Source organism: Ylistrum balloti, unplaced genomic scaffold (assembly GCF_031769215.1).
Source record: "Ylistrum balloti isolate Yb309-2 unplaced genomic scaffold, AGI_CSIRO_Ybal_v1 Utg370568, whole genome shotgun sequence".
In the NCBI taxonomy this organism is placed as follows: Eukaryota; Metazoa; Mollusca; class Bivalvia; order Pectinida; family Pectinidae; genus Ylistrum; species Ylistrum balloti.
This window is the reverse complement of record NW_026782356.1, coordinates 1319084-1391172: the sequence shown is the minus strand read 5'-3', so window position 1 is coordinate 1391172 and position 72089 is coordinate 1319084. Positions and strand designations below refer to the sequence as shown.

The window sequence follows — 72089 nt, the reverse complement described above, 5'->3', positions numbered from 1 at the left end:
GTTAACATACCTGTGTACAGTTCTTTTTCCTAGCAAACATTAGCAAACTTTATGTTACATTGTACATGTACACATATATCACAAATGGTCCTTTTATTCTTTTTTCACTATGTTACCTTTTTTCAACTATACAATACCCATATGAAATACCGGTATGTATCTATCACTTATCTTAATGTATTTTACACATATTTTCACACATCCTTTTATAATCATATGTTTTGAATCTAATTTTTCTCTTACACCCAACAATCAAATTTTTTTTACAAATGTAGGTTATAATTGAACCTGCAGGACCTGATCCTCTGTATCTCTATGACATGCTGGTACTCGTCATATTTATGAAATGCTGTACTCATCAGATCTATGAAATGTTAGGACTTGTCAGATTTGCGATGTTTTGGGACTCATCAGGTCTATGAAATGCTGGGATTTGTCAGATCTGAGAATATGTAGAATCTGTCTTACATCCTCTTGAAACAAACAGTATTCCGTCCTGTGAGAAGTAGTACAATTACTTAAACATAAGTGAGTCACAAGCAAGATAAAGATTCTCAGTAATATCCAAGACAGTGGTTTTACCTTTTCATGATTTCTGATTTTTAAACACCATTGCCGTACTAGAAAAAGCATTTAATGTTAATACAAGATATCAGTTTGTCAAAAGAAGATTCATAATTGAACTTAACCAAGAAGAACATCACTTTTTTCTTGGTGTATACAGTATCATATTTTCATCTCAAAGGCTTTCAATAAACATAGAAGAAAAGTTAAATGTCTTGGGTTAGAAAATTAATCAGGTGAGGTAACTCTGTAAAGGAATAATGCTTACGTTGATCAAGAGAGGTTACTCTGTAAGGGCAGAATGTTTACTTGATCAAGAAAGATAACTCTGTAAGGGAAACAAGTTTACCTTTATGATTAAGGTAGAGTGTTTACCATGATCGTCTGAGGTAACTCTGTTAGGGAAGAATGTTTACTTTGATCAAGAAAGGTAACTCTGTTAGGGAATAAAGTTTACTTTCACCATAAAGGTAGAGTGTCTACCATGATCGTCTGAGGTAACTCTGTTAGGGAAGAATGTTTACCTTTATCAAAAGAAGTAACCCTGTCAGAGAAAAATGTTTACCCTGATCTATAGAGGTAACTCTGTATAAGAATAATGTTCACTCCGATCAAGAGAGGTAACTCTATCAAAGAATGTTTATGTTGATCAAGAGAGATTACTGTGTAAGGGAAGAGTGTTTACCTTGATCACGTGAGGTAACTATGTACGTGAAGGACATTTACCTTGATTAAGAGAGGTACATGTAACTCTATAAGAAGGGATGTTTACTCTTATCCATAGATGAAAATTCTGTTAGGGAAGAATGTTTTACTTGATCAAGAAAGGTAACTCTGTATTTGAAGAGTATTCACTTCAATTTTGTAAGGTAACTCTGTTAGGGAATACAGTTTACCTTGATCATGTGAGGTTACCCTATCAGGGAAGAAAGTTTACCTTGATCATGTGAGGTTACCCTATCAGGGAAGAAAGTTCACCTTGATCATGTGAGGTAACTCTATCAGGGAAGAAAGTTTACCTTGATCATGTGAGGTTACCCTATCAGGGAAGAAAGTTTACCTTGATCATGTGAGGTAACTCTATCAGGGAAGAAAGTTCACCTTGATCATGTGAGGTTACCCTATCAGGGAAGAAAGTTTACCTTGATCATGTGAGGTAACTCTATCAGAGAAGAAAGTTGACTTGATCAAGAGAGATAACTCTGTTAGAGAAGAATGTTTACCTTGATTTTGTGAGGTAACTCTATCAGGAAAGAAAGTTAACTTGATCAAGAGAGAGAAATCCATAAGGAAAGAATGTTTACCTTGATCAACAGAGGTAACTCTGCCCATAACTCTCGGTTTGGGATCATTTCCACTCCCTGTGCTTTTCTAACATATCGCATGAACAAGATTCCTCCAATGATGTACACAAGGAGCAACATAAAGAATCTACAATGATAAATAAAATTGTTCACAAATTTTAGTCTGAAATTTGTCAAAAATTTTTATAGAGTCCCCAAAGCAATGGGCATTTCAATATTTCTTTCTAGTATCAAAATTATGAAACAGTGAAACCTTACTAAGGGTCACATCAAAATTAAGACCACTTCACAGTTTTTCATTTCATTCCCCCCAAAAAATCCTCCGATTTATCTTTGTATTGTATGTTTCACTGTTCAGATCATCTCACTTTTGAGACCAGTTTTAAATCATCTAACAGACCAGGTTTATTTTTGACCTTAGTATCCAAATTGTGAAATTTTTGCCAAAGTAATCCACTATACAGTACCAGTTATACACTTCTCAATGAATGATGAAATTCAGTATCTTATTCGTTATCCACAACACAGTAAAAAGATAACAAAACACTGAGAACACACCTATCTAACTGTTGTTATACCTCCAGATATACTTACATGATCAGAAGGACAGAACCTACACTTAGCCCAGTATTGGGTTTACATGCATATTTAGTTTTCAGCTGGAATTTCTGAAAAATGAATCAATAACATGTGAGCATGTACACTCGAATATATACCCTCCCCCTCTCTTCATTTTCTTCTGATCTAAATTTATTGAAGGCATTATGAAATACCATTGGAGGTTGTTACCAACACAAAACATCGATTTTTCGTCAGGGGTTATAGTAATGTTCCCTCAGGACTGTCAGTAACATATAATATAGAGTTAGTATCAGAGGTTACAGTGATGTTCCCTCAGAGACTGTCAGTAACATATAACATAGAGTTATCATCAGAGGTTACAGTAATGTTCCCTCAGGACTGTCAGTAACATATAATATAGAGTTAGTATCAGGGGTTACAGTAATGTTCCCTCAGGACTGTCAGTAACATATAACATAGAGATCCTTTATATACTACTATGCTATCTTACTCCCATAAAAACACAACCACCATATGCATGTGAGCCAAGCGGACAATAAAGCGAAAATATATAAATTATATATTCTATACTATATATAAGTGCATTGTATACGTTTTCACCCGAACCCTGAAACTATAGCAGTCAACGCTTTGAAAGTCCGCGGCTAGAATGAATACCCGATATACCCCTCACGTGCGCGTCGGTACCCTAGTACTCCATGAGGCACGCCAATCAGTCTCCTGATTGGTCAGATACTATACACTGCCTTGCACGCCTTGCGTACATATGTACGTGACCGAAACTATAGGATAGCAAATTTCCGCTATTCTCTGAAATGCGGAAATTTTTGAATTATCATCAGAGGTTACAGTAATGTTCCCTCAGAGACTGACAGTAAAATATAACATAGAGTTATCATCAAGGGTTCCAGTTATGTTCCCTCAGACACTGTCAGTAACATATAACATAGAGTTAGTATCAGGGGTTACAGTTATGTTCCCTCAGACACTGTCAGTAAAATATAACATAGAGTTATCATCAAGGGTTCCAGTTATGTTCCCTCAGACACTGTCAGTAACATATAACATAGAGTTAGTATCAGGGGTTACAGTAATGTTCCCTTAGAGACTGTCAGTAACATATAACATAGAGTTAGTATCACTGGTTACGGTAATGTTCCCTCAGAGACTGTCAGTAACATATAACATAGAGTTAGTATCAGGGGTTACAGTAATGTTCCCTCTGAGACTGTCAGTAACATATAACATAGAATTTTCAGGGAGAGTTTTCAACATATAACACATATATTTATTCATACTTACATAAACAGTAACACCTGTTCCAAGATGTGAAAAACTAGCCTCTTCATCAGAGCAAACAACAGATACTTGACCGGTCCTATAAGATAAATACATACATGGAAGGATATTGTTCAATAATATGTGTCTATTAAAATCACCTTTGAAAACATTCTGTCTTATCTAACCATATATCAGTTCCGATTCATCCCTTTTGCATTTCCTAGAAATTCCTGATTGATCAGTCCCACCAATAGTTATATCACATTGTAACACTACAAACTATTAGTCAGGAGTGATCATGGTTCACAGTATGCTTCACCTAAGGATGCCTCAAACCAAATTTGGATATAATCCTGCCATTTCTACAGAAGAAGAACATTTTAAAGAAATTGTTTTCATTTTGGTTTAAGCCTCTCAGGCCCCTGTGTCTAAGACCAATTGTTTAAACAAAATTGGTTCCCTTTTTCAAACTAACTGTCTAAGGATCTTTGTGACCAAATTCAGCTAAATTACCTATATTCCAATAAAAGAAGTATTTTAAAGGTGTTCCTCTATATCTTCTAACTTGCTCCGCTCTTGTGCCTCTGGGGTGTCAGAACCAAAAATTACACAGAATTGAGTCTCAGACCAAATTTTGATAAAAGCATGTTATTCCCACAGAAGAAGGAACATTTCAAGGAATTTGCTATTCATATATGTATTTCGTATTGGTTCTTGCTGCTGACTGGTCCCACACCCTCCATTTATACTGTTTGATTTCCCTTCCCAAAAGGATTCTTGTAAACTAATTTGGGTATGAAGTGTTTCCTATTGATTGTCCACAACAGATTCAGAATTTAGTCCCCTTAATGAACAGATGCTCCTGAACTAATGTGAACAAAATCCTCATTCCTAGAAGAAGGATTTCAAAGAACTTGTTGAATATCTCCCATTGTGCCTTGCCCATCAGGCCCCTTCCATCTCTATAAAACAGATTCCTCATCCTATATGGATGCTTCTGTGGTCAAAACACTCCGGCATATCTATCAGCTGGTATCCATGTTTACACGTATTATAAGATATTTATGAAATTCTGAATCTCTTTAAAAAAAGTTTGCTGGATATCTGACATTTCTGTTTGACTGTGAATGTAGCGAAGCTGAATCAACCACTAATATATCAACTCTACAGTAGACACAATACCCACAATGTAAAGACTGTACCTTGTTATGTCTTGGCTAAATGCTGTATACTCAATCTGTAGAGATCCATCATCAGGACTACCTGTGAACTTGGCAGATGCCTGAGTACCCACAACCCAATTTGCTGATGGGGAGCCTTTTCTTATTTGGCACATCTGTAGAAACAATTTGTCGATAAAACATTTTTTCTTTCATCTTTTTATCTAAAAAGGAAAGTGAAGATGTATTACTGACAGATAAGGGTCTGTATGGTAGAGCACATATCACATTCTGATACATGTTGCAATAAAAGACGTGAGGAAACATACAATTTTGCATTCAAATTAACAGGTTAAGATATTACAAATTTTAACCACTCAGACTTCATACTTCTTACAAGGGATTTGATGTTCAGCTGGAACCAAAATCAAAGGCAAATAGCATCCTGTTGATTGCTTCTCAGTTGCCTATTATTATGGCTCATGCACAATTGAGAGTGATAGGCACTCTATTCTAAAATGTTTATGCTATATTTGAAGTGACTGCCTGAAAAGTAGACAAATTGGATCAACAGTATTTTGGATAAAATTCTTCTCAGGAGTTGTATCTTTGTTTATCATATGTTTACTATTGATAAAATTGTTTTTGTATGTGAGTCTGAAATTTCCACAAGTTGATATCAGCCCAGGTGACATCATATCCCATAAAGTAATATCACACCCCTTTGAAAGTGATATCACATCCCTGGAAGGTGATCACACCACCTCTCAAATTTTCATATTTTGCCATTTTGGCTTATTACTGTCTGATTTGAACATAAATAATGTTTGCCTGTAAGAAATGCACTTTTTATCCTAAGAAAATAATTTATAAACCCATTCAAATTTCAGAATAGTGCCTTTTCCAGGTTTGTTTCCCTTGTGATAAACCTGCAGCTGACCAGTAGGACTTATATTGATGAGCCAATGATTGCTTGTTAAATTTCTTGCATGTATGTAAACTTTTTACAAGGCCCAATTGCTACTGTCTTTTTTACACATAATTGCGTTCTCATATCTATGAACATCAGTAAATAGTGTATCATTGTTGTTATAATGTTAATTCATTCATTTATTCAAAAGGGGATTGTTTTGTATGGTTTGTTTATTATAAAGAAAAAAAATATATGATATAAAATGATCATATGACCATCCAGTCCCTGATTAGCCATCTTGCCTTCGGACCTCTCATTGATATCAGGACTCAGGTGCAGCTGATAAGGGGTGTAATAACAAAATGCTCTATATCCATGGCCACAATTTCATGAATCTTCAATAACAAAGATAATCTTAAAGAAAATAATTTCATAGGTTAAGGAAAAAACTTAAATTTAAGGGAATTTCCTTAACTTGTTTAATGATTTCCTAAGGGCAACCTTAAGTTAAGAAAAATCTCTCAAGTTAAGGATGATTTGTGAAACTGGTGCCTAGTACTTCCACCTTTCTTTATACATGGTACTTCCATGTATTTTTTATCCTTGTTCATACTTTTGAAAATATAAAGTCTTAAAAATCCTCAGTTTTTCTTGATGGGTATTGTTAATCATAGAATTTATATGCCCACAAAATTGACATTAGGGATTTCAAAAGCAAAATTTATCCATAACATCTGAATACATTTTTGAGAAAAAAAAAACAAAGCAACATAAAAAAAAAAAATTTTTAAAGCCTCCCAAAAAACACCTATTTATGATTTTATAGTTGCTTTACTAACATGATCTTTTGATACTTCTTCCTCTACTTACAGCTATGTCTGTAAATGAACCATCTCCACATGGCTCACCAGTGGCTATACAAGGACTGTAGATATAGGTGTAGTTAGCATCATTAGCTTGCAACAACCTTCAATTAAAAACAGTGAATATTACTTATAATGTTTAATGTATACATATGTACAGTACTATTAGTTCGTCAGTAAGATTTTGAACTTGGGAGTCCTGGACTCCTGCTTTTCCTATAAATTCCTATGGATCCTGGAAAAATGTTGAAAATCTACAATATGACTTTTTCTTATATGGGAGTCATTGTGGCAAAGTGATTAAGGCTTCTGAATGTCTTTTTCACTAGCCCTCCGCCTCTGGACTGCAGGTTCATGGCCCATCTGGGGCAGTCATCAGGTTCTCTCAGAATTGTGGCTTTCCTCCACCACTCATGTCCTTAAATGACCCTTCCTGTTAACAATAAACCATACCATATTTGGAATCCTTAATATTTTGTATATCATCTTCTGGACCTGACTGGTAAAACAATATACTACAAAATTTTATGTCCTAACAGGGCCATACATACACTGGTGGTGGACCCATAATCACAGTGCTTACAACAATTTTTTTCAACATTCTGTAACCAGGACACATACCTGTCTGGGGATTTCGGATGCCATCATACATGTAAATAATCAGAGACATGCGTGTATAATAGTGCATCCCTTCCATTATTCACATGTGACTTTTGTGACAATTTTGCAGACAAAAAGTATTCAAAAGTTAAATATTAGTAAATGATCAAATAAAGGGTTAAAGGGTGTTCTCATAATATTCGTTTTTTGGTTGCTATGCAATTTTAGACTTTGTAAACCAAATGAAAGTTTTGCATTTTCATATTATTTTGTTGAAATTACAAATCTCTTTTATCTTGGAAAAATTAAGAATAAAATGTGTAAATGATGTTTCCCCTTACACTTAATTTACCATCTGAATTGGAAAAAGAAGTGCAGCAACATATTGTTTTTTGCCTTTAAATTACTTTCTAAAATCTTTCTTATTAAAAAAAATCGTAAGCAGAACAAAAGTGTTATCCTGTTTTTTTTTCTTTCTTTTTACATCTCAGAAGAGTACATCCTGAAGTCAACAAGCTCACTTTTAAATGTTATCATATTTGACACTCAAGTCATTGTGATATGTGATGCATGTACATGTATTTGTTAAAACGATAAATAATGAAAATGAAGAATAAAATACAAGAAAATTAAATTATACTTTACAAACTCATTAAGCAAAGAAATTGTATTAATTATACTCTCCATCTGGTCTCAAAAGTTTGGATATTCCGGATTCAATTCCCAATTTCAGTATTTACCATTTGAACCCAAGAATAGCTACCAACTTGGGTCGGGGCAAAAACCAGAACGCTTCGGGCCGTGACTGTTCGACAAATTAAGACTTACCGAGAAAATCCTACCAACTTCGTATAAACAACGTAACACTAATCATCCTATTGTTAACAGTACAATCAAATGATACATTTTTGTATACCCGGAAAATGTGTTTTAGCTTAAAACGTTACACTTTCTGTTTATTTCCTCACATCGCGTATACCTTTGAGGCCGTGTCGACAAAGGCTTTAGATCTACAGTGAACGCTGGTGTTGCACATGAGCAAGGTCCCTTCTTTACACATGGTTGTACATCTGATAGCACAGGTGCCGATAAGCTTATCAGTGTCATCATCCGTACTAGGTTGAGGATCGTCCGGTCCGAGTCCATGTTGACATCGGAAGTCATGTGCCTCAAAAGGCAAATACGGAGAAAAAAAGTGCTGGATTCTGATTGGACGATTTATAGAGGACACATTTCTTGCCTGTTGAGGTTGAGATTTCCTAATTTCTAATTCATAGTCTGTTTTCTTTAAAATAAGATTCATAACAATACATATCATGAAACTGGCACTGCCTAAATGCGACTACGAGTTGTTTTGATATATTTTACAATTTGTTATATGGACAACGCTTCCCCACACGCTTAACTATTCTAAACAAGAAATATGGTATTTATGAATTATTTTTGCATTTCGTTTCATTCCATGTCTTCTATGTTGTTTATCATTTTAAAAGTTAAAGTTTTAAAAATGATATTATTTTTCAAAAATCCATGGAAATGATGTCATGCGACAACAGAAATATTCTACCATTTAGTAATGAAAAAATATTGCTGAAATTAATATTTTTGACAGAAAAGTTACCATGATGACGAGACAGTAAGTGAATTTTAATAAAATGAAAAGAAATTTTCAAACTTATATAATTTCTATAAATGAACAGAAAAAAAGTTTGTTGAGGCGTTCTATTTTGGGTACCCCTAGCTACCTGTTGAATTGCATTGTTGAACTTGTCAGGGTGGCGACATGCCATGGCAATATAGAAGGTTCCGTGTGCGACAGGAAAAGACTGAAACGATTCAATGTCTTAAATCAAACGAATCTTGAGGTCATATAACGGTATATTGTAATGACTTTGATGTCACTGGGTGTCACTCATGTAATCCAAAAAAGGAGCGTATCAGCCTGTGATTGGTCGTTTTTTTTCCTTGGAACCAATCAAATTACTTCACTTGTGCTTTCAGTGCCTGCCAGCCTTTCATCGGACCTTTGAGTTTAGCCCTTGATATCTTGGATACTCAATGGGTTTCTAGATGTCATGGCAAAATTAAAGGTTCCATGTGTGACACCTTGTGAATGAGACAAGACTTGCTTAACCCTGTGGTGGACTTCAAATGAATCTCGAGGTCGCATAACAGTACAATGTACATTGCAATGGCTTTCTAATCATCTAAATATCTAGATAGGTCTATATTGTTTTTAATTTTCTTGCAACCGGAGGTTTCAAAAGCACATCTTTTTTTCTCCTGGAACCAATCTAGTGACTTCTCGTGTGCTTTCCGTTTTGCCATGACATATTCCAAGGGTGCAGTGATCGTACCCCTTGGAGTACCGATCGCGAGGATGGGATGTGTCAAACGAGATAGCATACGTACACGTTTCTTGTAACTTGATGTTCATTTTTTAATTAAGTGTTCATTTACTTTAATGAATGATATATTGTACATTTAGATATAAACGTCTCAAATGAATATCCCGTGGTAATGAATTTGTTCACAACACGAAGAAAATATTGTAACGAAAACATCATTGTAACGTAATCGAAGAAGAGCAAGATTTTCAGTAAATAAATCTTTTCTCTATATTTCTAAACAATAGGAATGAGGCAACGGTCAAATTTATGAAAGTTTATTTCTTTATTTCCCACAATGTATTTAATACGTGTAAACCATACTGAAAGATTACGTACGACAGATTAGCCTACACTTGTGTTATAATACACGATTTGTAATCAAGGACATTGCCACGTTACTTCACACGAGGTTACGCAAGCCAGCAATGTAACCGAGAGAGGCATTGCTGAAACTAACGCTAATGTTACATAAAGAAAGATAACTGTTACAGATTGACCTCAATATATATTCAAGGTAGATCACCTTGAACTCGTATTGAAGTAACGGTGGTTTCGGTTAAGAGGTACACAATTATCTTTACAATCATAGTTTCCAGGTAAGTTGCACATGATGTCAAGACATTACACCAGTCACATGAGTGATACATGTAAACTTTGTCCTACATGTATGGTTTTGTTTTCTCCATCAACCGGCTATCTAGATATTTTCCTATAACGAAACCTACATAATACATCTTTCCACAGAGCTGTATGGCAAGCATGAATATTTCAATTACTCTATTGTGAATTTTTATTTTATTAAAAGCAACATGCCTGCATCCCTATCCTGTGGTGTTTACATTTCTCAATTGATTCGTTAAATTTTGAAATGATGCAGTTTGAGGAAATAATAGCGAAGTTGCATAGTGATCAGATTGAGAAATATGTTATTTCTTTGTGTGATATGAGGCTGGAAGTGTTTGATGTTCGTTATGCTTACTCTTTCAGAACACCTGATCTTATTCTCATGGTATTTTTTCAGATGTCTCCTTGTTCACATTTTGCTTCATTTTTATTGAATTTTTGTTTGGATTATGATCGTCCTCATATATTGGTACTTCACTGTTGTTCCTGAATTCCTATCAATTTGAGATGTTTTACAATATCGTAATTATACTGTCGAATTTTGAGGTTTTACTGGCGAAAGTAAAGCGGATAATTGCGGATATCTAAAAGCTGAAATTAAAAAGGCAACAGCTGAAGACAATTTGTGTGAACATTGGTTGGTAATGAAAACTAAGTTGACCCTGGAACTCAGGTAGAAATCGCAATTCTTGCGTTAAGATATAGATGGTAGTGGACAAAGACGTTTTGATGTTTAAAGTGAATTTCATAATCAATTTGCATTATTTTATACTGAATGGTTTATAAAAACCCGTATTGAGCGGAATGTGAATTTCAAGATACATACATGTTTACGGATTCTATGATGACTATGACGTGAAACACTTTCCGAGTGGGTATAGTCTGTTTTAGAAATTGGGTTTTATCTATTCGATGCTCCATTCTGAAAAGGACAAGCAATTTGAAATCTCAAATAAATACAAAGCACAAGACTTTTCTTTTCTTCATCAAGCATATCAAAACACATTTCAAAGATCTTCTGAAGTGATTTAATTTCACTTTGTGGTATACTGATGACGAGCTTAATCTACCATGTCTATTGCATATACCCTTAGTAAATACGAATCCCTAGCCAATTCGATATTTTCGGGGCTTGTTTTCAATATCATGTTTTTCTTGTAAGATGTCGGCAACTATCAAACACAAAACACATGGTTTCACGAGAGGCAATTTGATGACGTCTACAGTTAAGATTTGCAGTCAACATATCTCACTAAGTGTGATATGACGTCAGACGTATTTGATGCTCATTAATACGCCTGGCGTTTCCTTTGCTGTTTACCTTACCCTTATTTAGGAACGTGACATTATTACATGGATTAACAAAGATTTACATTTCGAGTGTTGTTGATAAAGTAGAAGACGCCTACTATTCCAGGCACCAGGTAACCCGGTCTTTTTCATCTGACACTACTTTGATCATATTTTCCTTGATTTCTTCGAATCTTAGTTTGAAATAAGATTGTGTTATATTTATATATATATATATATATATATATATATTTTTTTTTTTTCTTGTTCTGTTATCTAACAGTATTATTCACTTTAGTTCAACGGAACACCACTTAACCATGTTTTATATAAGACCCTGACCTAAAATTGTTCTGATAAGAAACAGGGGTATGCTATAAAAATCACTGGTAGATGTTTTAGTTACATATATTTCCGTACCTCTACATAGAAACATACGCCGTGGATAGATGATAAAGATGCCATCTCGAAACAACAACAAAAATCAAAGTACTAAGAGAAAGCATGGATCAGACAATATTGATGAAAACAGTGCAGATGACAATCTTGGGAATCGGAGATATGGAATTCGTGAAACTAGTTTTACCAGGAATAATTCCGTTGTTGAAGATCATATGTATCGAAATGAAGAAGCGTGCCGACCATTTCCGCCGGAGCGACAGCGCGGCAGAAGGTTTTTCGAACATGAGGTTGCTGGATGGAAAATGGGTTCTCCGAGTCCGGGCACTCCTTATAACCAGACATATAGCGACGACGGTGTCGGTGGTGAAAGTCGTGCGGCGTGCCCAGTGCAGCACCAAATCATTCAGAATCCTACAGGAATTCAGGAAATAGGCAATGCACAACAAATACACTATATATTCCCAGGGAATCAAACATACCCGAGTCCTCAGGGATTTCCTGGCCAGCAATATAACCAATGGCATCAAACGCCCACCAACCGTCCGCAGTATTATTATAACGGTAACAATCCGGCGTATGTCGTCCAGCCACCACCACAGGCAATGACCAGAGTTAACACTGATGAATCAACCGATCCCAGCATTGCAGTTCTGAAGGACCCTGCTTCTCGATGCCTACTAGTGTTAAAACGCCTGTTGTCGGCCGGTCTGATTATCGCCGATACTGTTTTGGATTGGTTGGAATTTACTGATAATTTACCTGAAAATGTATCTAGCGCCATAGAGGCGACTGAAAACTTTTTTTCTTTATACCGTAAAAAAAAGTCAATATCAGGAGATGAAATACTAGACAACTGTGACGCACCAAGAAACTATTACCTAGCGTTTACGATTCTTGGAACCATTTTAGCTTTGATACAACTTGCGGATATTGTTGGAGAAACTATTCCAGAGGTGACAACAAAGTACAAAGGATTTCGATTACTTCACGGTTTCAATGAAGTCGTTTTCTCGTACGCATTTGAAGAAATTCCTCAAGCAATCTGCCTCATCTTCGTCACTTTCACGTGCGGATGTGATTTCACTCTCGACATTAATGGTAAAGGTCTTCGAAAGTTATACTCAACATTTTTTGGATTCTTGAGTGGATACACCAGAAAGTCGACGTGCAGGCAAATAGTTAGGCCATGCTGCTATTACGAAATGGAGTTCGTTTGCTGTGTTGTGCCTCTCTGTGACGACCCATCGCAGGACCGCGAAGCTGGCAGATGTTACCCTCTGTGCCAGCTGCCTTCTTGTGACTTTTGCGATACTTCGGGATTATCTTGTGCAGGTATCTGTGGTGTAGATGATCGCAAACGCAAATGTGCTATGTGGTTAAGCGCGAAACTGACTAGGTTTTACGCTTCAGTTACTATTGTTCATATAGTCGCTACTTTTCTTCGTACGTGCGCGTAGAGCAAACAATGTTTACAGTGGACCTGGCGCCATCACCGCAGTTTTGAAAACAGATGATAATATCACAGAACGGTCAAACTTCTTCATACGATCGCGGCAATGTTACTAATTATTGTTTGATATAGAGCATGCCGGGAGAAGAAAGATAGTAAAACCTATTAACAACTTAACACTTATTAGCTGTGATTGTCCATTATACCACAGACACATGAAATGAATTTGGTTACGGAAGATTAAGAATCCTTTCCGAATGATTTCCTGTAATTGTACAGTTATTATGACAGTGTGTTGTTGCGTGTGCTGTATATGTATATATTCTATTTAACGGAATTGCTACGTGCAAATGAGAGCGTGTGTGTATTTTTCAACATTGTTTGAAATGTAACTTCATAATTGTTGGAAGTAGAGGAAATGATAATCGGTAGGCAAAGGAATCAACACAATATTAACAGTCATTTACCCAATAACATTGAGATACTGTATATAAACAGTCTTGTGTTTGAACAGTTTATATACCACTGTGTGCTTATATAAAGATATATAAATACGTCATATAATCAGAATGCAGACTTACACATCATATAATCAGAATGCAGACGTTTTCATATATATATATATATATATATATATATATATATATATATGATATAGTTATATAGTTACGATACGCAAGTGATAATATAAAGAAAATTGTTAAACACACACACAGAAAAAGTTGCACTGAGGAGCAGCTAAGCTGTGAAAACGTTATGGAAAATACTAACTTAACTTTTTCTTGTGTTTTTTTTAAAACAATTTTCTTTATATATATATATATTTATAAGCTCATCGTGTTTTCCAGTTTTTTAAGTTTATATATATTGTTGTGTAAATTAATTTCTATTAAGAAGATATAGACTTGTGCTGCTTTGGATAATCCTGTGCATGATTTTGGCTGTCTGTTTTTTTTTTTTTCCAGATTTTCAGCCTTTACCTAAGTATGTCATAACAGGCTCGGGACTACAACTAGTGTTGTCAGAACCTGGAGGTAGTCCTCTACATATTTCAAAACTGCTGTAAATTATTGATTTTTTACGATGGAACGGTTTGAAAAATACGGAAGTGTAATTTAGGAGTTAGGAAAGGATAGAAAAATATTTTCTTTCTGTCCTGGCAAAATATTAATCTGTCCAGTCAAAACAATTTAAATCTGCCCGGGCAGTATAAGAAGAACTTGGTATTAGCTTTCTACCATTCAGGGGTAGAGGTACCTTGATTCGCATTTAGAACACGATAGTGAAATAACTTTTTTCTGCCCGGGCAGAATCTCGATTTGCCCTGGCAGATTAACAACCTGTCCGATTACATTCATTATCTGCTCGGACAGATTTAATTATTTTCTTTAGGCAGATTTTAAATTTGCATGACAGATTATTATTTTCCGCGGGCAGATTGCTTTATGTTTGTGCATTTTGGAATTCTGTACTGGCAGATTGTTATTTTCGCCATGACAGATAAAACTACTTTCATGTCCTAAATGCGCTCCCGCAGAAAAAGACTTGCCACCTATAGTTGCAGATAATAACCGGTACAATCTTAGAAATAACAATGATTATAGAGTTCCTCTATTTGGGCTTTCTCTTAAAAACCTCTCTTTTATACCTTCTACGCTTCATAGCTGGAATTTGTTAGATTTCTCTGTACGGTCACTGCCTTTTATAAATTTGTTTAAAAACCTCACTTACTTTAAATACACAACAATCCCCACCTATCTGTTTTAGTTATGGTGAACGAAAGTTAAACATAATACATACTAAACTTAGACACAGTTGTAGTTCCCTTAAATACGATCTTTATCGAGTAAATCTTGCTGAAAATCCAGTGTGCTCCTGTGGACATCCTTGTGAGAATGCCTTTCACTTCTTCTTTGAGTGTCAAACTTTCAGAAATGAAAGACGCACTTTGTTTCAAAATCTGGCTGAATTATAAGTAGATTTGAATTTAGAGCTTCTTTTATTTGGTAGTATTGATCTTTCTGAGGACCTTAACTATTTTGTCTTTACACATGTGCAAAATTTCATTAAAAACCAGCAAAAGGTTTTAAAAGATTCTTATACGATGATGTATTTATGTCTGTGTGTGAATGCTTAATATGTATAATTTATGTTTAAGTCTATCTCTTTATAAGCATGTATTTGAAAATGTATGATGGGAGAGGCCTCCAATAAGTTGTAATAACTTGTGTCCAATTCCCTTGTTCAAATTTATTTTGGCAATAAAATATGATTAAACTAAAAGAAAAAGACGAAACAAGTTGTATGAAGCAATTTGCATGATAAACTACTCGTCATATACGTGTATGTATAGGGAAAAATCTATATCTGTATTACTACAAGATTCATCCTGATGGACGTATTACGTTAATCTGGTGTCTTATCAATCTGCAGAAGAAAATAGTAGACATAATTTGCGGACATAAAACCTGGTGTCTGGGTAAATGTCCATATACCATATATATGCCCCCTTTCAGAAAAAAAGCGGAAAGGAAAGAAAGCATACTTGCTCTATTTCTTGCACTGTTTATTTATCCAGTTACGATTTCTGCTTTCTTTCCTATTTGAGATTGGCGCCGTTTATTGACTCTAGTCCGGATATTTTCAATTTTATGGGGCGACTTTTCGAGTAGACGAATCTGAGGACTATTTGACCATATTCAAAATAATTTGTGCATTTAACTGATGCTTTTTTTTTTATCAATTTACTTTTTATTGTAACTTCACATGCATTTGTTATTTTTAAACAATAAATTTTCTTATTTTTGATCAAACAATTCCTCATTTAGAATGTGGCCGAGATGTACCGGTAGACTACTTTCCTCGGAGTGTGACATGCAATTGTTTTCGTTGCGATCACATATGCACTCAGTGTCTGGGGTGCAGAACATACCGAGATTGATATAAAACATTTCTGATATTTTAATCGCCATCTTCCATACAACAACGTGGGATGGCTTTTTGTCCGTTATAAAGGGCCTTCGGCGTCCACCGGCCGAAGGGATTAACGAGACACCTTTTACACTACCGCTCTCGATTTAGATTTATAACTTTGTATTTATTTTATGTTCCATGTATGTAATGTAATTTACGTAATATTTGTGTATTGGTTGTTACGTGTTCTCAACACGTTGTGAGGGTTCAGTCTTGTAAGGACCAGCCCGGAGAGACGACACACTCGTGTTGACTGTGAGCCATTTATTTATTCTTTACTCAACACCAGTATATACAGTTCTATGTACGAACCTACTACTATACACAGGAACTGTATGGTATCTGAACCGAACCAAAGCATTATATTAATTAATGCCAGGTACTGCTTATAGCACTATGTATAGTTAACCACTGTATTACGTTACATTGGTAAAGGGGCAGGTTGCCTCGAACATTTGACAATTCGCTTGTCTGTACTGTCGCTATTATTTCATTGATCATATTATTATATGGGGATTTTTATCTTATTTGCATTGTGACGTGTTCTGCATTTTTTTTCTGATAAAACTTATAAACATATCAACCTGCAATAGTCTAAATAAAAAGTTTACTCTAAATCATTTTATGTGTAGCATTATTAATTATAATTTCTTAAGTAACTAAGCGGAGTTCTATTGTTCACTACACAAGTCAGTGCTGGTACGACACGCACTGGTCACTAGTTCATTGAATGTGACCTTGTAGTCATCGAAACATGACACTTTAAGCTTTTGCTGGTTGTGTTGTATAAAACATATATTCTATTGACATTACCAACCTGAAGTAAATGTTCCAAAATATCGTAACGTGATACCAATAGATAGAGCGTATCGCGATACCATAAAAATGATATCACTGATTCTGATATGAGAGTATGCTAAATTAAATATGTTATACATTAACATGACTCTGTCAAGTTATTGATCGCACCGATTCAGATATCACGCTATCTTCCAGAATTCACAATTACATTTAAAACTCAATAAATAAAATCACAATTCAACAGACATCTACCTACATCGAATACCGGTGTGTGATGACAACCTAACAAAACCTACCAAAATGGTAAATAACATAATTCATCCATATTAAATAATCGTTACTATATGGAATATAACACTATGGGGCTTAGTTTTCTATTCATTCGAATGTGATATCAATAATTTTGTTTCAAAAACACTGTAGAATGTAATTTGAGTCAGGTTTGATATTTCTTGTTCTATCTATCGACATTGTATAGTGTTTGAATATTCATAGCGATAACGATGTCACCTTCGTGTATTAGAAGTAAAGATCTCAACCGTTTATGTAGAAGAAACCTTACAATGAATTCATGTAACTTGTGCCCAATCCTTTAACGACAATACAATATGTTTTAACAAATTCGTGTCATCATTTATCTCTGTAGAATTAACATTTTCAAGTTAGCGATAATTTAATTCTAACGAATTCGTCATGTCGTTTATCTTTATAGAATTAGCGTTAGAACATCTAATTCTGTCGAATTCGTCATATCGTTTATCTTTATAGAATTAGCGTTAGAACATCTAATTCTGTCGAATTTGTGATGTCATTTAGCTTTATAGAATTAGCGTTAGAACATCTAATTCTGTCGAATTTGTGATGTCATTTAGCTTTATAGAATTAGTTCAACAATATCTTATGATTAAAAACACCACATTTTATTATATGAGTGCACTTTGCTAATTGATCTCGCTAACTTTTGTGACAAATACTTTCTGTTCACTTTAGATATTTTTTGAAGACAAAAAGCGTATTTGAGCTATTGTTACAACTGAAATATCACCCGATCGTATATAATTAAATTCCACAAAATAAGCGATGTTACTGTTTTGCTCAATGATATAACAAAAATGAAAGATAAAATCCAGAGAGAAAAGTATTCCTGAAGTTATGATTTACTCGCTGAACTGATAATATATATAACATGTACATTTTTGTGATATATTTAAATAGACCATCGTAGATGTGATTTTAATTATTTCGAATTCCAATACCAATCATAACAATATTTAGTGAAAAAATAATTTAATCTTGGACCAATGAATGTACTTAAAATAGTAATGTACGTCTATAAAAATCTCATCAAGCCCAAGATAAATAGACAAGCAACGACTGAGGTTCCCTTAAATTACCGCAGTTACGTCCCTTGATCACTTTCGTCTCAGAATCAACATGGCGTCAACCAGAAACAGAAAACCAGCGAAGAGTAAAAATGCAAGCCCCGCTACAACTCCAGCAAAGAAAAAACGTCCAGTGACGGTAATATCTTCATATTTTTATATCATTGCAATTATGAAACCAAAATATAGCTGACTAAGTAGTTGTCTTGTCTTACTTCGACTGAATCGAATAAATGGACCACTTCTTGAGTATAGGGTCTCCAGTTTTGACGAATCGACTTTTACTTTAGACCGATTTCATCTATGCGGACCAGTCGATTAGTTGACATATGAGAATGTCTTGCAGAAATCGGGACGGGCCTGCATACAGACGGCAATATGTTTTGTTAAGACTTGTTGGAAAACAAAGAGAAACGGTATGACTGTTAATTACTGTGTCAGATGATGTGCATTTCACCAGGATTGGCACACTCCCGAATACTAGGAATGACATAGGAGTAAACAAAAGGATGCTGTCGTGTTGTTGTACTATTGGAGGGAGCCTCGCAATGAAAAGGCGGAAGAGGAAACCCCAAGAAAATATACCCCAGGCGACAGACATCTGCAATATAAATGGGAAAACGCTTTAAAATTCTCACTAATAACAGTAAGAAAACCTGGTGTCGTGTAGTATCTGCATCAAATCTAAATGCCTTCGAAGACACTTTGGACACTCACTAGAAAGAAAAAAAAAAAAAAACCAAGAATTCTTCTATAAGTTTAAAACAGAACCGACAACAACATCTTCAATGTACATCATATATGCACTGTACTAAAATTTAAATTTTGATATTGTGTTAATATATGCTTTACATGTTTTATAGGTAAATATGGAACTATCTTCCTTTTACTCAGAAACCATGGACTCCTTTAAAAATGCTTTCCCAGTAACATATATATTCAGCACCTTCTTCAACAATTAGGCTTCGTAATTCATGTATAGTTTTACTAAAAAGAAACAGAAAAAAAACCCTTAAGACAAAGTGCATGACTAAAATCATCAATTGTGATGGAAGTCATTATCCCCTAAGAAGACATAATTTTATTTTTGTATATGATTCTTGGAGACATATAATTTTTCAGATGATTTTAAAAAAGGGTTACCTGTATGACAGACTTACATAGATTTAGGTCTCTGCCTCTACTTATATAACTTTTGTTAACTCCCAAAGAAATGTTCATTACACTGTCTTTGAATGTAAAACTGATGAAAGTACATTATGTCACAGATGCATGCTTTTTCACTCTCAAAGTTGGTGAAATGTTTAGATTTTGCTGTTGATTTGAGCTATATGTTGATTGATATTTTTTTTTTGGCAGCCCTCGTCGGGTGTGATGACCCCACAGGATACCATAGAGGAGGTAGTTATGTCAGGAGAAACTGCTGAAGATAGTCCGTCTACCTATACAGGAGAAACAGCTGATAAAATTCCTGTTTTCAAGGATCCAAATTTCGTGGTAATTGTGCTCTATTGCACTTATTGTGTAAAATTCAATTGGCAAATTTCTAAAGGTAACACTAAAATCAGATTAAGCATTTAAAGCTCAATTTTATAGTGTCAATGTATATGTGTATCTTAGTTTGGAGGTCCTGTTCTAGGCCTTTTTTATGCTTTGCTTTCTTCTTAGATAAACATATTATTGATTATTTCATAATTGTTATAGAATAACAAAGTTCATAACTTTAAATTATACCTTACATAAATACTTTTTGCACTATTTAATAAGACAAAAATCTGTTGTTTTATGTCCAGGGAACGACTGAAATCCTTTTAAACATAAACAGAGTTTGGTCATCAATATGTGTGTGTTATACAATTATGTGTTCTCCTAATCAATGTAGAGACCTCACCAAGCTGATAGTACATGTTGGTAAATCAATGAAGACAAGAGACATTTTTTTATCAATGTCAATAATATCTTTATTGCTATCCCGCTGAAAAGGTGATGGTACCAAAACATGACCTTCATTAGTGAGTTGGGCATGGTCCCTAGTTGCTTTATAGATAGTTTTGGAATATGTTTGAAGTAATGATTTTGGATATTACAGCATGTATGATAAAGACTGGATTTACTATTACAGTTATACTCTTCAGAAGCATTTAGTGATGACACTTTAAGATTCTTCATAATGTGGCCAGTTTGGGTGTTCTACTGGATGCCTTTGGCAGTATCCCTCAGTGGAAACACTTTAAACTTGGCTTCAGTTCCATACTCTCACAAGGGGGCTTACACAAAACTGACCTCACATGTCCTTAAACGACATTGAAAAAGGTTGATAGGATGTTAAACAATATAAAACAATTCTGATGCCAATAGAGTATCTATTCTGTCAGGTCATGTTCACACATACAGGTGCATTACATGTATGAAAATTTCAGCAAGGAAATTCAGTAAGGCAAAAGCCAAGGCAAATTTTGATTTTGAATGGCATATACTTAACAAATCTCCAATCACAGACAATATTGAGACTGCTATATGTAGGGTTTCAATTTCTACTAATTCTTTTTCTGCCTTTTGTTTCTTCAGTCTGTAATATTGATCTGCTTATTGTAATCAAATTTTAGAATTATGCAATTTCATTATGCATTTGTACCTTTCTGCTATGTTGTTGTATGTACTGTCAGATAAGATATGCACAATTGCGCAATATTCAATCATACAAGTGTACTGCTATTAAAAGATTGGATAAGGAGAACTGATATTTTCAGGGTGAAGAAAGATTAAAATCTGAACAGATACACAGTGTACATTTTACACACAAGTATTGGTTAAGTTACTTTTATCCTATGTTTCAAATGTCTCATATTGTTATTTTGATATATGGCAGATGGAGTTATTTCAGAATATTGTCTTAAAGTTTTTGAACTTGTAAGATATACAACCCACTGTGGTATGGTTTGGTGTTTACTGATGTCCAGTTATGTCAGTTTGAGTTCTGATTTTACCTATGTAAGTCATCTGAAAGGTGAATAAATTTCATTGGTTGTTTTATTATAATTAATCCAGCATTCCAGTAAAGGCACAGCAGCCACCAGTAAAAGAACAAGAGTTTGGAAAAATTTAAAACAAATTGTTGCTGCTGAAAAGTTGTTACCGTGGAAACCAGATGATGTGACATGTAAGTTAATTGTTTTGATATCAATAAAAATTCAAGAGAATTGGAAGAGGTAATGAAATATATATTCATGAAATACAACATTTGATGTATGTGTCTGTTTGGATTTCAAATGTTCACTCATTCTAGATATAAACTAGTGAATACCAGAACTAAATGTGTATCAAGCAATGTCTGGTACAAACTTTAATACATAGTAAAATTATCCTGATACATGACTCTGTCAAAGGAAATATTAATGTTTCCATTTTACAGTCCTGGAATAAAATTACCATTCAGTAACAGAAAGAACAACACAAGATGACTGTTTTCAAATAGAAAACTTTGAGTTCTCCATTTATATTGTTGAAGTTGTTATGATGTAAAATTTAAGATATGTCTCCATAGTTTTTTTTCATATTTTTATTTGAAATAGAAGTAAAAGAGAGGCAATATATTTATTACACAAGATGAATTTTATTTTCAGATGGGTCTATTGAGGCACCTCCATCTTTTAAACCAGCTAAGAAATACTCTGACATATCAGGTCTACCTGTAAGTATATTATCTATAAATTTAAATCTAGTTACCTAGTAATTTTTCTTCAAAATTGATTATTTTGATGCTTAATTAGATTTGAAAGATTTGAATCAGATCTATGAAGATATAATCTATGTTATTAAAAGCGTAGTACTTATATTTGACGTTTTAAGTATTTAAAACATCTGGTTTTGGCAGATTCATGTAGGTATTGTTTAAATTCTTAACACAAATGTTCAACAATTTAACAATTTCTCTTTCTTTTTTATGCAAAAATTACATGCATGTCATATACTCTATTACTTTTCCTTTTTTGGGTAACTAAGTTGATTATACTGGATAAAGGCTTCATTCATTATTACTTAAAGTGTAGTAATGTTGCATATGCCAAGGGCTCTTAGAAAATCAAGAAAGAGGTGACTCTTATCAGAATAAGACAAAAAAAATACATTTGACTTATTTGATAGTTGGAAACATGATGCAAAATTGTAAAATGTAATGACTGAGACATCCAGGAGAAGATGTACAATTATTCTACTTAGAAAGGAAAGTACTGCCTACTATAAGACTTTCATCATTGGAGAGAATCAAATAATTAAATGGCATGAAGGGGTGCTTATTTAATCCAATAAACCTATTGAATTTCTGAGAAGTCATTCTTTGAAGGATATCAAATATGATTTCTCCATTGGAGTTTAAAGGTTTTCACAGACCGCTGAATTATTCCAATTCCAGGCATTATATAGAGATCCAGAAACTAAGCTGAGGTATACCACAGCAGAAGAATACTCTCGTCTGAAATTGATGCCTAATGATCTGGTAACAGGATGTCTAGCACTGCGCAAAGCCAACGCTCCTGTTCCGTGATGTAGTGTATAGATGTTGAAGAAATGATTAAATTTCAAACATTGTCTATAACACAAGAAGAGTAGGTAAGAAACTACTTTCACACAGGAAATGTGTGCTGAGAAATAGGAGCCTTGTGTAGGACCAGCAAGTCTAGTCAGAAAACAATGCTGTGGACTACTGGGATACAACAGCTGATGTCCATGTGGACTAATTTGTGTATTACTATCAATGAGAAGACAGAAAATATGTTTATTTATGTTGTGTTGTGCGAGATAGAAGAAGAATAAAGTGCCACACATTGGTTATCAGTATTTCATGACCATGTGGCTCAATTTATCCGTCACTATGTAAACTGGTGCCAAACATAAGACATTATGTCAAATGGCACCACATGCATTGTATATGTAAGTTGCTGCCACACATCTCATTGGTACCAAACATTTGTTATGCGATATGGTGCCACATATTTCATTACTTGAAATGATGCCACTTGTTTTGATTACATAACGTGGTGTAATATCGTACATCTCTCATAGATGTGGCAACCAGCATCTCTTGTTATGTGATTTGATGCCACAAACTCAATCATTACATCATGTGCTACAATATGTGTTATTGTGTGATAAAGGGGCCAAAAATCAACTGTAAGGACACAGTTGTAAAATGTCTCTTAATCAGTAATTAAAATATGTTGTTAAATTTAATGATTTGGGCATGTTTTGTCGAAACAGATATTGTAGGTATTTTATTACTAGTGAAACATACATTGTTGTATATATCTGCTGCCTGGAACAAAAATGTTTTTATTTGAGAGCAATGGTAATTAAACGTTTTTGATATCAGCTACAAAGTTGGTACTTGTGTGCAACACAGATTAACTGTCATAGCCAGTAAATGATATTAAAGAGACTAAACAATCTTTAGCATGCAGAGCAGGCAAGGTAGTTATAACTATAGGATGTGAAAATCTATGCTGCATTAAAAAAAAAAATTGTCACTGTTTAACAGAAAGTTGTGTTGAGAAAAGGCTTTTTCTTGAGCTGTATGTCCACTTGTGGTCAGAACATCAATATTGAATTTGATTCCTCTGTATAAAAAGTTCTATCATGGTAGTGTTCAGGTATGACTTTCACAATCAACCATGAGCTACATGTATGTGTTTTCTTTCGTCTGGGACTTGCTTCACGCTTACATCAACAGTAGAATTTGGTTCCAACTTGCATAAGGATTAAAATTACATGAAATATACTTTAGGTTTAGGATCAGCCTTATGATTAGACATAGACCTACAAAAATGTCCTCCAGTTTTGAGACCTGTCTCGGTCTTAGGTCTACATCAGATATACTTCAGTTTTGGTACCTGTCTCATGATCCAGCATAGAACTACTTAAGATGTACTTCAAATTTGTGAACATTCTCAGGTTTAGAAGTACATAAATATAGTATTGTTTAGTTTTGGAACCTTCCCCAGGCCTGGAGGTACATAAAATATATTTTAGTTCCGGGAATTTCCCCAGGTATGGAAGTACATTGTTTGCACTGAAGTTTCAGAACCTTCCCAGAGCCTGGTAGTACATAAAATATACTTCAGTTATGGGATCTGCCACAGAATCTACATGTACACTGTACAGTGAATGTATTTTAGTTTTGGGGACCTGTAAAATACACATTTTATGTAGGAACTAGTTCCAGGCTTAGAACTAATTGTACATGAAATGACCTTTGTTTTAATTACATAAAAGCTCTTTAATTTGGGACCTTCCTCAGGCTTTAGAAGTACATACAATGTCTAGTTTTGGGACCTTTTCTGGGCCTAGAACTACAAAACATTTACTGTAGATATGATTTGGTTCCAGTTTTAGATATTTTATGGTTTTGTGATTTACTCGGCATGTTACACTTAAAAGCTGTGCCAAGTACTATTGTTTGGAAGTGTGTGGAATCTGCTGCATGATTAGTACTGATTGTGCTTTGTAATAGCTCGTCTAATAGAATATAAAAAAAAACAAGTAAATACAATCTGTATGTTTTATTACAGTAATATATACTTATCATTTTCACCTATCTTTAGTGTTTTTTCCTTCTTGAAACAACATTAGTGAAAATAGCATGCACAAGACTAACGTTTTATGCTAAGCTTTAGAAGAAACACTAAGATGTACTAATACAGTTCATAACCCCTGACTCAATTGTGGTTAAGAAAAAGTTTGAAAATAAGGAAGTGTTTTACGTTGATAAATAAATTCATGTCGACTTTTTATTTATAGATATTCATATGCACATGGTCAAGTAATGGATACCATAGGGGATGACTGTTTGATTACAATGCTTATGTGTTATAATCCTGGAGGGAACTGAATAACTCTTCAGGAAGTGAATCTTAGAACCAACAAGCAGATAGAAGGGACTTGAGTATTTCTTCATAAGATACCTTTTAACTTTATCATTTTTAGATTAAAATATAATAATAATAATAATAGACTTTACTTAAAAAGGATAATACATGTTTAGCCAATCTCCTTTACTGGGGAAAAACAAGAAAAACGAAAATGATAACTTGAAATATGACAACAAAATCTCAAAACAAAACCCATTAAAATGCACTTAACGCAAAACAGAAGACAATTAGATGTGAAGTTCTATCTAGAAATCTGCCTGTGATATCTTTGGAATGGTTGACAAATGGAAATGGCATAAAATTGAAAGTACCTAATCCTGGTAAATGGATGTTTAATATATATTAGGACAGGTGTCGTACGAAAGACAATTACACTTTGTACAGATTGAACAATACATTAAGGCGAGGAAGGGGAATTACTATGAAATAAACCTTAAGGCTTAATTTTCGTAAAAATTACATACAACATATAGAAGCCTGTTATCCCTTCTAGCTTAGTATCAGCTAACACCAACCCACAGAAGCGTATTATATGGGAACCTATTTGTATAAACACATTAGCAGAAGATTTATATTTCTCCGACTCGGAAGATGGAAACTCTAACTTGAACATCTACAGTGACCACCTATGTGTAAATGAATGCCACACATCATCCATGAATGAGAGCTTCTATAGCCATTCCACAGATGTACAGGATGAACTTCCGATCACCTTTCAAAACCGAACAATCAGTGTACATAGTGTGTATGGGATCTTCTAGATTATGAATAAGAATATTTAAACTATAATAGTTGTTGTACATCAGCTTTATTATGACGTCATAATGTTTAATGTACCGCATTTTCATACCTTAGATGTTTTTTCACAATAAGATTTTGTCCTAATGACGGTCGCATAGAGGCCGAAACGTAGAAAATTTCCACACAAAAGTCTTCGTGTTGTAGAATTTCCTTTTTATCTTAGTATATAGCATAGTTGTAAGTAAACTATATATAATTGTATATAGACTATCAAAGGCTTTTTAATGAGGAAGATTGTGACACATCATTTTCATACGAAACAACGAAAAGTGCAACAAAAAATGATACAACATATTGATGTATAGAAATATACTACTATTCATCACGAAGGACATTATCACAAGGAAATCTCAAATTTGTATTATTTCAGCCATCAAATTTCACTAAATTATTCACAAGATAAAAGGATTTTCACTTTAACCTGTATGCATATACAGGGTATTATATACCTCTCTGTACTATAATGTATGGTTAACACCGGCAAGACTCTGACTTAGTGACTTAGTCTAATCATATTTTTGGTTGAAGTAAATGTTATTTTCTCCATATCACCACATAAATAAATATATTTTGATACATTTATCATGTGCATATATATGTACAGTACCTATATACACATTCTATATATTCGATTAATTGTTATACAGGGTAAAGACAGGTCCACGTGAGAAAAAATAGATTCCAAACCGATCCAATTTCTTCAAAAAACCACCCCCGCCGAAAAAAGTACATATATAGTAGAAATCCATGGATGATCAAGTTCATGTGTACTTGTAATTGTAAGCGACAACAAAAATGTTTAATTTATTGTTAGCAAAAATGACTTATAGATAAACATACTCTGTGTAGCACAAAATATATTAATTGTTACCATCACGATATCTGAAAAATTCACACATTAATCAAACCAGGGACGCATAATACGTCCCTGATCAAACGCTACTCTGTTTACTAAGTACGATACGGAGTGTCAGCAGCATAGCCAACGATATATAAAACCATTATTTTTTTCTAGTTTTGAAAGGGGATATCATTTCTGAGATAGATTCTCAGATCACACGATAGACAAATGATTTATGCGTTTCAAATTATGGACAAGTAATGAAGAAACTGCGCATGCGTCATACAGACTTAATCCTGAAAACCAACAAACGACTGCGGAAAACTAAAGTTGGCAGGAAAACGTCAAAACCCAGATAGGGAGGCGCACTACCAAAGCAAAATGCAATAAATGTCATAATATTTGCTAATTTGATAATTAACTAATTCTGATTTACACTACAATATCACAGATCAGCAGATATGTGGTAGATACATTGTAGATACAATGTTTACTTTAGCTTTTCCCAGCTTGGGCACTATTCAGTTTGAAGTAGATTCCTTGCTTGGACATGAGGTCTCCATGTTTACCCTCTTCAACAACCTTTCCTGATTTTATAACGCAGATTTTGTCAGCATTTTGGATAGTCGACAATCGATGAGCGATTACAATACACGTTCTCCCTTCTCTTGCTTTGTCCAGTGCTTCTTGCACAACCTGTATTTAACATAAATTAATTCTGGGTTGTATCGGTGCTGAAAATAGGTAAGTATTTGAATAATGCGTGTGCACCAATACATTATTTATATATTTTATTTACATGTATTTAACATATAGCTTTGCTCTGTTCACAATCAGAACTATCCATCGTAAACCTACACTTACACAGTTTATCGGATTGCTTTGGTCTTCACACGTGTTTATTACAATATAACGAATCTTAGTATCTTACTTATCTATTGTTATATATATAGTATACCTTTTCACTCTCCGTATCCAAAGCTGAAGTAGCTTCATCTAGTAACAATATCTTGGGATTTCTGACGAGCGCCCGAGCAATAGCAACTCTTTGTTTCTGCCCTCCACTAAGCTGCGTTCCTTTAGATCCAACGTTTGTTTCATAGCCCTGTTAATGATAACAATGAGTAACAACACAGATAAAGTTGCAAAATCTCTAAACCTAAAAGGACATAAGAATATATCAGTGTTGTTAAAAGACACGTTTTACACAAGGGCTAGAAAAACCAAATAAACAAGAATTCATTATGAACTATGCAGTTCTGGACATGTCTGATGACCATGATATTCATATTTGCTTTGAGAAAATGTCTTGTGAATGGACACATTTTCGTGAAATGTACGAGTTTATCGTAAGAAGTGATACATCTGTCATTTATTCGTTATATTTACGTTTGCATGGCAATGTTACGATTTAAACTAAGATGAACGATCTGTGATTTACGGTATGACAAATGACACCCTGTACGTGACCAATATAACGTTATTGTTATAGACATGGAAACACGTCATACAAATCCTGCTTCAGCCTATTTCTTACCCGTCAGCAGGTATACAATGTAATCATTGTATTTCCTTAGGATGAAGTTTATCAGCACTATAAATGACAGTTTTGCAACTGTTATTATAACGACCATGAATTCCATATTAGGTCCGTTTGATGTTTTACATTACATCGCTTAAAAGATGGGACACTGAAGTAAATATTTGTTTCTCGCCATGGCGTTTACTCGCTGATTAAATGTACTGAAGAATACCTAGTTATTGCGTCATCGATCTTTATATTCTGTAATACACAGTGTAAATGCGATTGCAAATTATATCACATATTGATTATTACATAAATATATTCAACAGTAGAATAGAAGAAAAACCGTGTCAACTAATTTGAAATTATTGATTGTTCTGTAATTGGTGACGGTTATATGTTACATTCCTCTTTAAATCCATTCTTAAAATGCTCTGACTGTAACTATAACTGTGGGTCAACATCACTAAGAATATAAAAAACTCTATAGATGAATACTTTTAAAGAAGTAGATGTAAACTGGAGAAAATAAGACAACGGATCATTGTATAGACAAACGCTTCTGATAAAACTGATGGAACTAGCTCGTTAGATAATTTTGTATGACACTCACTGGAAGGTTCAAGACATATCAGATCATAGAACTCTTTTAATAAACCCTATACCACATCGGCATTTGTGTAAGATCCTCTATTTATAGTATACACACCGCAGGTAAAGCCTCGATGAACTGATGGATGTTGGATTTACGAGCAGCCTCCATGATCTCCAACATTGGCACCACACGATCATTATCGCCGTACGCAATATTTTCGGCAATACTAGAGTCAAACAGGACTGGTTCTTGGGACACGATTCCTATCTGGGATCGTAACCAGTGAATATTCAGGTCCTTCACATCGTGCCTATCCAGTACCTAGACCAATATTCAAAATCAAAATATGTGTGGATATCGAAAGCTGTTTCAACATGGCATCTTAGAGACAGCCATTCATTTCCACGTTACACCAAAAGTATTATATAATGGTTATTTTTCATACAAATGTATACAACCTTATTTCAATTATTAGTATCAGGAGGTATAATTAGTTTTGTTTCGTTCTTGTTCTAATTTACACTAAGATAATGCAGTGCACTAATATCATCGCCATTGTCTTACTTGTGGATTTTCATTAGAAAGACAAACGTACCACTGATCCGTCCTCCGGGTCGTAGAACCTCTCTATTAGTTGTACTGTAGTACTCTTGCCACATCCACTGGTCCCTACCAAAGCTAGTGTCTGACCTGGCTCTACCGACAGGTTAAGTCCCTGAAGCACCTGTATATCTGGTCGCGTGGGATAACGAAACTCGACGCTTTTAAACGTTACCTTACTGCTGAAACTGTCCTGAAAATAAAACAAGGGCAAATGTGTATCCTTTTCATGGTATTTGAAATCATCAATCAAATGGAAACTTCATTCCTTTGCTACAAGACACATGTTCCGTTATTGCCAAGGTAGGAAACGATATAATTTCCGATGAAAAACTGAATAAATAAGTAAATAAATGAATATACAAGAACTGAATTTCTTTTAATACTTGCATAACTCGGAAGAAAGGGGATTTATACACAATAGTCATCGCATTCAAGCAACAGGACTAATGGTAAAGATATTCAATAAATTGATTTTCAACTGTGTAAATTACAGCTAGAACACAATATTACCACATATCAAAACATTTTCAGAAAGCTACTTATACTTGATAGAAGAATCTCTCTTTGTTGTTGGTGTTTTTGGAACATTTTCTTCAGGTTGGTAATGCCAATAGAATAGAAGATCTTTATAACACAACAAGTAGAAGATCAGGGTGATTCACCTTATACAATGTATAAGATTAAACCTGAAGAAACCGTTAAGAAACATGGTCTCCACAATGTTAGGTCACACTCAAGAGTAAATTGTGACAAGAAATGAAGTGACTATTACGTGAACCGACAAGAGGATTGTAATATAATTATAGTAAAAGGTTTTATCTTTTATCAACGAAAATATTGGAGAATTTGGCAAACGTGCTGAAGTTTTTTCAAATCGTCCCGAAGAATAACAAATGCCTCTGATACTTAGCTAAGTTCGCAGTATACTTAGAGTTGATAATGCAGTTAATGTTGGCAACATGATATGGAATAGAAAGTTTAATTATATATACTAAAGATATAGTTCACTTACATTATTGGGTTTTACGCCATCATCCGATTCGGAGTCAATACTCGGTTTTCGGTCTAACAAAGCAAAAATGTGCCCAGCAGCTACTTCCGCCTTAGATGCATCAGGCGCAAAAGCGCTCGCATTTCCCATGGCCATGGCACCAAACACGATAGCAGCGAATACTCTGTAAAATATCAGGATGACGTTTAAATCGCACAGCATAATTCATGATACTAATAATGAGCAGTCTACATTTAAGTATTCCCTTCCGTATATCAATAGTCTACCTAGTTCCTAGGTTAAATTACTTTGATGAAAGAAAAATACTTTTTTGTATAAACATTTAGGATCGGCATTATATCTATTATTCCGGCTTAGTTTTTTCAAACTCGATAATCATAACAAGATTATTTGTCTTACAAAATAGTACATTATATATAAGATAAAATTAAGAAAGTGCATCTTATTGTGGAGCAAGATCACAGAAAAGAAAATTGATAATTGATGGTCACGAACATTTGTTTGGTTGTGGAAATTAATATTTAAAACTATATGATAAAATCGTGCATAGTTTCTATACAGTTCGAATTTTTAATCTTTTACAACTATTTTTATGTCTTGCCTTACTTGAACACGTCATCAAAATCCATGTCTCCCTGCCTCACGAGATAGGCGCCGTAGTAGAACGCTGCTGCATGCAGGAAGAATACAATTGACTGGGAAAAAGAAAACGCTATTCCTATCATATGAGCCTTCCTTTTCGAAGCCTTGTATGGTGCCTTCAAACTCTCGGTGTACAACCTGATAAACGTCTTCTCTTTCGTTAAGCCTGCTACTGTTCGTATATTCCCTATACCTTCCGACGCGACTTTGCCAGCACCCTCTAGTGCCTCCTTGTTTTTGCCAGCAACTCCTGAAAGGAGCTGAAATTCTAAAGCACCTCCTACGGCTATGATTGGAATGAATGCTATGATGACTAACGTGAGTTTCCAGCCATATATAAATGATATAATTATGGCCGTTCCCATATTAGCTACATTTTCTAGGAGTTTGCCCATTCGTGCTCCTGATGCCTGAAACATGAGATAAATATTTGCTTAAATACACTTTTTGAAAATTATGATAGCATGTCCAAACTGTAAAATAATTTTGAAGTCTATTTTTTCAAGAAATTTAAATCACACATAGTGATGGGGTGTTGGTTAATAATATTTCATTAGCAATGATATATACTACTCTGCATAACAACGATTAAAATATCTTTAAAAATGACATGACAATTGGTGTGGTTGGTACGGAATATGATAGAAATAAACTATAGGCGAAACACTTTTAAACACGAAAGAAAGATTTTGTTCTAATTTGTTATTGTTGAGTAACTGCATGTGATACTAGATATCCGTTATGTCATTTGCCGTTAATTTTATTGTTTTAATTTATTCTTAATTCATCAACTATTTTCATCATGAATTGATACCTTCTCTTACCTTCCTACAACACGAGCATAGACTGGTAAATTTACAATATTCATTAAGATGTAGACTGAAATCTGTTTAAACTTACTCCTTTGACATCAGATGCTTCTGTGGCAAGTCTTGTGGTTAAAGCTCCTGTATTGTTTTTATGATCGTCGAAGTAAGATATTTCCTATAATCAAACAGATTAATTTTACTACAAACAACACCGCCAGTATATACAATAACAAGGCCAATTTTAGATATTACAATTGGACATTCAAGAGGTTTTCCCAGTCACAACAACATCCATGAGGTATGTTGATTGCTGTCGACAAATTATTAACAACATGATTTTTTGAAAATTGCAAGACTGTCGGAAAAGATGTGGAATCATTTGAGGTGTCTGCAGACGACAGAATCCTATTGGCTCGAGAACACAAATTCCGTCTTGGTTCGCATTAACACCAAGAATATGTCAGGACCACATGACATCCGAAAAATATAACTGGGCAGTAATAAAAATTTGTATTAATTTTTCATGTTTTTGAAGATTGTTAATAGGCTGACTAATTTCTGACATTTTTTGTGTGTCTGTTTGAAGATATTGGAAAGCGGTGATCGTTTCAGGAACACCGCACGGTATTTTGCCCAATATCTAGCTCACTCAACAAATTTATTTCAATAACCTGAATTCTTAAATCACCTATTCTCCATTTCCCTGAACTATTTTTCTTCCTAGTATACTTTCCTCAAAGGTCGTCGCGTCAACAGTTCTGTTTTTTAGTGTTTTGTATTCGTTCCATCTATTTGGAACTAAAACAAAAGTGCAATATGTATTCACAGATTGTTTTTGTGTAACTTATCAATTACCAAGACATATTAACATATATATATCACAGTCAGTTCTTAGAAAAGTAAATAAGAATATGATTTTCATCATCATACTTTCCACATCACATTTCGATGACACAAGAGAGTATTGGTAATGATAATTTTCTTGAATTTCTCCAGTTTCAATGTCGATAATCTGCTTCAGTAGGAAAGATGGTCGCCATCTTTGGACAAGCGTCAGAATTCACGAGTATATCGGATCATGAAATTCATCCAATGAAAACTTGCGTTACATAACCAATATTTTGCAATATGTAATAAAATGTCGAAATGAAATGAATGAAAGGTTAAAATGAATGTAAATTCTATCCTATTTACTAGATATAATGCATACCTGTCTCAGCATAGCCTTGAAGGTCAAACTTCGGATTCTCAATGTCAACATCTCACCGGACTTCCCAAACATGTATCCCTGTAAAATGACCAAAACCGCAATGAATTGACAATGTAGCAGAGAAGACATGAAACTGATGAGTTTTTTTTATATCGTTTACGTATGGAGTGTGTTTAAAGCAACCTCATTACTGATATAAACTTAAATATCTAGATTGTGAAAAAAACCTCTAGTAGTTTTGTTTCGTATGTTATTATTCGGCAATACCTCTCCAGATTTAGAAAGAAATTCTTGCCTGTATTGAACAAACAGACTACAACTAAAGCGTTTATATATTTACTTCATAATTGCGGATTGTAAGTTGACGTTTAATTTCTACACTAGACATTCACCAAGTGAATCTAACAATAATCTACTTACTTGGAGTGTAAGAGCGATCAAACTTCCCACTGCAATCCCTGACAGAATTATGACGAACCTGTTGATTTCTTGTCTTTGGTATGCTTCATCTGTTGAGGCAAATGCCTACAATATTTTACGAAAAAAAAACCATGAGGTACCTTTAAGTAGAATCTAAATTGAGTTTTTTGTGAACATATTTCATAACAGATATCAGGAATAGACAATAAGGCATGACAAATGATCCGCTATTTTCATTTTACTATGATTAACACTAAATAGAAAGTGACATTTCAATTTCCTCTTCCTACACAGAAGTGTACGAGGAATTTTTACAATGTTAACTGAACTAATAATGAGTAAAGCAGATATACACGCCTCGTTTTTTATTAATAATATAACATTTATATATTCATTGGCATTCTGTTCAACATTTCATTGGCGCGCGTGTTAAACCTTGAAGCATCAATATACGCAAAGAATAAACTATCATGTCGATATAGTAAAAAAATATCAAGGAAAACGATGACGTGCACGGGTATTGATATAAAGCTTGATTGATTGATTGACATGTTTCCGTCTCCACGTCTCTTCCCGTTACCAGGTATCGTCTCACTGACGAATAATAGTGTTCTGGCGACGTGAGGGGGTGACCTGCGTCCCCCTCAGTGGGATGGAACCAAGTGTGTGTTTGATAATGATGGTTTCTGAAGACGGCTCCGGGGCCAACTGTTGCTTTATCTTAACTCTAGCAGACTGTAACATGTCCAGAAGTGGAAAGGGAAAAGGCCTACATAGATTTGGTTTAGGTTTGAGTGATATTGAAGTCCGTCAAATGCCTTTAAAATGCCTCTCTATGGTTACTAATTAGTGGTTTGATTGGTACAGGTTCAGTTATAGTTCACACTTCTTTTTTGGTTTTTTGTTTTTTTTATTTGTTTATTTATTTATTTATTTTTGTTACTTGATCATTTTATGCAGATTTGTTTTCGTGACGGCCTTCTGAACTTCATATAACACTGTTTGTATTGTAATTGAGACTCACTTTTATCAATTTCGATTTCTCAACAAGTGTTTGTTAATAGGTACTACTCGGCTTAAGTATGTTCTAATCTTACCTTAGCATAATTACCATGTGGAAGTTTTCTCAGAAATTTTGCTGAATACCATAAATTTGCTAGATGATGCGTATATTGGGGTTTATACATATTAACATCCAACTAATTTTCTATCAATAGCTGGCTGCAAATATTCACGTTTTTGCAATAATTAATTAGATTTGAAATAAAAGTTGTCGTTACATAGAGGAAACCAAAACACCACCATTAACACATGATGAATATTAAGAAGGCTACTTACGTCAAGAATACTAGCAAAGATTATGGCAAATGCCGGTTGGACAGCTCCAAACATAATGCTTCCGATGCAGCCGATGAGAATGTAATACCATTCAGGGGCATTCATACGCATGATTCTCCGAAACGACCCCTTAATTTCTTTCTCCTGCAACGATTATATATATAATACTTTGGTTTATCTTAGGGTGTGTACGCCTCGGTGCTTCATAATTTATTTATTAAATGAATTTGTCAAATGCTTAAAAATAACTGTCGTTTTGAAGTTCATTGCTATGCACTCTTTAAAAACTAGGTTTTATCATGAGTTGTCATATGTTTAAATCCCACTGCTGTTGTGAAGTTTCCTGACAGACATGCAGCTTATAAAACTTTCATGAGGTACCAAGCAATCCAATCAAATTTCCCTTCCTTTGATATGTATAGCTTAAAAATGTTTGGTCAGAAACGTTTCTTTCCCCCACCCCAACCTCTCCCCAGCCCCCTCAAATAACGTAGTGTTATACTTGCTTTTTTCTTATCACCAGCATCCTTGTCATCAGTTGAGTCAATTCCACCCGATGTATGTTGTATTTCAGCCTTTTTATCTTTATTCTTTTCCGTCTGGTCACCTTTCAAATATTGATACTGAACATCGCTACTCATCGTTATGTAATGATTATAAAACTGTTCCATAATATAAATTCAATGAAAATATCTTAAAGTTATTCTGTTGACTAGTGTCCAGTTTGGATGGCGGTAAGTCATCCAGACCATGATATCTCTCATGATTAAGTAAATGATTATAGAATGTTTACTTTCCAATCTGATACTAAATGATTTCGTTTGAATACAATACTGCATCAAGTGCATAAGAGTGGATCTCCAGAAACACGTTAAACGGCGTAATACATGATTTGTATTGAAATAAGATTTGAAAATAAGTATTTGCTCCCATTAACATATAAGTGAACAGTGAAGTTGAAATAACGTCGATTTTCAATTCAACAATACACAAATTATTGTCAAAGTTACCTCGAACCAAATAGATGTTTTAAATAGTGGGAAAATGGAAAGTTTGTAACAACACAGTGTTTTTACCTTTTTCTGCATGTTTCGTCTGTAACAAAAGTAACAGATAATATCAATGTAAATAAAAAATGATGACACTGGAAAACCAGTAAAATCAAGTAGCACTGTAATGTTACTGGAATTATTTTGAGAAAAAAATCAACTCTGTTTTCATATATTAAACAAATGAGTAAAACATACTTAACAGTCATCAGTATGGTAAATCAAGGTGAATACCCGAGCTTTGGGAGGTTTAGTGAATAAATCATAGCACCGGTTTGAGGTATTCGATAGAGTTATGTACAATATACCTATCCGAAAGTTGAACAATACAAATGAAACATTTTGTTGCAAAGAGCGTTGAACAAAGAACGTACTATGATATACTGTTTCTCATATGAAATAACAATAAAATCATATCAGCTGATGTTGCTTAATTTCGTGATAAAAAGACATAATTAAGGAGTTGTTTATCAGATAAATAGGAGAAATGTGTTGACAACTTCGATTTAATATGTTATAATGTTATACACTTGTCTGTCTTTTGTACAATTATGCAATACCTGTAGTTTGACCAGTGAACTGTAGACACCGTCCTTCTGCATCAGCTGGTCATGAGTTCCCCTTTCAGCAACGACACCATTTTTAAAGCCAGCGATGCTGTCTGCTGTTTTGACAGTTGACAGACGATGAGCAATCACAATGGTCGTTCTGCCAGCTCGAGCCTTGAACAAGATAAACATAGAGACATAATGGTATACCTGCCAGCTGGAGCCTAGAACAACATAAACATGGGGACATAATGGTTGTCCTACCAGCTCGAGCCTAGAACAAGATAAACATAGAGACATAATGGTCGTCCTGCAAGCTCGAGCCTGGAACAAGATAAACATAGAGACATAATGGTCGTCCTGCAAGCTCAAGCCTGGAACAAGATAAACATAGAGACATAATGGTCGTCCTGTAAAAAGGGCTACATAATTATTGATCCGCCATCGCGAGCCTTGCAAAAAATCAAAGAAACAGCCGCATAATCGTGCTTCTGTCAGCTCGAGTTTAGCACAAATCAAACATAGAACGGGCTATATAATCATGTTTCTGTCAGCTCGAGTCTGGCACAAAATAAATTACTTGATCTAGGTCTTGCTAGATCCAGCAATAACTATCGTTTTAAAGTTTTAAAATATTACTCTCCTGTTTTGGAGGTTTTGACAAAATATGGCATTTTTGCTTAATCTTTGTATATCACAACCAAAATTTTATATTTTGAAATTTGAACAAAGTACACGTATTTACCTTTGACCTACACAAATAATAAAACAATTATATTTGTCCATTGCCACTTTGTCGTTTCATCATTACTATCGTACCTTATCAAGAGCCTCCTGAACAACAGCCTCACTCTCAGTATCAAGTGCCGAAGTGGCTTCGTCAAGAAGAAGAATGCGTGGATCCCTTACGAGAGCACGTGCGATTGCCACTCTTTGCTTCTGACCACCACTTAGCTGTGCACCTCGCTCCCCCACCAAGGTATTGTATCTCTGAAACACCGGAGACGTGTACAGCGATAAAAAAAAGTCATATTCGACGCATTTGGTATTACGATAATTAAGTTTGTAATACCCCCTATATCGAAAACCATGTTAGTGAAATAAAATATTTGATTAATTCGTAGTTACACACATCAATGTTAAAATGTCTTGGATCTAATCTATTTACTATATAAAATCCAATCTTTCTCTTGTTTAACTTTTATCATTAAAACAATGAAAGGTCACTCTTCAAATTCAATTCTTCACTAAATGCACTTGATTTTCGGATTTCTAAAGTTTAAATTGTTAAAAAAAACTTTTGATGTGCTATTATTGACTACTTCTGAGTGAGAAGGTTTCAGATAAATAAAAAAATTACATCAGGGAGTTCCATGATGAAATTGTGAGCATTAGCCATCTTTGCAGCATCTTCAATTTCGCGATCGGTGACGCCATCCCGTCCGTACCGGATGTTTTCAGCTATGGAGGTGGCGAAAAGTATCGGCTCCTGACTCACTATTCCAATATGTTGTCGGAGCCATTGTACATTTAATTCCTTAATGTCGATACCATCGATCAGGATCTACATTATAGAACAATGTAACGCTCACATAGATATATTTGACAGGAATATTTTCGTTCGGGGTCTTCATAAGTTATACGTCTATTGTGTTTGTAAGGCGAACCGATATCTCGGAACAAATAGAAAGCAACCACAGAAAAGTAAATACAGTATTTCATTTGATTGTTATTTACAAGGAGATCGTATTGTATCAAACTTATTTAGACTCAAACAGAAGTGAGGATTTTCAAATAAACAAGGCATCGCAAACGATTCAAATTCTTTCGCTTCAATTTGTAGTGAACACATAACATAGTTAAATCACGCAGTAGCAACTTCGTCCTCTGATAATTGATATACCTGTATCTATATATTATCAACGCACCTGTAAATTATTTTCTTATCAATATAGTACATTCGGAAAGTTTCAGTGGAATAATGTGAAGTGCCATTAAGAAAAATGCAAAGGATAAATATATAAGATAATAAATGCAGATATAGTTGATAGGCTAAATACCGAAATACGTGAATGAGTTATACCTGTATTCTTCTGTGCAAAGATGATTTCTTATAAAGCAATACATATAGCTATAATAGCAACAGTGACATTGACGTTGATGGAAACATTAACTAGATTACGGTATTGTGATGCTTGACCAATAGATGAAGGTTGTTCAAAATCGGTTGAGAAATGAAGTTGCTATAAGATTTTCTATAGATAGTAATGGTGATCTTAACGTTGATCTTGGCACGCTGAAACACGAACTTTTTTCGAGGTTTGATTAAAATGGTAGAAAATGAATTTCGAAAAGGAAAAAATATATAAAAAGCCAGTTATGAATTGCATATTAAGTACAATTTAACTTTGAACAATATGACTAAGTTTTGGATACCTGTCCCTCCTGTGGATCGTAAAACCTCTGAAGTAACTGTACGACAGTACTCTTGCCACAGCCACTAGATCCAACCAAAGCCAAAGTCTGACCTTTGTCTACTGTAAGGTCCAGGCCATCGAGAACAACCACTTCCTCACGTGCTGGATACCGGAATTTCACCTTCTGGAACTTGATAGTCCCCTCGATACTGTCCGGTTTTTTGCCTTCCTCTGATGAACTGTCTATGGCTGGAACCTGTCATATAAGAATTCAAGTTTCTCGTTTGAAAGTATTTTGACCTATACTCGAACGTGTCAACATTCTAAGGTAAACTAGACAATGCCACAAGTACTATTTCAATTACAAACGCTAAGGGTTATCACTTGACAAAACATAATGGTATTTAGGGAGACACAAAACCATGTCAGGTATAACCTGTGCAACGTTTCATCAAAATCCTTTCATAGGCCAATACAAAACTGCGATTTATCTGCGACCTTTGACGTTTGGCACCTTAACAGTAGAAGCTTCACACAATGTAACGTGCATCAATGTTTATAATTATCTGATGTATTCTCCATGTTGGAATATTTAGCCATCATGATACTATTTTGCATATAAAATACCTACTTTTGACTCAATGATCTTTCATGTTTTTCAGAAATTTAGCATACATTTACACAAATTACCAAATTTCAATATCAAAAGGACTGTTTCACTAAGAAGCGCCAAGGACTATAACTTTGTAACTGTAAAAATTCACGGAACCTATTGCTGTTCAGGCAAACATAAGAGAACGTCACGTCTAACGTGTACAGGATTTCATCGAAATCCATGCATAATCCAGAGGGAAGAAGATGCTACAAATTATGTCTAAAGTCAGACAGACAGACAGAACTTCGTTGCGGATTATGATAAACCAAACTATAGCAAAAGTCTGTTGTTTTCCTTATTTTTTGAGGATGCTACGTCATTGCAGAGAGGGATTGAAGAATCAGATTTGTTGAATAGCGTAATGTGTTAACTTTGATTATTTTTTTTTCATATTATGTTTTTATTATGTAGATATTTGTAATAACAAACATTCAAATATACCACCATGGCCTTCCATATTAGCATCCATACTCGTATCGTTGCTTGTATTTACTAACTTCACTATCATGTTTCTGGTAACACGTGAATCTAATATATATATTTACATTACTAGCTCAACTAGAAAATACTTACTAATGCTATAAGATTGTATATCATGTATGCTGCTCCTCTTCCAGTTGCCATTGACTGTAGGTTTGGCATGGCATTACCCAATGCAAAGGCACCGATAACGATGCTAAAAAAGACCTGAAAGAACCAATGTTATCCTATTGTCAATGCCGAGACATAGAAGGGCAAACAAACTGTATGATACAATCAATTTTAGTTATATTGTGTATACTTCTTACTTTGCATTGTACAATGAAAACTTGTGTGTCCTTTGCACATTTCCTCTTTACTATTGACAATATGCAAAGGGATGATAAAGTCAGCTGACGACCAGGAAATGAAAAATCAAAATGACAAATAGAGATTTACAGAGCAGCTAATGTCAGCTGTGATTAGATTATTTCTGGAGTAGGCCGAAGATATTTTCAAGAATACAACCTTCACAATATAGTATTTATGACGTGACATCCACCCGGTTTAAATAATCTATTGACAGGAATACATGTCTATCGGCGTAATAGACGAAAGTAGTTTATACACAAATGAACTCAACCAACATGGTCACGCAGCAGACATATATAGCTAAGGAAATATCACAACATCCGCGTAAAAATATCCAATAATTTTTACACATTTTTGTTGGTGATAGAGGTATTGTTAGATTGGAACAAATCATTTCGGATGAATAACCAACGTTAGATAACCAATATCTGAAGACTCAGTTTCCCTTCTACGAGTAAAAATGCGCAGCTGCTATAGTTCAACATGGCTTGATATTTTAGCTAAATGGATAGAAGTTTTTCTTCGTCATCGCATTAAGAAAACACTTTGTCTGTGGTATGAAATGTTCTTTAGCTAGCTAGTTAGTCATTTGTGTTAACAATTTGCACATTACTTCATGTTAGAATGCCTTTAATTGCCATCCATGTACGTAATGTGTAATTGTGATACTTCAAATGTGTATTCATATTCTTACTAAAGAAGGCAGGTCACAAACATTTTTACTGATACAGTATAACCTGTCCATATTCTGATCACGTCATCAGACATTTCAAGTTCATTCATGAGATGCCGAATCATAATTCCAATCACTTTTCCTCATAACTCTTACAGGCTATTGAAATCTATGCCTCAAAAATAGGCCAAGGAAAAACCACTTATGTACTCTAATATTTCATTTCACTGTAGGAGTTCTTTCATCGATTGTAGCGTTTGATTTATTCGTATGAAATATTTATTACAGCCATATATCGACACAATCAGAACGAGGTATATGACAGCCTACTCGTGTTGTATCGATATGGTACATCCATTGCGTACCTGCTGAACTTTCATTATCCCTGTTCCAAATATAGGGCTAGTATTGAATTTGTAAGATAAAGGATGTTGGAGTGTGTGAAATATAGCCTGAAGGATTGCTCAACCCGGTACATGTACATATCTATGATCTATTCCAGGGTAGTGTATTGATATCAAAGTTCTGGAGTAATAAGTAAGGGATTCCTAAACGAGTTACGTTGGAGACTTGAAAATCAGAATGGAACGTAAAAAAAGACACTCATTTAAAACAGCTCTGTCTACAACAGCACATTTTCCAACTTTGGGTCGGAATTACTAATAAGAACAATTATGTAACAATTACCTCGTTATCAGTGCAATAATACCCATGCTATACTATGTATCTTTTTACACATGCGTAATATGACTTAGCGGAGCAGTGATTGACATCTCTTTGACATCATATGTATTGTGACGTCAAGAAAGAAAGCATTAGAGAGAAAGTATTGTGTGTTTAGATTTTATATTAGTCTAATTAATGCAACTTCACAAATGTTTCCAAATGTAATTAAATTATGTGATAAAAAAGAATCATCCTTTTCCTTAAACTCGTTATGAAGTTCTCATTGCATCTCGTTACAGTTTCGGTGAAATAAAAAAAAATCTAAATCTTCTATGTAAATAAAACTTCCATTTTCATCCACTACACGCTGACTGCCAACTTGTAATCTGCCGTGCAAATACATAGTCCTAAAGCTAAAGCTAAAAATAGGGCCAATGCAATGGACATTTGGTGTTTATCGTCCATTATTATGTCTTGAGACCGCTCACAAAACGGACGTGGCTTATTTCTTGTTTCGATAATAAGGATAAACACAGCACTATATGGGAATGTTTTGTTAGGAATGTGTCCGTTCCTACTTACAATGAGTATTTTTCCTGGGGTATAAAGATCAGGTTGATCTCTTGTCAGCTTTGCTCCGTACCAGAACCCCAGACAGTCCGTGAGAAAAATCAACATGTACGTCACACCGAACGACAAGCCGTTAGTTAAGGATTTCTTCACTCCTATGTCACGGGCTTCCTTTAAGTGGTCATCGTACCTGTTAATGTGGTTAATGTTACCAATGTTATTATCAAAACACGTTATGTTTTCATTTCATTATACAGTAACATCCAAAAGTTGATATTATCTCTACAGTCAATTCTGTTAAAACTCTTTCGATTCAAAGGTGGGTGGTATCAACAGGTATCCTTTCAGCTTAAACACTCTATATTTTGACATCATTAATGTGTTAAAGATACATGGACATAAATACAATTGTTCAAATATCTTCCTCTCCGTTAATGGCACTGTTGATAAAATACTAAACCCGAATGCATTATAAAGGCCTAAATGTCTAGGTAAAATGAGGTTATTGTTGTGAATGTCGAATAGATAGATATCTGCAGTACTTATACACTGCATATGACCACGTGTTGAATATCATGACACGTCTTTATTTCAATATTGTAACCAGTAGTATCTACTTTGTTTGTCGGAAGGTATACATTGTGCCCATGTGTCACATATATTAGAATACTTTACCTTAAGTGATACAGTCATGTTCAAAAGATAATAGTGTTTACATATATCATATTCTAAATACATCATTTGAACCATAATCGAGAACACATATCACAAATAAATAGATAGAAAATGGAAATGCGTAATTGTATTGATAGACTAATGTGTGTTTCTTACTCTTGTATGGTGAAATCGACACGTTAATCAACACGTAACGAATACATGAAGTTGTTAACATAGTGTGACCACGTACGTTTAATGTACAGTTAACCTATATGGTAAGGAACCATCTGTACAATGTATATTACTTTTTTAAATAATGCTTTATTTATAGTGTCGTGTATAACCCACCTCTTACACTCTTTACGTTCACCTCCAAACGCCACCACAGTTCTAATAGAGCTGAGAACCTCTTCAGCCACCGAACCCGCCTTAGCGTAGGCAGTGAGCTCTTTGGAGGACATGGACGCCATGATCTGTTTGATATACGTTAATTTTTACATCATTGTCATTATCCATCAATACACAACTACAACAATGACATTTGTTTCATATTTGTGTTATGGCACACGTGCAATATTTTGTTGTAGACAGTTGCAATGTTACATTAACGTTAATAATCAAATCAACACGTGCCGTTAGAAAGGTTATGTATATATTGACGATATAGAAAGTCTTCAACAAAGATCGTAATGTCTGGGAAAACCGTGGGGATATTATCGTACACACTACACGTCTCCTTAAAACTTGTAGTGTACTTTTGATATTTCATCGGACATCGGAACTATAAATGAACGATTACCAATCGTGCATAAACCTTTCATTTGATTTACAACTATGAGAGTGTTTTTATTGTTAACAACAGATGAAAGGCAAGGAGTCACCTGGGACATGGCGCCCGCTGCTACGGCAAGGAGAGGCGCTACTGACAACATGACTAGTGTGAGCTGCCACCCGTACACGAATCCTATGATAAAGCTGGAAATGGCGGATGAGAACCACTGGACGAACGTGCTGACTTTATCACCTATGCCCTCATGGACCTGATTGATGTCACTGCAAGTAAAACATCAACATGTGAACAACATGTACACGACTTTTGAGCAAAACCAAAACAGAAATATAATCTCAAGGTGAATGGTGTTTTTTCTATGAAATCATTGTAGCAATGGTATGACATGTAGTCAAAGTTATACAATGTGAGATACTAATGGTAATTGTCTTTATTTCGCGAAACCGTCGTCTGTCAAAATATTGGACAAAAATAAGAATAAATGAATAAATCTGTATAAAATATTAAAAAAGATATAGCAACATTCATATCAATACGGATTGCCAGAGTTGTAAAACGATAGTAAGACTTCATTCTGTATCAACTACGAATCAAGCTTTCCAACATACGGATCGCGCGAGGGGTTTGAATGTGAGAAAAAAACGGAATACCCGAGGAAATTCCGCGTTGCCATTGTGAATGACGAGTGCGTTAAAACTGCACCATCCAACTACCATGAATAATGTTTCAGGTCGTTATCTCAAACCATTATGGACGCACGAATAAACTGTATATACGATACAAAAAGGTATGTATATCGTTGTAGGTACGAAAAGAAAACCTTTGTGACGTTATCATCAATAAATGTATCACCTGCCAATATAAATGTTTTGGAAATAGAGTTAAATTCCTTCCATAACTCCATCGTTTTTTTTATTGTTACCGTTACAGAAACGTTAACGTTTATGGACAAAGCCAATTAATCTAAAACACAGAGGTTACCAACGCAGGCCACAGACGTTACTAATTTTGGCCACAGACATGACCAATACCGGCCACAGACGTAACCATCACAGACTATAGAAATTACCTACACTGGTCATAGGTGATACCGACACCAAAACGTTACACAACAAGTTTCTTATCAATTACACCAAATAACAACAGAGCCTAACCGGCTATCGAGCATGCTTCAAATATGATACAGGAATGTTAACTCCATTCATGTGTGACCCAAACTTACTCGGTGAGTCTTGTGTTAAGTTCTCCTGTCTCGTGTGTGTCAAACCAGCCTATATCCTGTCGCATGATGTTCCGGAAGAAAAGTTTTCTTATTCTGTGGATCTGACGTTCGGATGAGAGAATCCAGAATGCTACTTGAAAGTAAGCACATACCAAAACACCACCGGCAATGCCTGAAGATTGAAATATAGTGGTTTGATTAAATATGAAATCAGAGACTAGATATTGAAAGAAACCAATATAGTAAATATATTCAAACAAAAAACATAATAAAACACCACAAGGATTGTCCGGCTTGATTAGATATCAAAACTGCGGAGAAATATCGCAAAAACTGCCATGCAATACATTAAAAATGCATTTTAGGTGCTCCGTAAAAATATGTGTGGTGATAGTGATGATGAAATCAAACCAGTGTGTGTACGTTTATATGACAAATCGTCCTAGATTAATTATTTATGTTTAGATACATTTGATGTATCTTAACTTTTTCGATATTTATGTGAAACACCAATTTTTCGAATCAAGTTATTCTAACGCTTTCCGTCCTGAATAGATTTCGCTGGAATATGATAGCGCTTATTGCAAGTTTTGAACGTTATTTATTAATAACAAACAAAGTGGATGCGATAATTAGTCAATGCGTTATTTTGTTAAAATGTGATCATGCGAAAAAAAAAATGATTACGCCAAATAAGGTAACATGAACTCTCGCCGTAATAGACGTCCGATTGTACTCACCAATATAATAAATGGCAAATGTTTCCATTTGTTTCAGGAAGTCGTTGTCAACCTGCTTCTGTATGATGGATGTGTCTACCGTAGAATAGTTTGTCTGTATATCAGTTAAGTAGGGTCTGAAAACAGTGGAAATATGTAGCATATATTTGTTTAGTAGAAGCTGCAATGTGAAACAGAAGGTATGCCTGTCTTGTCAATAGGAACTGAAAAGTAAAAAAAAATATGTAGTATTTCATTTTTTTTTCTGAAAAGGGTATGGAACTTCGAAACTAAAGATATGCAATATTGTTTTTATATCTCTTTTAAGGTCTGAAACTTTCCTTTGCCACAGGGCAAAAGTATAAATCTCTTACTCTAACCGTAACAGGTAGATACAAAATTCTAGAGAAGATTCGGACATCAAAAGGCGAACATAATATAAATCATAGAACTAGAGCATTTTCCAAATACCTACAGCAGCAGGGAAGGTGCCTTCAGTGCCTCGTCACGAGTGATTCCAACCCCGGTGAGAAAAGCAGCTATCTCCGTCAGGATACTGGAGTATTTCCCAGAGTCCACAAAGGAATCGGTCATTTCACCAAACACGATGATAAGACCAGGCAGTGCAAGACCGTGAGCGGTAGCGCCAATAACACCGACTATCATCATTATCACATCCCACTTGTCCGCAAATTTGAACTGAAACCAGGAAATTTTATGTTGTTCTTTTTCACTTTTTGAATATTTTTCTTGTCTGAAATTATTTTATTAGCTGTTACTTTTATAGTATATAGTTTGGGTCTCAAGCAGAGTAAACCGAAGTATTTTTTATAGGTACCAGCTTTTTACAAGAATGCATTACTACGAAGGAGAAGAAAACAATTAGCGAGCTAATGAATTATAACTAATAAAAAGCCATAGCTAAGATATTTGTGGAAGGTATATCATATTTATATTGTCGTGTATTATTTTCATATAGCAATCAAGCGTTGTGGTACATATCGAATGGATTCAAATTAGTTTTCAGATGTTCGTCAATGGTTGGAAACGGGTTAGGGTTATGTTCGTTATGGACGGTCCCTCAATATATTCGGTCAAAAATAAAATGGGATATAGAAATGTTTTTTATCAACCATATACATTTCTTCAGCATTAATATTTGGTTTTCGTGAATGATATATGATCAATGATTTAAAGGCGAGTATACCGCCTCACAGAGAAAGGACAAACACCACTAGGTAAATAACACTTGAGTGCTTGATATATTGACATATACTTTCCTCGAGAGAGAGTTGTGAAATACTATCTACCATTTTTGACACTTTATCCGGGGCGGACGTGATAAGGTATGGAGTCACCTACCCGACCACGTGGGTTCAACACCAACAACCTAACCCCCTCCCCCGGGCACTCCGGTTTCTTTCCACTGTAAGAGCCCCTCGCTCGCTTCCATCCGGGCCAACAATGGTAATCAATATGAGCTTAAATCTTGTCTCGCATTTGTTGTAAAATAAATAACCTCTATATTACAGTAAGTCGATAGTGTGTACTGCATTGATTTCAAAGATAGCCAGATCAATACGATAGACTAAGCATGCGTTAGTTCAGTGAAGCCTGTACCATGTTTCGCAAGAGCAATGCAATAGGTGTATATAGACTATAACCTTACATACCACTTCAAAGACTCCAACGGACGGCGTGTCTTTTTCCTTTTCGTCTTCTGGTTTCTCTCCATCGGAACTGGAACTGTCGCCATTCTTTTTCGAAGTGTCACCATTCTGTTTGGTAGTGTCGCCATTTTGTTGTTTTTTATCTTCAGCTTGATTTTCAGGAATAACCGTGACGTTTGTATCATCTCCGTTTTCCTTCTGATCCGCTGCAGTTGAAACTGTAACAGGCACACCATCATATCTTAGGTTCGAGAAAATAACATTTTTGTAGTGTTATTTACAAATGATATTTTGGTTCTATGTTTATAATCAATAAAGCGCAATTTGTTTGCATTATTTTCTAAAAAAAAAGCCCTGCATACAGATCTAGAAAGTAGGGAAGTATCATCTGCTAAGTGAAACAGAGAATGTCTGTCTCCATTAAGGTGACCACTTTTAATTCACGAGATATAAAAGGTTGTCTATGATTACAGAAAACAGACGTGAGAACATCATCTATCTTGAAATACCCCATGCTTATAGCCTTTTTCACGGTTTGACTTTTTAAAACATTTTTCGCAGTGAAACATAAGGTTTTACGGTGAAAAAATGTTAGTTTCATTCTTCATTGAATAACCAGATTACAGCATTTGCAGTGATAATATTTCCCCCAGAATGCGTTGCGAACTTAATTGACGACAACTCGTGTAAAGATAGTCCTGTGTCATGGCAGGAAACCCACTTTACTGCACTCACCCTTGTCAAATATGAATTTAATCGTTTGAGTATTTCGTACGTTGAAGATACTTCCTTGGCGTTAATTAGTTTGCCGATCTGTATCATAGATTATAAATGAATCAATATATCCAATGGTGTCTTAATATATAGCAAGCATTTCAGTTATAGAAAAGCAAGCATTTCAGTTATAGAAAAAGCGATGAATTTAACCTGGCACCGATGAATATGTGGAAAAGTGTAATAAATAGAATATTCCTTGTTTCCTGATGATTATCAGACATATTTCATCTCTTTATGTGAAAATTTGTATCGTACTCTCATAATATCATATTTCAACCCTTCGATGAAATACAATTGGTATCATGAAACAAGTAATATCCTCTATATTATCATTTGTCTGATGAAGGTGGCCGTGTAATCATCGAAACATCACACTCTTATCTTCTACTGGTTTTGTTATAAGAAATACTTATTTTCCTAAATATCCTCTATATTACATGTATATCATACACTATATTCAATCACTTTTTCAGTCTTCAAGTCTGCCAAATTCTACCAAATCAGTTTCATTGTCTCAGAAGCAACAATAGACGATAGAATCTCCTCCAATATCCAATATATCGATCCTTTCCGAAAATACAATCGGCACGGTTGTGGAAATCATATATCTTGTTTTATTGATTTTGTCTTCAATTCTAGAGAGTATTTTTTTTTTAAATGAAAGTATTTTTGCTCTACGAACAGATAAAAACGACAAATAAACATCAGCAAAACGTGACAGTTCCAATGTATACATACCGCCATTCGTTGTATCCTCCTCCGACATGGTGTGTTTTCAGAATAGATCCCCACTGAACGCTTCGTGAACAGGAATACCTGGTGATAAAAGTAAGATGTTGTATAGAAAAATGTTTAACGGAATTCATCGACACATTTTGAACATACTGATGTTTCTTTCTTTCTTTCTTTTTAAAATTTTCCGATCTGCCATGTTCAGCTGCCACACTTTCCCGCCCTTACAACGGTGAGTCGATTTCGTCATCAACGACAACGTCAAGATTGCCGCGGCAGAAGTTACCTTTACTTCGATGATTTGGTTAATTACATTGCCATTTAAGTTACGTTCCTTCCAGCGGCTATACCGGTAATATCGGCAACATCAGCAAAATCTTAGGGTTCTAAACATCCGTAGATGATCCTTTAGATAGTAGTTCGTAGATGTACACACGGAAATAACAGACAGAAAAAATACACATCCTGCTTGCCGTTTGATAAACCTTTTTTTTTTTTTTAAAAAAAAACTTGCGTTGCTTAAGGGAAAAATGGATTTCTCCCTTTGAGCAAAGTCTTCTCAGTGAATAGATCTTGGCTTACGATCAGTAAAGCGGTCCGCGTAAACCTATCGGTTTCCGTTTATAGCTGTATATGTAATCTAGTTATGGAGAACATTTGTTATACACGCATAACCTGTGACTATTGCTACACTGTATCTTAAATATTCATACATAAGTTTTCGTAAGATGTCCCCGGACATCAATCTCACATTGAGAGATTTTCTCCTAATTTTAACCACATATGACACAAGCTTCAGCTGCTCAAAATGTTATGCTTAAATGCTATACCATCATCTGTAGTTCACCATTTACCTGTAGTAAGCAAACAGTTGTAAAGTAAGCTTTGAAAGTGGTCTAAAGCAAGAAACAATTACAAATCTTCATATGTTGAGATGAAGTTCGTTTCAAAGCAAAAGAAGAAAATGTTGAAATCTATAGACCAGTTTTTATGATATGAAGAAGGGACATTTTAAGAATTAAAGTCTTTTTATATTGCATTATATCCCCTGAAATGAAGAACAGAAAATTCCCCTGGGTAAAAATTTGCTGTCCTTTTATGATTCTCTGGCAAAACATTATGCTAAGGTAAAAAAAAATTACATGTATTGCCATTTTTTGTTAATAGTACATACAAATATAAATATATTATTAAAATATTGTTTGTATGAATGCTTGTACGCATTCCCTTTACCCCAGAAACGCATACTGTTGCCTTTTCCTTCCATACCCTGTAGCTTGTGTCAGCAAAAATCCCTTTGCTATATTTAAAAGAGAAACGAGATTGAATTCAAACACGCCCAAGGCTTTAGACCAAATATTAAGAAGAAGAAGAAAAATGTTAAATGAAAGGTTCACAAATAAACAGATAAATTCAGGAGTATTTACCTTGTAACATGAACCCCCTTCCACACCTCCGCTACACTCAGGCGATCTGACGCTGATACAAGGGATATCGGCATTACAATATTAAAGAAAAATATGTTCTTTTGATAAAAAGCTTGGAGAAAATCTACCTTATAGCTGCCAGTCCGTACTTAAACACTATATATACATGTATATCACCATTCCGGGAGGATCATAAAAGGGGCGGACTGGATAGGGGAGTCAATATCTCCCGATAGTTGTTGCGGTGTATATATCTGATGGCAGCGATTTCGACAATTTTAAAAAGCGTCTACATATTACTAGTCTTACTGAAACAGCAGCATACATGTAACTCGCTGACACAGCTACGTGTCCGACCGGAATTTGATTTCTGTGAAACCCGTCAGTGTGACATATCATTTTTCTGAAATTCCAGAATGATCAGCGTACCGTGAACATTATCTAGGACATTCATCCCAAAAAGGTCATTATGACCTTTTTCTAAAGGAAAATAGATTCACGTTAACATTGTTATACTTATCATGCAGCCACCTTGCCATATAATGATATGGTGATATCTACCGCCATCCGCCTTGTATTATAATACTGACAACAGACTAACCAGTCCTTACCCTTATCCATGACGTCACATTATACTGACAACAGACTAACCCGTCCTTACCCTCACCCACCTCGTAACATTATACTGACAACAGACTAACCAGTCTTTACCATCACCCACCCTGTCACACCATACTGATAACAGACTAACCAGTCTTTACCGTCACACACCCTGTCACATTATACTGACAACAGGCTAACCAGCCCTTACTGTCACCCACCCTGTCACACTATACTGACAACAGACTAACCAGTCCTTACCCTCGCCCACCCTGTCACATTATACTGACAAAGACTAAGAAGTCCTGTCCCTCACCGACCACGTCACATTATACTGACAACAGACAAACCAGTCCTTACCCTCATCCACCACGTCACATTATACTGACAACATATTAACTAATCCTCACCCTTACCCAACCAGTCACATTATACTGACAACAGACTAACCAGTCTTTACCGTCACCTACCACGTCACATTATACTGACAACAGACTAACCAGTCCTCACCCTTACCCACCACGTCACATTATACTAACAACATATTAACCAGTCCTTACCCTCACCCTTCCGGTAACATTATCTGACAACAGATTAACCAGTCTTTACCGTCACCCACCCTGTCACATTATATTGACAACAGATTAACCAGTCCTTACCCTTACCCAACCAGTCACGTTATACTGACAACACACTAACCAGTCCTTACCCTTACCCAAAACGTCACATTAAATTGACAATAGACTAACCAGTCCTTACCCTTACCCAACCAGTCACATTATACTAACAACATATTAACAAGTCCTTACCCTCACCCTTCCGGTAACATTAAACTGACAACAGATTAACCAGTCTTTACCGTCACCCACCCTGTCACATTATATTGACAACAGATTAACCAGTCCTTACCCTTACCCAACCAGTCACGTTATACTGACAACACACTAACCAGTCCTTACCCTTACCCAAAACGTCTCATTAAATTGACAACAGACTAACCAGTCCTTACCCTTACCCAACCAGTCACATTATACTGACAACATATTAACAAGTCCTTACCCTTACCCAACCAGTCACATTATACTGACAACAGACTAACCAGTCTTTACCGTCATCCACCCTGTCACATTATACTGACAACAGACTAACCAGTCTTTATCGTCATCCACCCTGTCACATTATACTGACAAAGACTAACCAGTCTTTACCGTCATCAACCCTGTCACATTATACTGACAAAGACTAACCAGTCTTTACCGTCATCCACCCTGTCACATTATACTGACAACAGACTAACCAGTCTTTACCGTCACCCACCACGTCACATTATACTGACAACAGACTAACCAGTCCTCACCCTTACCCACCACGTCACATTATACTGACAACAGACTAACCAGTCTTTACCGTCATCCACCCTGTCACATTATACTGACAAAGACTAACCAGTCTTTACCGTCATCCACCCTGTCACATTATACTGACAAAGACTAAGCAGTCCTTACCCTTACCCACCACGTCACATTATACTGACAACAGACTAACCAGTCTTTACCGTCATCCACCCTGTCACATTATACTGACAAAGACTAACCAGTCTTTACCGTCATCCACCCTGTCACATTATACTGACAACAGACTAACCAGTCCTCACCCTTACCCACCACGTCACATTATACTGACAACAGACTAACCAGTCTTTACCGTCATCCACCCTGTCACATTATACTGACAAAGACTAACCAGTATTTACCGTCATCCACTCTGTCACATTATACTGACAAAGACTAAGCAGTCCTTACCCATTATACTTAAATAGGTGTCCAGATGTTAATTCCTTTGTGTTCCAAGCAGATAACACGGCTTTCAATGTATTTTTTAGAGATTACAACATACATGTATTACACCTCTTTCTTTCCCTCAAACATCGACCTGCAAATATGTTTCCACTTTCCTGTTTGTTTAAACCTTATAACCATTTGGTTGTATCGTCTGTTAACGAGAAGTTGTTTGCGAACATGGGCCTACCTTGTGCACTTACGTGTCTAGTTTTCCTCGCTCCACTGGGACGTTTAACGAGAAATCCCTGCTCCTCAACTCCCTCCCGGGAAATATTAAACTTATCAAAAAGAGGATAAAATTGGGAAAAGATGAGATCCTGACCGAAACGACAGAAGCATCAGAAGTGACGCTAGGTTCACAGAGATGACAAGACTAAACATAAATATTGAAATCTATGAAAATCCGATATGTTGCACCTTGCTTGCTTAACACAGATTTATTACCTAATAACCCTGCAAGAGAGTTAATGTGTACCTTATCAAGGTTAATTTATGGCGACGATACAACATTATAGTTGTTTTATCTAATTTTCAACGTCACTAAAACAAATATTTCAAGAATCACCCATAAAACACTATTGGTTTATCGCTGAAACTAAATAGTTCGGGTGTAGGGAATTTTTATATCAGTTGTCTCTAAAAATCTATACTTCTATAACACACAGTATATATACGGTATATTTAAACCTGCTATTTAGAAATGTAGGTCAATATGAAACCTAGCTATTCTATTGAAATACCGCTATTGTTACATTGGTCATGGTGTGTATAAACATATACGACTTCTACTTTTGACATACCATTATATTTATATTACAAATTACAGGTGTAGTATATCATTAACAAATGTTTCACATACTACATTTTTTATAATTGTGCATTTATGCTGAAAAATAAAACTTCTACTTATAATCCCATAACACCTTTCTCATAAAACGTGATCCATTTTTTCTGTATATCTCCGCTGTCCCAACTGTCAAGCACATTTCGTTGCTGATAGTGTTCAGTATAGTTCTATATATATATCTTTGTATCGGTAATGACAGAGTTTAATGTACTTACTGTTTTCTGTATGTCCCAGCTGTCATACACACCTCGATACTTACAGATTGTAGTGTACTTACTGTTTTCAGTATGTCCAGCTGTCATACACACCTCGATGTTGTAGTGCACTGTTTTCTGTACACACACACCTCGATACTTTGTACATGTTTTCTGTATTGTAGTTAAGTGTACTTACTGTTTTCTGTATGTCCCAGCTGTCATACACACCTCGATACTGACAGATTGTAGTGTGCTTACTGTTTTCTGTATGTCCCAGCTGTCATACACACCTCGATACTGACAGATTGTAGTGTGCTTACTGTTTTCTGTATGTCCCAGCTGTCATACACACCTCATTACTGACACAATTAAGTGTACTTACTGTTTTCTGTATGTCCCAGCTGTCATACACACCTCGATACTTACAGATTGTAGTGTGCTTACTGTTTTCTGTATGTCCCAGCTGTCATACACACCTCGATACTTACAGATTGTAGTGTGCTTACTGTTTTCTGTATGTCCCAGCTGTCATACACACCTCGATACTGACAGAGTTTAGTGTGCTTACTGTTTTCTGTCAGTCCCAGCTGTCATACACACCTCGATACTGACAGATTGTAGTGTACTTACTGTTTTCTGTATGTCCCAGCTGTCATACACACCTCGATACTGACAGATTTTAGTGTACTTACTGTTTTCTGTATCTCCCAGCTGTCATACACACCTCATTACTGACAGAATTAAGTGTACTTACTGTTTTCTGTATGTCCCAGCTGTCATACACACCTCGATACTTACAGATTGTAGTGTACTTACTGTTTTCTGTATGTCCCAGCTGTCATACACACCTCGATACTTACAGATTTTAGTGTACTTACTGTTTTCTGTATGTCCCAGCTGTCATACACACCTCGATACTGACAGATTGTAGTGTACTTACTGTTTTATGGATGTCACAGCTGTCATACACACCTCGATACTGACAGATTTTAATGTGTACTTACTGTTTTCTGTATGTCCCAGCTGTCATACACACCTCGATACTTACAGATAGTAGTGTGCTTACTGTTTTCTGTATGTCCCAGCTGTCATAAAAACCTCGATACTTACAGATTGTAGTGTACTTACTGTTTTCTGTCAGTCCCAGCTGTCATACACACCTCATTACTGACAGATTTTAATGTGTACTTACTGTTTTCTGTATGTCCCAGCTATGCCATTTCCCCCAATAACTGAAATAATCGTTATATCCCAGCAAATCGTTGTAATGGACAGGAGATTGTTCGTGGTGCTATCTACCGATATATGACTCCGTTGAAGGAAGTTTACAATTTTTTAAAATCTTCTTTGTTATGTGTTCAGTAGATTCCAATTGTCGAATAAATGTAATTAGACAAACGTGTAAACTATAATGCAGCACCGATGATCACCATGCATGTCATGACAATGGCTTTTATGATAAGAACATTTGCCAAGCACTCTGGTACTCGGTACATACATGTACACCTACTTCGTGTGTTTCGAACAGGTATATATATATAAGATTATCCGATTGTGGACATTTTGGAATATTTTATTCTGCTGGGGTAAAATCATATTTGTGGTAAACCACTTGAAAATGTCATTTATAAATCCTAACATTGTTTAATCCGGATAGCTTGATGACAAGTGGCCACAGATCAATGAGTGGTAATAAATCCACCATTGTTAAAGTTAATCACTGCTGGTCACGTTTAAATCACCTTTATTGAGCCCCCCATTCCAAATGAAATAAAACTAACCGCTCCAGTTAGCGACCTTACACAGACAAAGTCTTCGGGGTGGCAGTCAAATAAGGTAACTAGTATGGTTAAAGTCGGGTCTAATGGTACCGAATTTTAACGCATTAAACCGTTTAAAAAACCTCCTCGTTCAAGATTAAATAATTGTACCAATTGACACAACGACGGCATGTATTGTTATAGCTATATCTATGATGTGGTTCTTTGATACAACATTAATATTACTATGTATCAACACCACTCTACAAACATTTTAAACACTCCTGTACTTGTGTATATATACTACTGACTAGTACTAGTGAGTCCACACAGTCGTATGATGAAGTTTAGCTTTTCTACTTTCTAATTCTAGTTTTCGCCACTCTCTTGGTGCGAGTAGGAGAGGTGGGAGTAATGAAACCAGCTATGAAGAAGGAGTAGGGAAGTGGAACCTGAACTAGCCTTTACATTTGATATCTGACAAATAGAATTATTTGTTGCCATCTCATTAATCAATCTAATAGACATGCTCGTGTGTGATTCTGAATAAAACAAACTGGTATGTGTCTGACTAGACAGTACGTATCGATGACAAGGTAGAAGACATTGTATAAAACATGCATAAGTGAATAGCACCTGTTAAAACCTCGTTATTGAAATGAGAGAGAATAATTGTTATTACATTTAAATATTTCCAGGTAACAGAATATTGATGCTACAGATGGACGGACGACCTCTACAAACAACACATGAATAGTAATATGTGGTAGTTGACAGGATAATTTAGAAAGAGAAGTTATTGTGCTGTAGTTAGGTTTCGTAAGTACAAATATCTATTCAGATGGCCACAATAAGTGTACATATCAGTAATGGTGTCTACTACTGTAATTATGTACAATGTTAATAATAAAAAAAATCTTGTGCTGTGTGACGTTCTAGGATTGAATCTTAATAACGACTGGTTCATGTAAGAATGCATTTTGATAAAATTAAGTTCAGGTAAGAATGCATTTTGATAAAGTTTGGTTCAGGTAAGAATGCATTTTGATAAAGTTTGGTTCAGGTAAGAATACATTTTGATAAAGTTTGGTTCAGGTAAGAATACATTTTGATAAAGTTTGGTTCAGGTAAGAATGCATTTTGATAAAGTTTGGTTCAGGTAAGAATACATTTTGATAAAGTTTGGTTCAGGTAAGAATACATTTTGATAAAGTTTGGTTCGTCAGTTCCAGGTAAGAATGCCGATTAGTGAAGGTTGTTGTTTACCCGAACATCCTATGAAATGATCAGTGTCAGATTCTAAATTTTGTATATTTTTTGTGATTGTTTAGAGGTTGATTTAACATGGCTAACCTGCTAGGGTGAGTCTATTTTAACATCGATCGTGATGAATTGCAGATTGTCATACAAAATACGTACACTCTAGAAAGTCTAAGTGTGAGACTATGTCAATAAAGTACAAATACATGTCGGAGTTCCCTTACGTAAGGAGAGAAATATTAGACAAGTGTACAAAAGACATGACTGAATCGTTCAAGTCTCCTAATTTCAATTACAGATTTAAATTGATTCCTGGTATTTTCTCCTTTTGATCTAAACATGTTTTATCATCAGTAGCAGATAAATGGATCAGAAACAAGTTGTAGCAATTTATGAACTATTCTCCATAAATAAAATTACAAATAATTAATATACTGCACGTGACACATATTTATACTATAAACATGAAAATATGTAATTCGTAGACGTACAATTGTAAGTTTAAATAATTTTATCAAAAGGAGGAAAAAAGAGAAGATAGGATAGAAAAAATAGAAGAGAAAAAGAGATGATATAGATTTAGTATCAATTCAGTGCCGACTACAAATAGTTCAGAATTAGGTAGTGTTAAAACGGTTTGTTTTATAAGCTTTTGAACATATCTAAAAATATTGCAATCAGTTTCAAATGAGTAAACATCACTGTCGCCCCATAAGAAAGTTTCTATATTAAAATCTACGTCTAAATCATACAAATTATCAAACAATATCCGCCCACAATAAGGTAATAATGAACATGTATGGAAATAGTGTTTTGCGTCTACAATGCCATCACAACACGGAAATCAGGAACGTAAGCCTGTATGAGGAATATTTGGTTCTGAATACTTTAGTGATACACCCGGTTTAGTAGTATTGTCTAAATTATTCCACAAATTTAAAGACTACGGAATAAAAGACTTTTTTTTCATACTATACAGACGACTTCGGGGGACTTGATAGTTGTCTAGATTCCTTAACTCCATGTTTAAGTCACGCCTATTAGGTGGTATCATGTTTTGTAAGTATAGAGGGACCGTCTTTTTTTTTTATAGAATTTGTTGTAGAATGTAGTAAGCTTGGATTCCTCTCTTTTCTGTTTGAGCGGATTTCAACCTGTTTCAGTATATGAAGAGTCACGAGAAGCAATTGATGTGAGGCCAGAGATTCTAGCTGCTTCCAAGTGAACTTTTCCTAGGGAAGTCGGAAGTGTTCCGAACATCCATCCCAAACACACAAGGCATATGAGCTGGTGTTGACAGGTTCGTGTGCAGTCCCGACAAGCTGACTACAATTAAGGATACGATATAGAGTAAAATAATGTACGAAAACTATCTTAATTTCTTAATATCAGATAACTCAGCAATGTTTTTTTTTTTTAAATTTTACCTATGATCAAATATAATTACAGTTTTGTGCACTTTGTCGTTGGGTTTATCATCGGTATGTGATTAACGCCTATTAATACCAATTTAAAATTAAGTACAATAGAGGTTAACTGCATCATACGGCTGATCGTCCTTTTAGGACTCGTCAATGGTGCTACGAACCTAAACTTTGAAACCTAGAAGGCGACAGAGGAAAAAATAAAAATCGCTCGAAATAAATTAATGTTCATTTTAGGATTATTTCAGAAGAGCGTGAAGCACATATGTATAATCTGAATCATGATATTATTTGAAATCATTGACTCCGGGGACTGTAGTGAAACTTATTTTATATTTCTTTTCAAACATTTTATTTGTATGAATATCAAAACGAGTAGACAAAAGCTTGAAGACCTATATAAGACTTCTACCAAACCAAGTGAACAGGATGCATTTATTTTTTTTAAAAATTATAATCACAAAATATCACACAGTATATCCAAAGTTTTTATATTTAACTAGTCATTTCATAGTATACAAATTTGGTGTATGAACGACAACTTCATTTCAAAGTTAACTTTGTTACAATTTTTGTTTAATTTTTAATGTATGTGAATGCATATTTGTTGTGTTAGCTCCCCATACACAAGAGGTTCCGAGTCCGAAATCCTAATCATCTCCCTACACTATAGAATTTAAACCTTTACGATGTCAATTTGCGTGATGGCCTAACAAAGACAGATAACTTTTGCTACTTGTGTGGGCACCCAAATATATCTATGTAGTTAGTCACTCGGTGCCGTGAGGATAGCAACGCTCCGGCATTCCCAAACGCCGCTACGGCGTACCCGGCGACAACCCGTGCACCCGCCGACGTCAGCCCTCTATCGTTCCGGTCCACTGGTCCCCTCACGTCACCGAGTGCTTACCTGTCATTGCCCTCACCTGAATATTCTTCACTATTTTTGCAGTAATGTATAAGAGAACTTTTCATGGTTTACCGTTTAATATAAAATATGTTTCACGAGTATGACAGAATATCTATATTTTTCAAGAGAGCTACTGTTTGACTTCTGCTTCTCTGCTGAGACTACGTGTGTAATGTTTGCATATCTATCAAACCTTATACATACATTTTGTGTAAAAATATACCTATGTCTGTAAAATGTAAATCCCGTACCCTCATCGAATGACAAATAATATTCACAGGCATATGTATTCAAAAGCCTTGACACACTTTGTGTGTGCAAATAGTAATGAGATAGAGAGGCGGACAGACGGACGTAGCCACAAACACAGTCACAAAGAGACAGCAACACAGACAGACAAACACAGATATAGACACAGTTAGAGGCCCCTAATTAATGTCGAAAGTTTTCTAAATAAAACACATTACTCTACGTAAAAATATTAACGTGTATTGATCTATAGAACAAGATCAACACTACAGATAAGTGAATATATATTTCGCTTATGTATAATATATCACACAAAGATATGCTTTCCTTTGTTCTGTTATGATTGCGACACTGCTGGCCATGGTAGACTTAACACATGCGACAATCACATCCTGAAATACGGACTTGGTACTGCACGGATTCTCGTCGTCCGGTTAAACCTAAGCGTCATGGCTACAAAGGAGACGTTTGATGAACATTACCTACAAGAACATGGTGACATGATCGGCTTCTCTGTGGGTGCCCCAGGACCTTCTACCATGAAGGGGTGTCGAGAAATTGTGATCCAATCTACAAACTTGGCAATGGTAATTTTGTTTTAATGACAATCATTCTAAATCATATATATATATTCATGATACCAAGTCATGTTGTGTTTTGGAGTGAACAGTAATTAAGACGTTAAGATGTTTACTACGTTCTACTCTTATTCAATACTCTAACATTGTATAAAAGTTATGTGGTTAATGCATCTCCCCACAAAGTTTCTTATCTTAATTCGTCCAAATTTGACCTTCCTCAGCCGTCCCATTTTTTAATAATTTAGATTCTCATCTTCAGTAATGAGTTCAAGAAGAAGGATGGAGCATAGATATAACGCAGATTATTTCATTATTAGGACATACACTTAACTGTCTTTCTCGTACTGAAAGCTGCATTCTTCTCGCGTGCGTTGAAAAAAAAAACACCTTATTTTCTTCCCTTCGTTCACCTCGATGAAGAACATTTAGCATTATATGAGACTAGTAATGTTTCCTTTTTATGCATTCATGGCATTTACCTATTTGCTATGTTTGAGAGTTCGTGACCAGTAATGATGTCGCATGTGTTGCCTAATGTAACAAGACACCGTATATATAATAATGTACCTATCTCAAGATCTCATATATACACGGACTGCAACAAGACACGTTTTTTAACACCAATGCAGCTCTTTTTTCCTGAATATTACATCATTTTCAAACACTTAAAAGCTGTCTCTCAAAAATGCTTCGTTTTCGGCACATGTGTACATAAATTACTAGTTATAATATTACCTCAGGATGTTTGAGATGTTGACATGGCAGTACAATGTTATATTTAACTAGGTTATCTATATGAAAAAATAAACTCAAGACAAATGTTACACTACCTATTTCAGGTATGCTGCAGTCATGAGTACTGATAAAAGAGAACATTCTTTAACACGGCGAATTCAGATTGTTTCTCTTGTAGCATATTTCCAAAATATTTAAACTTTCATGATTCGTTTTATGACTACCTTACAGATTTTTTAAAAAAAAATGTCAGAACTGTTTGGGAGGTAAGGTTTCCTCTTTGAAATGCAATGCATGTGCATAAACAGTTAAAACTTTTCAGCTTCATTTTCAAATTATATAATTATATAAATGAATTAATACTATAACAACATTATTAGCAAGATATTGTAAAATACCATCGATGATTTAATTTATAATCATAGATTTTATATCACAGACCGATAACATATATTACAGAGAGACCCAAAACGTGAACATCTGATTTTTCAATATGGACCACAACAGGGAGATCCTGATTTTCGAAGAGAACTTGCAGCGTTCTTATCCAAGGAATACGATGACCATGTTGAAAGGTAAGTATGCATCAAGATATTCCGAAGACGACAATCTCGTTCGATCCTCTGTAATGTCTGAATATTGTTTCTTATTTGCTTATGGTGTCTTCCCGCGTGGTTTCTCATTTGCTCTCCTTGTCATATTTCCCTTTTTACGGGGTCCAGTCTGCACTTCTCGTATTCCTGTTTGTTTCGTCTTGGGTTCCGTTGTTGTATTACCATTTGTACCGGCGTTCTGTCCGCTCTTCACTTATTCCTATGTTCTTACTTTTGTTCCGGCGTCGTTTTTGGCATCTCGTATTCCTATCTAATTTTCCTTGGACCTCGTAACCATGTTGTCCTGTAAACGTCCTGTTAGCTCTTGTCGTATTATCTTTGTTCCTTCTGTCCCGACATCCTGTCTGCTCTTGTCGTATTATCTTTGTTCCTTCTGTCCCGACGTCTTGTTTACTCTTGTCGTATTACTGCTGTTTGTTATTCCTGTTCCGACGTCCGACGTCCTGTCTGCTCTTGTCGTATTATCTTTGTTCCTTCTGTCCCGACATCCTGTCTGCTGTTGTCGTATTCTGTCTCTGTTGTCGTCTTTGTTCCTTCTGTATTATTATCTTTGTTCCTTCTGTTCCTGTCTGCTCTTGTCGTATTATCTTTGTTCCTTCTGTCCCGACGTCCTGTCTGCTGTTGTCGTATTATCTTTGTTCCTTCTGTCCCGACATCCTGTCTGCTCTTGTCGTATTATCTTTGTTCCTTCTGTCCCGACATCCTGTCTGCTCTTGTCGTATTATCTTTGTTCCTTCTGTCCCGACGTCCTGTCTGCTGTTGTCGTATTATCTTTGTTCCTTCTGTCCCGACATCCTGTCTGCTCTTGTCGTATTATCTTTGTTCCTTCTGTCCCGACATCCTGTCTGCTCTTGTCGTATTATCTTTGTTCCTTCTGTCCCGACATCCTGTCTGCTCTTGTCGCATTGTCTTTGTTCCTTCTGTCCCGACATCCTGTCTCCTCTTGTCGTATTATCTTTGTTCCTTCTGTCCCGACATCCTGTCTGCTCTTGTCGCATTGTCTTTGTTTCTTCTGTTCCGACGTCTTGTTTACTCTTGTCGTATTACTGCTGTTTGTTATTCCTGTTCCGACGTCAGACGTCCTGTCTGCTCTTGACGTATTACTATTTGTTTCATCTTTTCAAGTGTCCTGTACATGCTATTCAAATCGTAATAAACCGAAATTGGCTTTGAACGCCGAAATAAAGATGTATATCACAATAGTTGAGTACATACGACACTGTCATTTTCATCGATCCGATAATAAGGTCTTTTTTCGATCTGCATTATCAATCAGTATACGATGACATGAATGCGTAACATATATGCTTTTGATGTCCAGCCGAAACTCGTTATCTCGAAATTCAAGGGACCGTGGAAAATGTTTTGACTTATCCGAATTTCGACTCAAACGAAGTGTATAAAGTTGACGATATCAGTTTCTGACGTTGATTACGGTGGAACAAAATAAGGCTACGATAACGCGCAAAACAGCACAGTTTCATCTATTGTTTGAAAAATTATTTTCTTAATGACATTTTGACTTTACTTCACGTTTTTCCTTTGGTTTAATGTTCCGCCATTGAGGAAACCTTTTCTGTTCCCTGATCATTTTTGAGTCTTTAAACAGTGAAAAAATAATAATGTAACAGCTTGTTTGTTATTAATCATAAATTTGTACATGTACTAATCTATAATTTACATCTAAGTTGTATAATAAAGAAGCAATATCCAAATGTATGTGTTCTGTGATGTTCCTTCTCGTGAAACTATGCGTCATTAGAATAATTTGTAATTCAGGACATAATAAGTTCCAGCTTTTTGTTGCTTCAACAACACAAGTGTCCTTTCTCTAAGGAAGTGAACGTTTCCGCTGCATGAATTGTTTATGTTAATGGTTGAGAAAGTAAAGTCTGAGCAAAAATATCGTTCACAATGTAACATAATGTAAAATATGATTGTTATTTATATAAATCATCACAGAGTTTGAGTGATGTACACTGATTCAGTTTGTGGTTACTAAAGCCTCACGTTATACTGAAGACATCAATAAAGGTAGTCGTATTATATTATTTACAATTCAGATATGAATATTTCATCAAGTAATTGTTTAAGTTACAATTAATATGGAAATGATGTCACAAAATTACTACTTGATTTATGTGTTCTAGAATCAGATGGTATTTTCTTCTTTGTCACAAAGCGACAACCTAATGGTGACCGCTGGAGCCACCCATGGCCTCCATGTCGTCGCTAGTACACTCTTCGGAGAGGGCATGCCTGTCTTTGTGGAAGATCCAACATTTTTCTTAGCCTTTAAAATTTTGGGGAGCGATCTTGGCAAAACGATCATACCAGGTAATTTTTATGTACATACTATTATTATGAAATAATTGTAAACATGTCATCAGCGGTTTAATATTGCAGGTTCTAGGATGAAGTGATACTTAACACTTGTCCCTCTCTTAGCGAAACTCGATAACATTAAAGGGTCTCTATTTGAAAATAGAAAACATTAATTTTTCATTAATATGTTAACGTATCTCTGTATGATTGAAATAAATCAATTATCTTATACCATCGTTTACATTATAATTCTAACATTCTAATGCTTTTAGTAAAATATATTAATCTAAGATACGTTCTGATGGTTGTGTTTGGCTTATATTGATACTTTACCTGTGTATGTATCTGGTAGATGTTTTGTCTTAGAAAAATACTATGTGGTATTTGTTGTATCATCATTGTTATTTAGTATGTTAAATCTCACAGAATATCAACTAGAATCCTTTATGATAAAATACAATTTTATTATCAATGTTATTAGGATAGTGAAGTCTTCCAAAATATCAGCTAGATTCCATTGAAAAATAGTATATTGCGCAACATGTAGGGCAGGTGTATTTTTATAATCAATACCTGTGTAGCTATCACAACTTTCGTTTCATGCATTTGTCTTTCATGTGAGACTAAGAATGCATGTACTAAATAAAGACTGACGAGAAATCCTGCCCAAATCGCGTATCCTGGTGTCGTGATTAGGTGACGCAATTCTGTGTGCTTTGAACCAAATTTAAAGCAGTTATTGTTCGGGTAAATATGCGATTACATAAATACACACGGTCTGATAAGCTTTTCACAAGATATCTAGTTTCAAATTAAATCTTCATAATCGTCAATATGTCCACTAGATTACACATGCATATTCATGGAATTTATATCCACCGCTTTCCTAACTAGATGTTTTATTGGACAAATCAAATATCAACCAATAAAGTGAACTAAATGAAGAAAACTTGTATACCAGTGAACGAAAGTGTGACAAAAATATTGTTTTTCCTTTCTAAATATATGGATCATAAGTCTGGTGCTAATGGTTTAATGATAAACTGATAATATTTGTAGGACTTCAAGTTACATCAAAATTAGATTATATTTAGAAAAAAATATCAAAATAAAAAATCAATGAAATGAAAGAATACCTAATTAATGCTGATTGCTGAACTCAGTCTTATGTTCCCTAATATGCATCTGCTGACCAAGTTTCATCTAAATCGGATTAAATTTAGGGAAGTTAGAGCACGGGAATGAACCGACCAATGAAATCAAACGATACCTCATTAGTATGCATAATTATTAACAAATGACACTGACCGTCAAACTCGGTCTTAATGACCCCAAGATGCATCTGCTGACCAAGTTTCATCCAAATTGAATGATATTTGGGGAAGTTAGAACTCGGAAGCGAAAGTGTAACAGACAGACGGACGGACGGACGGACGGACGAACCCAAATCAATATCAATATAAAAATTAGGATCTAATGTGAAAAAATGTTGTATTAATGAGAACATTTTTGACGTCAACTTTTCAATGCCGGTATATCATTCACGGGCCGTGCTGGGATACATATAACAAATCACCATAAAAGGATTTATGATTGTCTACAGGATCTATTGTCTGAAAAAAGCTACCCGTATATCGTAGAAATAGACAAAAACGTGATACATTTGGGTAAGATAACCTCACTAACCAGTCTGAATCGACTTAGTACGTTGATGCACAACATTCACGAGTGGAAGGCAATTAAACTATTACAAAAAAAATAAACAAAGATTTGCCATCAAACGCAACTTAGACATTTCACATCGGTATACATTGTTTCATTATTTTCATCATATTAATTTTCCTGCATACCCGCGTCTTTATGGAGGCACAGTTAGTGGTATTTTAGCATTTCAAATAGCCTTACAAAGTTCCTTCAAGTTACTCTGTATCTTGTGTTTCGATGCCCGTTATCATGTCATTTAATTCCGTTGTTGTCAGTTTGTTCTTCATCTACTTGTAACTAGGGTCCATCTGAGACCATAGTAGCTTATGATTAAAGCATCATTCAAAATGTTCAGCTACGAGAGCTTTTCATGAAGGGTGCTAAATATCGTAAAATCCCGTCCGCTAATGGAATATGAATTTCAAGATATTTTCTTTGAAAACTATGCCAGAGAATGGGTGCCACGAGAATATTCTGTGTTTGATTCACTTACTGAATGTATTAAATCCATTCGGTCCATCATTCTGAAAAGAATTAGCAGTTTGAAATCTAAAATGAAAACAAAGCACAGGTCAGTGTTCTTCAATCCTGCTGTTAAATTCGCCTTCCAGTATTTACACAACCTTATGCCATTGTACCTGCAGATGAAGTGTCTAATAACTTTATCCTTGTTTGCAGAAATTATTACAAATTTGTTTCATGCTTTTATTTGAGAGCGTGACATTACTTAACATGGATTCTTAGATTGACAAAATGTATCGTCGATGAAGCTGGATACGCTTGATTTTCCGGAAGACCTGGTCTTATTGTCCTTGTACTTTTTCATGAGCCTCTGTGCATTTTATTCATTTATTTTTATTTATTTTTTTTTTTTGCCTATTTTGCCCTAGTATCAACACATGCTGATATTTCTTGTTTTTATTAAAATAAGATTGCTGGTATTGAACAGAACATTATTGTTTAACGAAGATAAAGATTACTACAGTACTTCTTTTATTACATTTCTCTGGTAAAGTACCAACTGGCGAGAATGGTGTGGACTTGAATCGACTTGAGAAATTATTTGAAGAAAACCGCAAAAAAGCTGGCGACAAGTCAACATGGAAGAGTCCGTTCTGGACTATGTTATACACAATGACAGTGTACAGCAACCCTAAAGGAATTTGTTCCTCGTCAGGTAAGAACATTGCCTCAACAGCATTCAAAGACAGAACATATCAGTTGGAAAAAATAGTTTATTACATTTTTGCCAGTGAAATGTAGAGATATATCTCATTGATAAAAGTGTCATTTTTCACTTACACCAATGAAAAGATAATATATAAACCATCTTCTAAAATTCACATTTCATAAAGCCCGGTACCAAAAAAACATAAAACCAGAAACTTGAAGTTGTTTACTAGTAACTCGACCTGTAATTCCATGAAAGCCAGCAAGCAATGCAACGCAAATTACTTTCTCAGAGATCAAACCCAATGCCCAACTGAACGTCTCGAATGTGGAGCGAATACATTAGACATGTCGAGAGAATCCGTGTCTTCAACAGCAACAGCTGTAGGTTGCCGCCATATTTTCAGTTGCGTATTAACTTGTCACGGGTTAAACCCTCTCTGACAGTAATTTTGTCTGTTGGTGACATCAAAAAAAGTAACATTTTCAATGCGAATATGAAAAAATAAATTTACATTGAAAATTATTTTTTGTTTACATATGTTAATGGCTTAATTCAAAAGGAAATCGACACCGAAAATCAGCCATCGCCAAACATTCTTCACTTCTTTCTTTTCAACGATTTCTTCATTCATTTGAAAATTTGTCGTCAGTTCGTTTACTCATTTATGATAATGATATGCTGAAGGGATAATTGTGTAGATCTGGTAGATCTAATAAGAAATATGGCGTGTGTGTCACTTTTTTGTACATTTCTGCACATAGCAGGAATCTGGTAGAACTAGCTAGGAATTATGACGTTTGTATCACTTTATTTAATATTTCAGAACATTGCAGGAATCTGGTAGAACTAGCCAGGAAATATGACGTGCTTGTATTTGCGGAAGATGTTTACAACATGTTCCATTTCGGTGAAGGTAAAGCACCTCCCCGCTTGCTCACTTATGACAAAAGGTAACATTACAAATTATCGGTGATATCCATGTCATAATCGTTAAGAAAACATGAAATGATATTGTCAACCTAAAAAACCGACTCGATAGCATTTCACACCTCATTTAATATTCAGATCTTGTCATGCCGGTTTTTCGTCTCACAAGAAGGAGGGTTTAGCAAAATGTATGTAGTCCTTTCGCTCAAAGCCCAAACAAGAATTAATTTGCTTAAATTGCCGTTCTTTCGTAACATCATCTTTTTGTCCTTCCATTGGAGGCGAAAGAACGAAAAGGTGAAATTTAGAAAAACCGGTATGTTAGTTTGAATGTCGCCCGTTTGTCTAGAAAGGTCGAGACTTAACAGGTGTTCATAGACGAAAAAAGGACGAAAAGATAAATGGCACAAATAAGATATGATTACAAATTTATATTAATTTAATGTCAGTAAGTAAACAGTCATATCCTAATAAGATATCACACACATTTCTATGCTTAATTGATTCATCCAATAGGAAATAAAACAGTCTAGCATTTGTAATATAGCTTTACTTATCATTAATTGTAATATGTAATACATTATTACGTTAAATCTAATATACATCTATGTAACACACGCTCGACATCACCAGTCACACATATCATATTGACAATTCTATCAAAACGTTCGCGGTTGACAACATATTATATGTATATGATCAAGTTAAATTCATTGAAACGATTTATTGCAAGTTTTATTCATTTTGCACTAATTCTGACTCATGCAAAACCGGTCTGATTGCAGGAATTAGTCAATCAGTTTAACTAGCATATTCTGAAGCCAACATTTCTTCTTAGTTATAATGCATTATCATTGTTTACACAAGTATTGTTAGAACTAAGAATCAAAGTTCCGTGTGCGATTTATTTGAAACATTGTTCTTTAATTGTATTAGATGCCAAAACAAAGATTAAATTAAACAATCAGAGCAAATGAAAAAGGGGTGTTGAGGTGGGGTGGGGGATAGGGGTGGGTGGTTCGGGTGTGGAATTGTTCCGCCGTTTTATCACTTACAACTAAAATGTGCAGCTATTATTAATTTATTTTCCAGTGACAACCCTGATTATATAGGTTGTGTTCTTTCTAATGGAACATTCTCTAAGATTTTCGCTCCTGGAATCCGACTTGGCTGGGTAGAGGGTAACAAATCACTTGTAGATATACTGGCGTCCAGGTAGGTTAACTGTGACCATACTTCACATTTTATCATACTATATAACAAATATGATCTCGTATCATCAACAGATCAAGTATCACATCTCATAAAAGTTTAATGAACGCCACCATTATATCAACGGAAATATATAATTCTGGTGTGCGACATGAAGTTAAATGTGTCAGATGTTCATATCCAAATGGTTTTCTTGCTGTTAACATTGTTCTCATTTGAGAACGTGACATGATTTAGCGGATGACATCTATAAGTAGAAGACTCTCGCCTTTGCTGGCTTTCTTTTTCTTTATGAGTATCTGTTGATATCTTTGTTTTGTTCCTTATTTACCGACGTCGATGTTTCCTTGTTTCTTTAATAATACATGTATTTTCAGTTTGATTTTAGGAACAACAGTAATACCAATACAGTTTCCTTTTCTTGTATTACATACTTATGACGTCTATTTGACAGCTATATGTCAAACACGGCCGGCAGCTATAACCACTATACGTCTGTTGTGATGGGTGCAGCTATACAGCTAGGTCTCCTGTCGGCACACCTGGACCGCATCTCTAGTATATACAAGGTATCATGTAGATTAATGAAGATGTGGTTATAAAAATATAGCTATATCAAAATAACCCCATTAGAGACGTATGTACATTGCAATACACGTTTCTTGGAATACTTACCCATTTGCCACACAAGGTTTAAACATATAAAATCACTTTGTCGTTTTATTTGTTTCAGACTAGGATGGGGCTTATGTGCGATGCCCTAAACAAGTATCTCCCATCCGGCTGTACTTTTCATCGTCCACAGGTGTGTATATCTAACAAGCGTCGCAAAAATACTTAAAATATATGTGTATATATACCAACTATTTATTTCTCTAAGAATCTCTCTCTTCTGTTTTTTTTTTTTTTGAGGGGGTATGGCCATTTTCTAATATCTAATACTCCCCATAGCCACAAATTAGTAGGGCTTAAAAGAAGAAATTTAGCACCTGTCTATCCACAACGAGAACACAATGTCGGATATATTTGTATCAAGATAAGCAAATTAGACTGGATTCTTTATCTTTTATGGAACTCTCTGTTCCAGTCGTTACTAGGTGAGTAAATAGAATTTTTCAATTCCTTTCCAATAAACAACATATTAATTTGTACAAAAAGACACATTATACGATACGATAACGGCCATGTGATCCAATTAAAAAATGGATAATCATAATGTAATAATGCACCTGCATACTGTTTTATAGCAAATAGCACATTTTAAAATTTTGACAAAGCAGATGATATCATTCGGTTTCAGTAATGACCGACTGAAAGCAAAGTGGGGTCTTGTATTTGACATACGCTCACATGCAGTATACAAAGTTTGTAACACTGGTTCAAGATCAAGAATTAGAACGTGAGCGAAAAAGAGACATTGTCATGTTATTACTTTTCAAAAGGCTGTAATTAAATAATGATCTACATTGCAGGGTGGATTCTTCGTGTGGGTAGTCATGCCCAAGACTATTGATGCCCAAGCATTACAGAAGATAGCTATCGAAAAATTCCGTGTCGTCTTTATAGACGGAGAAAGGTAAGTGACTTTAACTATGTACAGTCTGTCATATCCCCGACTAATAATACAAGTTAATGTATAATCGAGTGCACGTGTTTGCACATGACGTTAAAATTGACATTTTAACCGTCACATCAAGATGTGATAAAGAAATAAGTACATTGTTAATTGGTACGTCTGCATGCATCCTAACACCAACATGGATTTTTTTCAGGACGTGTTGAATTTTTTTGGTAGAGATGCAAATTCATGATATTTCTTGTCTGCTGCAATAATGATCATCATCTTATGAGACCTCGTACTCGTGTTAGGATAAACACATTGAATGAAAGACCTGCCGTCTTGAGTATGTAATGATTGATCTCCCTCCACAAAGAAGAACCCTAACCAAAACTTCAGACCACCAATTTATTATGGTGGCTGATAAGGGCTGATTTTGTTTCTCCGCTTCGTCGCCGTAAAACCGTGTTTCTACAACTTTCAGAGCAAAATTAAAGTAAAACGGAACATTCCGTTTAGTATTCGTGAAAAAATACAATTTATCGGCATTTAGTCACCCCGGAAGAAAGTTGTATTTTTCCCCTAAGTGGCGCTTTGTTGCCCTGAAAAAGCGAGTGTTTTTTTCACGTTTTCGTGGCAAAACCTTCTAGAAAAATTGCGCTTCGTGTAAGCGTTTAACTCATACCCAGATATGTTATCTTCCTTCCATTATGTCAAATACTGCTTTGTAGGACTAAATATATTTGTCCACTGCGTGCTGGTGTCTTACTCTATTATCGTAAAGAATACTGTTTGATTATATTTCAGTACCTCCGTGACGGGTAGCTATAGGAACTGTATCCGCTTATCAATAAGTTTCAGCGATACAAACCAGATCGAGGAAGGGGTTCAACGACTCGTCAAATCCATGCAGGCCTACATGGACTCGTCGGAGCATCAAGCTGTACAATAATATGGAGATGTATCCGTTAAATTGTCCTTGTCATTACCAGCCGTGTCTCTTGATTATGAAGCTGACACCTGGTGTTAGTATAATGATATTGTTTTACGACGCTTTAATTTTGTTTTTGCAATGCTGATAAGAAGCTTATGTAGGCAGACCAGAAAGTGTACAACGCCGTGCTAGGAAATATTTACTGGGTAGGAAGGGCCTATAGTAACCAGAAAGATTAAGGAAATTGTAACCTACCAATATTAACATAGACGTCATGGGTAAATGGCCGAAATGTACCAGATTTTTAACATATTGTTTTTAATACAGAAACATGAACTTTTGTGAAGCATCGGCATAAGGAGTGCGTGAGAAATAGCACAAGAGGACACTATATTTCCATATCAGTCTACGACATCCTTGGGGAGAGATTATTTCACATTTATACATATTACACAATTAAAACAAAAAACATTCATCCGAATGACGTTTGTATCCGCTCCAAATATAAATACCATTAATAACAGAATAGATCAACT

The 72089-nt window shown here is 35.2% G+C and overlaps 4 protein-coding genes across 4 annotated transcripts; 2 read left to right on the top strand and 2 right to left on the bottom strand.

Annotated features, from left to right (window-relative positions):
* Positions 1-205: 205 nt before the first annotated feature.
* LOC132556417 (uncharacterized) lies at positions 206-8431 on the bottom strand. The gene is made up of 7 exons (XM_060220830.1): positions 8247-8431; positions 6675-6771; positions 4934-5067; positions 3753-3828; positions 2463-2536; positions 1869-1995; positions 206-496 (listed from the first exon to the last, which is right to left on the bottom strand). The coding sequence occupies exons 1-7, from the start codon at positions 8429-8431 to the stop codon at positions 437-439; spliced, it is 753 nt and encodes a 250-aa protein (XP_060076813.1). The 3' UTR covers positions 206-436.
* Positions 8432-18631: 10200 nt separating this feature from the next.
* LOC132556407 (INO80 complex subunit C-like) lies at positions 18632-25164 on the top strand. The gene is made up of 5 exons (XM_060220819.1): positions 18632-18718; positions 19939-20076; positions 21628-21739; positions 22203-22270; positions 22991-25164. The coding sequence occupies exons 1-5, from the start codon at positions 18632-18634 to the stop codon at positions 23120-23122; spliced, it is 537 nt and encodes a 178-aa protein (XP_060076802.1). The 3' UTR covers positions 23123-25164.
* A 2475-nt stretch (positions 25165-27639) lies between these two features.
* LOC132556416 (ATP-dependent translocase ABCB1-like) lies at positions 27640-49308 on the bottom strand. Its single transcript, XM_060220829.1, has 25 exons — positions 49281-49308; positions 47769-47983; positions 46571-46794; positions 46117-46232; positions 45377-45548; positions 44246-44417; positions 43713-43837; positions 42720-42897; positions 40541-40654; positions 39332-39568; positions 38256-38459; positions 37715-37885; positions 36908-37069; positions 36375-36393; positions 35805-35905; positions 35299-35442; positions 33961-34065; positions 33541-33618; positions 32422-32505; positions 31486-31931; positions 30880-31042; positions 29860-30057; positions 29379-29585; positions 28103-28249; positions 27640-27840 (listed from the first exon to the last, which is right to left on the bottom strand). Exons 1-25 carry the CDS (start codon positions 49306-49308, stop codon positions 27640-27642), a joined length of 4011 nt encoding a protein of 1336 aa, XP_060076812.1.
* A 10930-nt stretch (positions 49309-60238) lies between these two features.
* Positions 60239-71571, top strand: LOC132556415 (uncharacterized). Its single transcript, XM_060220827.1, has 10 exons — positions 60239-60376; positions 61565-61680; positions 63902-64056; positions 66764-66925; positions 67746-67872; positions 68942-69064; positions 69516-69630; positions 69795-69866; positions 70534-70637; positions 71427-71571. The coding sequence occupies exons 1-10, from the start codon at positions 60239-60241 to the stop codon at positions 71569-71571; spliced, it is 1257 nt and encodes a 418-aa protein (XP_060076810.1).
* The last annotated feature ends 518 nt before the right edge of the window (positions 71572-72089 follow it).

Excerpts from the sequence above, each read along its gene's own strand:
- LOC132556417 (XM_060220830.1), bottom strand. The coding sequence starts at position 8,431 with ATGACTTCCGATGTCAACATGGACTCGGACCGGACGATCCTCAACCTA. Across the intron at positions 5,068-6,674 it reads GTTCATTTACAGACATAGCT|ATGTGCCAAATAAGAAAAGG; the intron begins GTAAGTAGAGGA and ends TTGTTTCTACAG. Across the intron at positions 1,996-2,462 it reads GGTTCTGTCCTTCTGATCAT|ATTCTTTATGTTGCTCCTTG; the intron begins GTAAGTATATCT and ends TTATCATTGTAG.
- LOC132556416 (XM_060220829.1), bottom strand. The coding sequence starts at position 49,308 with ATGTCGGAGGAGGATACAACGAATGGCG. Across the intron at positions 42,898-43,712 it reads GAACGTAAAGAGTGTAAGAG|GTACGATGACCACTTAAAGG; the intron begins GTGGGTTATACA and ends CCACATTAACAG. Across the intron at positions 34,066-35,298 it reads TCTTTGCTAGTATTCTTGAC|GCATTTGCCTCAACAGATGA; the intron begins GTAAGTAGCCTT and ends AAAATATTGTAG.
- LOC132556407 (XM_060220819.1), top strand. The coding sequence starts at position 18,632 with ATGGCGTCAACCAGAAACAGAAAACCAGCGAAGAGTAAAAATGCAAGC. Across the intron at positions 18,719-19,938 it reads AGAAAAAACGTCCAGTGACG|CCCTCGTCGGGTGTGATGAC; the intron begins GTAATATCTTCA and ends TTTTTTTGGCAG. Across the intron at positions 22,271-22,990 it reads CTGACATATCAGGTCTACCT|GCATTATATAGAGATCCAGA; the intron begins GTAAGTATATTA and ends TTCCAATTCCAG.
- LOC132556415 (XM_060220827.1), top strand. The coding sequence starts at position 60,239 with ATGGCTACAAAGGAGACGTTTGATGAACATTACCTACAAGAACATGGT. Across the intron at positions 60,377-61,564 it reads AATCTACAAACTTGGCAATG|AGAGACCCAAAACGTGAACA; the intron begins GTAATTTTGTTT and ends CATATATTACAG. Across the intron at positions 66,926-67,745 it reads AGGAATTTGTTCCTCGTCAG|AACATTGCAGGAATCTGGTA; the intron begins GTAAGAACATTG and ends TTAATATTTCAG.